This window comes from Mauremys reevesii, linkage group 5, assembly GCF_016161935.1.
Source record: "Mauremys reevesii isolate NIE-2019 linkage group 5, ASM1616193v1, whole genome shotgun sequence".
NCBI lineage: Eukaryota > Metazoa > Chordata > Testudines > Geoemydidae > Mauremys > Mauremys reevesii.
The window spans coordinates 108,595,564-108,667,652 of record NC_052627.1 but is presented as its reverse complement, the minus strand read 5'-3'; the positions used below and the strand labels follow the sequence as shown (position 1 = coordinate 108,667,652).

At 43.3% G+C, this 72,089-nt stretch overlaps 2 protein-coding genes across 4 annotated transcripts; one reads left to right on the top strand and one right to left on the bottom strand.

Moving 5' to 3' along the window:
- Positions 1-33,075: 33,075 nt before the first annotated feature.
- On the bottom strand, positions 33,076-48,104 carry QDPR (quinoid dihydropteridine reductase). Its single transcript, XM_039542542.1, has 7 exons — positions 47,799-48,104; positions 47,206-47,298; positions 44,205-44,301; positions 41,157-41,297; positions 38,196-38,304; positions 36,655-36,738; positions 33,076-33,454 (listed from the first exon to the last, which is right to left on the bottom strand). The coding sequence occupies exons 1-7, from the start codon at positions 47,892-47,894 to the stop codon at positions 33,349-33,351; spliced, it is 726 nt and encodes a 241-aa protein (XP_039398476.1). The 5' UTR covers positions 47,895-48,104; the 3' UTR covers positions 33,076-33,348.
- On the top strand, positions 34,517-55,876 carry CLRN2 (clarin 2). Of its 3 annotated transcripts, XM_039542544.1 has the most exons (5): positions 34,517-34,837; positions 35,438-35,654; positions 50,041-50,197; positions 54,064-54,243; positions 54,732-55,876. In XM_039542544.1, exons 3-5 carry the CDS (start codon positions 50,044-50,046, stop codon positions 54,995-54,997), a joined length of 600 nt encoding a protein of 199 aa, XP_039398478.1. In that variant the 5' UTR covers positions 34,517-34,837; positions 35,438-35,654; positions 50,041-50,043; the 3' UTR covers positions 54,998-55,876. The 3 variants fall into 3 exon arrangements, 2 of the variants coding, with proteins under 2 accessions (XP_039398478.1, XP_039398477.1); XR_005599814.1 differs by lacking the exons at positions 50,041-50,197; positions 54,064-54,243; positions 54,732-55,876 and adding an exon at positions 46,109-46,215 and having other exon boundaries at positions 34,525-34,837; XM_039542543.1 differs by lacking the exons at positions 34,517-34,837; positions 35,438-35,654 and having other exon boundaries at positions 49,692-50,197.
- The last annotated feature ends 16,213 nt before the right edge of the window (positions 55,877-72,089 follow it).

The window sequence follows — 72,089 nt, the reverse complement described above, 5'->3', positions numbered from 1 at the left end:
GTTATAACATATTGTAAAAGTTATGTTTATAAATGCAGCAAAGAGTCCTGTGGCACATTATAGACTAACAGACATATTGGAGCATGAGCTTTCGTGGGTGAATACCCACTTCGTCAGATGCATGCATTAAATGCTTAAATTTACATGATTTTTGCCTCCCTGTGAAAGTACTATATTTCCCCAGCCCCTCCCCACCCACCACCCAAAGTGAATGTCTCTTTCATGTTATTTCAACTATTTTCAGTTACTTCAGTTACTGGGACAGTTGGGATTGTGTGTCTGGGGACTGTTTGAGTCTTTGTTCCCTGAATCGTCCTTGATCATCTTTGATCAGCCTTGCGATCACTCTCCCCCTGTGTGATCAATGAAGGGGTAGGGCTGACCTAGGAGAGAAGGCTAAGTGACCAAGGGGAGCTAGTGAACAGGGGACCACAAACAAGGGAATTTGAGAGGGAGTTTGTGAAAGGGAGTCATAATATAGTTGCTATGGTTAGGAAGGTCTGCATCACCAGTGCCAACAAAGCTCCTGTTTCCTCTACCTGTGCCTGTATCCAGATCCAGGTGTGGACTTCCAGAGACTGTGGCCTGCATTCACCACTCATAGAAAGCCAGGCTGGGGGGGGGGATCATCCAGTGTGAAAGGTGCCTGCTGGTGGAATCTCTCAGGAAGCAGGTGGAAGAGCTACAGGAGGAGGTGGCTAGGCTGAGGAGCATCCGTACCCAAGAGGAATTCATCAAGAGTACTCATATGGAGAAATCTAAGGCTGAGGAAGCTACAAGCTACAGAGGACTGCTGTAAAACCACCAGGGGAGGTAGATATGGCTCTGACATAGGGAGGACACTGGCTGCTGGTTACTTCTGGCACCAGGCAGTGCTCCACCCCTAGTCCCAACCCATCCACCATGGAGATGGAAAACCAATATGCTGCCCTGGCAACAAGCAATGAGGAATCACCCCCAAAGGTGGAGTAGGAGAAGCCATGTGCCCCCAAGGCTGGGAGGATCGCAGCCACTACTCCCAGGAGGAAACGTAGGGTAGTGGTGGTTGGTGACTCTCCTCTGAGGCAGACAGAGGCCCCCATCTGTCACCCTGACATGGCATCCTGGGAGGTATGCTGCCTGCCAGGGGCCCATATCCGAGATGTTACAGAGGGATTGTCAAGGATCATCCACCTCTCTGACTACTACTCCATGCTACTCATCCGTATGGGCACTAATGATACTGTGAGGTATGACCCTCAGCAGATCAGAAGTGACTACAGGGCTCTGGGAGTAAGGGTGAAGGGGTTGGGGGTGGAGGTGTGCTCTCTTTAATCCTTCCGGTCAAGAGTAGGGGCCCAGGCAGAGACAGATGCACCCTGGAGGTGAATGCCTGGCTGCAAGGAGGGCTTCGGCTTCCTTGATCACGGGATGCTGTTCCAAGAAGAAGGATGGCTAAGCAGAGATGGGGTCCACCTATCGAGGAAGGGGAAGAGCATATTTGGATACAGACTGGCTAACCTCATGAGGGAGGCTTTAAAGTAGGTTCAAAGGGGGCAGGTGACCAAAACCCACAGGTAACACAAAAACATGGAGACCTGGGAGAAGGTTCGGAATTTGGGGAGAGCATAGGCTGTTATAGCAGGGATGAAGGAGAGACAAGACAGAACTGTGGGGTGGAATCAAATCAGTATCTTAGATGTCTGTATACTAATGTGAGAAGTATAGTGGGATAATACGCATGACTGGAATATTGGTATAAAAGAGTACAGCTTGCTCAGGAAGGACAGGCAGGGAAAAAAGGGATGAGGTGTTGCCTTATATATTAAAAATGTATACACTTGGACTGAGGTTGAGATGAAAATAGGAAACAGACTTGTTGAAAGTATCTGGGTAAGGATAAAAGGGGTAAAAAATAAGGGTGATGTCATAGTAGTGGCTACGACTGACCACCTAACCAGGAAGAAGAGGTGGATGAGGCTTTTTTTAAACAACTAACAAAATCATCCAAAGCCCAGGATTTGATGTTGATGGGGGACTTCAACTACTCAGATGTCTGTTGGGAAAATAACGCAGCAGGGCACAGATTATCCAACATGTTCTAGGAATGTATTGGAGACAATTTTTTATTTCAGAAAATGAAGAAAGCTAATAGCGGAGAGGCTGTTCTAGATTTGATTTTGACAAATAGGAAGGAACTGGTTGAGAATTTTAAAGTGGAAGGCAACTTGAATGAAAGTGATCATGAAATGGTAGAGTTCATGATTCAAAGGAATGGTAAGAAGGAGAACAGTACAATAAAGACAATAGATTTCAAGAAGTCAGACTTTAGCAAACTCAGGGAGTTGATAGGTAAGATCCCATGGGAAGCAAGTCTAAGGGGAAAAACAATTGAAGACAGTTGGCAGTTTTTCAAACTTTTATTGTCAAATATTTTATTTTTTCTTGCTGTATTCCACAGGACTGTTTTTTCCTACTGGCTCTCTCACCTATCAACAAGGCAGATCATTAATTCTATAGCCAGCAGCTAAAGAAAATTAGTGTGTCTCATCTCAGATATTATAGATCTTTCTCATCCCTTCCTGATCATTGATCTCTGTATTGCAAAAGAATAGAGCTTTCCCTTCCTCCTAGAAATTAACAAATCAGTAGCACCGGACTATTAGTCCCAAATCTAACAAAAGCTATCAGTTACAAACACTATTTCCATTGGGGTATTTTTATTCCAAAGTTCATGTCCATATAAAAGTAGTATAAAGGAAAATATAACTATAGGTATAATGTATAATAACAACAATTAAAGTTATTTATACATTTAGGTTTAAGACTTTAACATACTTCCTTTAATGTATTTAGCTACTATTCTGTGGACTAAAACAGATTGCTTATGTAACTCTTCTGCCCATCTGAGTTGGCAGCAACAAGGGCCGGGTTCAGTATCCAGGGGTTCCGTTTCAATAACTCAATGCAAAACCGGCTCGAGCCCCCACCCAGTGACCTGGGACAATTACATACCACCCCCCGGGCACCTCTAAGAGGCAATACTTCCCCTCTCATAAGCACGGAGTCTGAGTGTAGCAAAATCCTTTTAATAAAGGAAGGAAACAATGCGGCATTATGTTGGGGAAACACCACAAACAGGATTCATAACACAAACCATGAGCAAAAGGCCCACCCCCAAGTAAGTTTGGCAGTATCCTTTTCCCCTTAGGGTCTTAAGTCCAACAACCCAAAAGATCACCCCGAAGTCCCAAAAGTCCAACACCCCAAAAGTCTCTGTCCCTGGTCAGTGCAGCCCCAGAGTTCAAAAGTTTATCTGCAGAATTTTACACCCCCCTCAATGGAAATGGGGGGAAAGGGGCGCACAGAGTATTAAGGGGCACCTTAAGTGGTCAGAGGCCGACTGCCCTGCCTCTCCATGGGTTCTGCTGCAGCCTTCACCACGAGCCGCTCCACTCCACCAGCCGTCCTGTGAGCTGCTCCAGCCGTCCCACGAACTGCTCCGCTTTGCCAGCTGCTTAGCAATATATCTTCAGGCTCCCCCACTAGTTAACACAGCACTCAGTGATCTCAGCTCTTAGTAATTTTAGCTCTTTAGTGATTTCAGCTTGAAGTAGGGAAGCCCCAGTGCTGGTACACCATTGTGAATTCAGCACAGTAGCCTGTAACTAGACTCTTAATGGAATCAAAATTAGCTCTGCTATTCAACAGTGGAGAGAGGAGGCAGTGCAATTGGTGTTTCAGGCCTTCAAAGGAGGCCCATACTATCAGGTACACATACCTGTCCCCAGCATCTCTCTCTATACACTGGGTTTTGGAACCCATGTCTCTTGTCTACCAAATGCTACTTAGTTGATGGTGAGTCCCTCTGTCATAAAACAGTTCCACTGGCCTTGATTCACATAATCAGGGTAACAACACTTTATTCTTCCTGCCCCAATAACAGAGAAACTGGGGATCCCACAGCAGCCAAAGTGACCATTTGGGCAGCTGTGGGCTCATGCTAGGCGGGGTGGGTGTGCCTGGCAAACAAGACCAGCCCCTGAAGTTCTTTTCCACAACTTGCCACAATTCACCACCAGATGTCAGGGTAGAGCTCATCCTGACTCTGCTTACACTTACAATAGCAACTCAGGATCACAAAGAAATACCAATCCCCACTTGTCCTTAACATGAAAGGACCATGAAAAAATTATACCTAGGTAGTGTCTATTTAAAATTAGAGTCAGTACCTGAATCTTCATGATGAAGGCCAGGACTGCAGCTCAGAAACTCCATCTCCCAAGGGGTTAAGCACTGAACAACTATTAACCTATGGAGGTTACCCTGAACTGACCATACCAGTTCCCAGAATTTGACATAAGGACATGCAGTGTCAGGTAGCCATTCAAGCTGCAGGATCTGGGATCATATTGGAGTAGTAGTGACAAGACAGGACAATAAACTGGGAGCGGAAAAGAGAGAAGAATAGGGAAAGGGGGAAAAAAGAGGGAGAAAGACGTTAACCTCCAGTAAATAATTCTCTGAGGGGATTGCTTAGCCAGCACAGTGCATTCATGAATCAAACCCATCTATCATGTGGTCACTTTGCAGATTTTTATAAAGCTGAGGTATTGCATCTTTTGACTTTCAGTTTATTTAAGCCTGTATGCTTGCCTGGATGTAAGCCTGACATTGATTTCTCAGCTGTCTATGTGATATGGAAAACCACTTCAGCTGCAATATTGCAAAATGAATCTTCATGTGATATTTTAAAAAAAAATCTCAGGCAAGAGTGTTTGAGTGCTTTAAACTATAAAATCCACCAGTGGTTAGTTTTGCAAAGAAAAAAAAAAGCATGTCACATAACTGAACACATTCTGTAGTTATTCCCAGAAGCTAGAAAAAGCAGCTAGAGGCAAAAATCTGACAATAGTTATATTGCCTGGAAACTGACAGCATACATAAATCCACTACATTAAGCCTCTGTTCATTGATTCCTTTTCCAAAGCTCATTGCCACAATATCCCAGAAGTAACTTTTGCCAGACATTTCTTTGGGTTTTAGAAATGTCAAGTAAATTTTGATTCTTCAGACTGCAATAATTAAAATTTATGTATGCTTGTTCCCTCCCTTCTTTTTGCAACACCAACTGCCAAGATTTTTTCTCCATTTTTTCTACCTGGTGAATTGTCAGCCATATGTGAAATAGAAAGCAGACGTGGGCTTAAATAAGGGTAAGTCCGCCTTCACTCAAATTGTTATAGATACAATATAGGCCCCCAGTGATGGCAAGACAACAATTCAGTCTTGAATTTCTGTTGATGTCAGATCACAAGAGCACAGTCCAAGCAGTTTAGACACAGCAGGAATTCTTGGTTGAACTAGTTTTAATATTTCATTGAGAGATTTTTCATTAATGTTTGTGTAAGAAAAAATTAAGATTTGTGGTACTGTAAAAAAAAGAGCTTATAGGCATCTGAAGAGAAAAAGGCTTATGGCACATTGTAAGAGGCCATCTGATTGAAGGAATTTTTAAAACCCAGGAGTCTTCAAGCAACACAGTTTTAGAGTAATTAATGTTTGGTGCACAGTATATAATATTACATTATGGAAATGCCACAGGTAAGCTTACCAGATTCTTTCAACCGCTTTTGAAAGCCCAGGATCTAACATCACCAGTGCAGAAGATACTAAATACTAAGGAGTCTGAGTACTATGGTGGAAATGATCTGTTGGCTCAGAATCTTATGGTATCACTGGAATTATACCAAGTGGTTTTAATTTCTGCTCCTACAGATAAGCACGCTTTGGATCATAACTTTAGAAGAGAACTAGAGACAAAGGGTGAAATCCTGGCTCCATTGACTTTAAGTAGAATTTTGTCATGGACTTCTCCATGACCGAGGATTTGATGTCAGGCTAATATGGTTCTTGTGGCCTGCCCTCGAAGGCTGATGGAGCCAGAGGGATTCCAGGTTTGTTTTACTGAGACAAAGGACCATTCCTATTGATGGCTGGCTGGTACCTAGATGTCCCAGCATTTTCCACAGGTCACCAGAGTTTAGCCTTCAATGGCTAAGAGATCAAATTGGAAAACAACGAAGTCTGGCACAGTCCCTTCTGTCTAGGTACTAAATCCAACCTGCACTGTCAGTGCTCACTCACAGGTTTGGTGGGGTGTACTAGCTGTTGGCCACCAAGGCCGGTCTAGTGCGTTGGGTGCTAGTTTAGGATGTACGGTCTCTTGGTTCAATTATATGTTCTACCACAGACTGTCTGGGTGACCTTGGGCAAGTCTCTCAGCACTTTACTTTTCCCCTGTGACGTTATCTAATAAAATATGACCATATAGATAATTGTTGCTACCACTGTTATATAATTGCAACAAAACTTGTACAAAGGTTGTCAAGTAAGGTTATGATTTGCTGAACATAATTATGCTATTTGTATGCAAATATCATTTTTGTATTTGAAGTTATGAGCATTGGCTTTATACCTGTATTTCAAATATGTTTGTTTCTGTGGTAATGCTCACAAGGTATTTAGCCTGAATATCTTGAACGGACTATTCAAATTAAGTGGCCCATCCAAAGAACACTTAACTCAATGGAAGATGTCCATCTATACTGAATGGACTTTCCTGTGAATGTTCCATCTGAAATATAGGTAATGGCCTCTGCAGTGACTAAGCGGAATCATGCATGGACATGTGACTTGCCCATGTGACTCCAAACTTCATCTTTTACCTGTAATTTTCCACTAGCTGTGCTGAAGGCTTTGTTTGAAACAATGGATTTCCCTCCACAGGGCAGAAGCTATAAAAGGTGCTGGAAACATCTCCATTTTGCCTCTTTCCTGCTCAAGCCTCCGGACTGCAGCCTTATACTAATTGGAGCATTCTAATCAAGGGACTGAGGACCTTCTAATGATTTGGAAGCAGCCAGAAACTTGATTGAAGCCAGCAGTTTATTCCATCACTGCTACAAGCCTGAACCAAGAACTTTGCAGTTACTGTATGTATTTGATTCCTTTAACCAATTTTAACTCTCACCTTTCTTCCTTTCTTTTTATAAATAAACCTTTTGATTTTAGATACTAAAGGATTGGCAACAGCGTGATTATTGGGTAAGATATAAGCTGTATATTGACCTGGGTATGGCTGGTCCTTTGGGATCAAAAGAACCTTTTATTTGATTAAATTGGTTTTAAAGAACCATTCATTTTTAAGTCTAGTGTTTTTGGTGGTGATACGAGGACAGGAATGCCTAAGGAAACTGCTTTTCTGACTTCTTGTTAGCCAGTGTGGTGAAACAGAAGTTTATTTTTGTTGCTGGTTTGGTATATCTTATAGGAGAATAACCACCAGTTTTAGAGTGTGTCTGCCTTATTTCTCAGCGGTTTGTCCTGAAATTGGTATTCTCAGTTGTTACCCTCAGAGGCACAGTGACACCCACCCCCACCCCCATCTGTAAATTAGGGTTAATACTTCCCTACCTCAAAGAGGTGTTCTAAGAGCAAACACATTAACAATTATAAAGTACTTTGGAGATCTACTGATGAACAGTATGATATAAGAGAGAGGTATTATTATTACCACCCACAGGTGTCTGGCAACTTTTTATCCTCTGAGTAAAGGTTACTCAGACAAACAGATCATCATTTGATTAAAAGTTTGGAGAAAAAAATCTATTACTTAAATTACATATTTACTTATATTTATTATGATCCTCTGTGTTCCTGCCCTTTGTGTGTCCTTCCATATTTCCTTTATTATTCATCAATATTGTTCAATATTACTTAATGGCTTCAAGGAAAACACTTTTTCAAATTAGAGACTTTCACCCCGGCATTAAAATTTGTAGCATTCCAAGACACCAATTTTATGTATTGGATTTGTATGTAATTAAGTGCTGTGCAATATCCTTTGGGATGACAAGATAAATATGTATAAATTATTTTGATATAAATTGCAGTCCACTTGCAATGATGCTAAAAGGTCTGTGCATTTCCCATTATGCAGCTTTGTAAAAGCTGTTTGACTATAAGGCCAGTCAGAGGAAAAATTTGTCATGCAAGATAGGTACTGCAGTTATGGTACAATAACTAGATATGTCCAAGACAACTAGAAAGTGTTATGTAAATAATAATATACCAGGAGGTGAATTGGAGGATCGCAGCAGTAGCGACAGTGGTGTGTGGGAGGGAGCAGTAAGCTCACCCAGGTGAATCACCAAAATAAGACACTACTCACATGTTCAAATATGATCTTGCATGCTCTCTGGGATCCTTGCAATTGTCTCCTCACTGAGATCTGAGTATGCCCACAGGGTCTGCTGGACACTTGGGCTTGGTTTCCCCCTCAGATGTTCTGTGCGCTTTGCTAGACTACTTGGGCTGGCTCCTTCTTGATTTGGGAGAGGAAAGGGTGAGAGTAGGAGTATCTTTCCCAAATACAGCCCTCATGCATGGTGCCAAAATGAGATGACACTATTATATTTTATTATAGGATGTGCAGGTAGCAATGCACCAGAGGAGAGCCCATGATGATGTTAATAATTCTGCAATCAATACATGCTTTGGATGGCGTGCAGCAAATGATACACAAGGCCACTGTGACCCTAAGACCATCTCAATGCCAATCGGCAAAATGGGCCAGAATGAAACATTGCAGAGGATTTTCTGCTCTGGCACCTGTGGCATGTTTAGCAGTCTGCTTCTTCAGTGCTCTGCTCCTCAGTCCACGTCACCTGTCAGTGTAGTCCCCCTCCAGGAGAACAAAAAAGTACAAACAGAAAACTTGAAGTTCAGTGGTTTCTATGCTAGGTCTTTGGCCCCCATCTGGGACTCATCTGTCTTTGCCTCTAAAATTTACAGACTTTAAAACATAATTTCAGTGTGTATATAGACACAACTCCTTATATAGTGTCAATACATACACTTCACAGTGACATTAATGAACAGTGTGTCACCAGCTTTGAACTGGGAATTACACTCCTAGCTCAAAGGAGACATACCCATGCTAGCTCTGATCATGTTAGGATGCAAAAAAATAGTATAGTCTACGTCCTACCTTTTAAGAGACTTGAAAATCTTTATACAGTATGGTACAAAAATACCTGAGATAGAAGGCCTTCTGACTGAGCCTTGAATCATCCCAGTCAGAGACCAGTACAAGTACTAAATGATTTATGTTAAACAAGACTCTTCTTACAGGTTGTCATGCTGTCTAGAGTGGCTCATGAATATGAGTGCTAACCTCAGGGCAGACACCCCAAATTGATGGCATGTTCTATAATTGGATTTCACCACCTCAGTAACAAATGTGAACTCCTGCACTCCTCCTAAGCACTATAAGGGCATGGCTACACTTGCAGATGTAGAGCGCTTTGAGTTAAACCAGCCTTCAGAGAGCACAGTAGGGAAAGCGCTGCAGTCTGTCCACACTGACAGCTTCAAGCGCACTGGCATGGCCACATTTGCAGCGCTTGCAGAGGCATTGGGAGTGGTGCATTATGGGCAGCTATCCCAGCATGCAAGTGACTGCAAATGTGCTTTTCAAATTGGGGGTGGGGGGGTGAGACAGGGAGTGTGTTGTGTGAATGTGGGGGGAGAGAGAGTGGATTTTTGAGGGGCTGAGAGCATGTCAGCATTCTGTCTTATAAGTTCAGACAGCAGCAGACCCCCTTTCTCCCTCCTGCCTCTCTCTCTCACACACAGCATTCTACAGTAATGGTTGCTTTGTCCTGGAGCAGATAAGTATGCTGGCTGTCAGAAACAGAGCTTTGAAAGGGCATATCCGCATGCCTGTAGCAGTTCAAAAACAATGACAAGAGTGGCCACTTGACTTAAGGGGATTATGGGACCTTTCCAGAGGCCGATCAGAGCACAGTAATGCAACACCTCGTTCACACTGACGCCAGGGCATTGTGGCCAAGGCGCAGCAAACATTATTCCACTCACCGATGTGGAGTACCAGAAGCACTCTAGCTGAGGAGTCCGAGCGCTCTACATGCCCTGCCAGTGTGGATGGGTCAGGAGTTATGGCACCCGGGGCTGCTTTAATGCTCTCTAACTTGCAAGTGTAGCCAAACCCTAAGGGTCTTACCATGGAGTCAGAGTCCCCTTGGGCACCCCAGTCTATCTTGCCACCCAGGCAAGCTGGACTTAGTTATAAATGGTCACTTACACCAAAAATCACAAAATACATAAGTTGCTCCCAATCCCAAGAGATGAGTCGCTTACCCCAGTCAATTTGTACTGCAGATCTCCCAAAGACAATGCTTGTAGCCAATCCTATAGTAAATTCTGGATTCATTAACTAGGAAAAAGGAATGGATTATTACACGGTGAAAACAGGCAACGTATATACACAAATGAGTTTACTCTATAGTTCCATTAAGTGACAGTTGTAGTAATCTGTCAGCACTGTATGTATTCTAGGGCTAATCCAGAATGACCTGGGGGATCATTGCTTTTATTTCCTAGCGCCAGCGCTGTGAGTCCACACAGCAAGGAGATGAAAAAATTTCATGTCAGGTATCTTTATTTCCTTCTTCCGGGATTCAAGCTGAGTGGATGAGCTTTCTTGCACAGGGAAAGTTCAATGGTGTGAGGAGGCCATTAATCCAGTCTTTGTATTTTGATGTTCCACAGTGGCCCATGTAGTTCTGACAGCCCTTCTTGATGGGCAGGGCAACTACTAAAAGTTCAGAGCAGGCTTTTTTTTTTTTACAGTTCTAAAGCAAAACGTGCCTAGTACCTTTTAGCATCAGCTGCAGACATTACAAATAAGATTAATGCATGCAGCAGCTTGCAAACATTTTAGAGAGTCTAAACACTGAACACACCCTTACACATCTAACTCATCTCTTGAACAATACTAACAAACAAATGACCAGGTCTGGTTTCCAGCTATGAATCTGTCAGTGCTCAGCTGACACCTAAGGTCTTGGCAAGAGCTGGTATTCCAGCATCACACAGGTTCACTCAGTTCAGCTCTCACACCCCTTTTCTTCCTTCTCTTTCAAATTGCTGATGCTGTAATTCCTTGGAAAGGAGAGGTTGGCATGGTAGATCTTGTCAGTTACTTGCTTATAATTAACTAGGCGCTGTGTTCAAAGCAGACTTCTACTGCTGCTCCTTCATGCACCTGCACCTACAGGTTAAGTAGCCAAGTTCTCAAAGTAAAGCCTGAAATTACAGCACCAATGCATCTCTGAGGGGACAACTAGGGTATGCCTATGCTGCAGTAAAACACCTACAGTTGACCCAGTGGCTATAAAACTACAGTGTGGATGTTTGGGCTGGAGCCTCCAGCCCAAGCCCAAGCATCTACACTGCACTTTTATAGCCCCATAGCCCAGCCACAAATACAGGCCAGCCACAGGTGTTACTGCACTATAGACATACCTCTACTGTTCAGAGTCTTCTGATAGTCACAGGGGCGGCTCCAGGCACCACCACAGCAAGCGCGTGCCTGGAGCAGCAAACCACGGGGGGGTGGCCTGCCAGTTGCTGTAAGGCAGCTTTCAGCAGTGCGCCTGCAGGAGGTCCGCCGGTCCTGCAGCTTCGGTGGCAATTTGGCAGTGGGGACGCCGATGGCATGGCACCGGCGGACCTCCCACAGGCACGCCGCCGAATCCGCATTAGCAGCAGACCGCCCGCAGGCGCACTGCTGAAAGCCGCCTGCCTGCCGTGCTTGGGACAGCAAAAAACATAGAACCGCCTCTGGATATTCATGTGTAGGGCCCTACCAAATTCACAGCCCATTTTGGTCAATTTCACAGTCAGAGGATTTTTAAAAGCCAAAATCATGAAATTTATGATATTTAAATCTGAAATGTCATGGTGTTGTCATTGTAAAAATCCTGACCCAAAAATTAGTTGTGGGGGGATCACAAGGTTATTATAGGGGGGGTTGCGGTACAGCTACCCTTACTTCTGCGCTGCTGCTGGCAGCGGTGCTGCCTTCAGAGCTGGGCAGCTGGAGAGCAGCGTCTGCTGGCCAGGAGCCCAGCTCTGAAGGCAGAGCTGCCGCCAGCAGCAGCGCAGAAGGGTGGCATGGTATGGTACTGCCACCCTTGCTTCTGCACTGCTGCTGGTGGTGCGTTGCCTTCAGAACTGGGCGCCCGGCCAACAGCCGCCGCTCTCTGGCTGGTCAGCTCTGAAGGCAACATAGAAGTAAGGGTGGCATTACTGTGACCCCACTAAAATAACCTTGTGACAGCCCCCTCCCCGCAACTCCCTTTTGGGTCAGGACCCACAAATTGAGAAATGCTGGTTTCTCCTGTGAAATCTGCATAGTATAGGGTAAAAGCACATAAAAGACCAGATTTCACAGGGGGAGACCAGAGATTTCACCGTCTGTGATGCGTTTTTCATGGCTGTGACTTTGGTAGGGCCCTGTTCATGTGGATCTGCAGTGGTAGCAACCAAGGATTTGTTATAAAACACATCTAAGCTGTTTCAAGCAGCAGTGTTCCAGCTGACAAACACTTATCTTAAATAATGCCAAGTAGTTCTATCTTCATTGCTGCAGCTCAGCTCACTGTTAAAGAATCCAGTGGTAGCAGTAGTCAAAAACATTCTAGCATTGATCTCTCAGGCTGGGACTTGGATTACACACTAGGAGTTGGGCTGCTTGCCTTAGCTCATCCAAGGTATGAGTGTATAGACTGCTCAATGTACACTCCTTCATGACTTACTGTTTAGACACACAATATTGTGTTCCCCTGAGGCTATAAAAGTTAAATTTCCACATATCCTCTAGTCTAACATGCATATGTCTCCCAGCCCTGTATATTTTTAGTGCTACATGAGTGCATGACAGGTGCATTGACTTTGTCTTGTACAGCAATGATCATCATCATGTTCAAAAGTCACCTCATGGTCAGGTACTTATTACTTGTTAGATGGATATGACCATTAATCTAAATCTTCTAACAGCTGAGCTTTTATATTTTGAAAATTCTCTAATAGTAGCGTACTAGCAGTGTGTTCACAATGCACACTTCAGGCCTGATGTGCTATTGCCAATGCTACTCAATCAGAATGGAAGTGTTTTATGCACGCTTTGCACAGGTGGAATGATGACACAAGGTGAAGGGATATGACGACTGAGTCTTCCACAGAGGTAGTCTCCGGAAGTGGGCAGTGAACAGGACAGTATTTAGTGTGACTCAAAGAAGTTAGGAGGATATACAATCAATGTAGTATACCCAAAATAGGTGCAAATACTACCACCACCCCACTGATGGAGAAGATTGCCTCCTATACTCTCCTAATACATGAGAGATGGGACAAGGGAGCACTGGGGAATCTATGCAGGCCCTATACTAAGATGAAGGCTTAACCTTCTCTAGATCCCCACTCTCATCCCTTTCCCAATCCACCTTTTTGGAAAGGATCAAGCAACACCTCCCCCTCTCTCTGCAGACCCAAAACCCACCATCAGGAGTGTGCCATTTTGCCCTGGGATATTGTAAGAGGGGGATGTAGGAACTCAAACCATGAAAGAAGAAGGATATTTTTATATTGTCCATCATAAATTTCATGAAGATAAGCTACGTGGAAAGAGAACTTGCATCCCTGATGTTGCTTTATGCACAAGAGAAATTGTTTAAGATCAGTTTACCCATGTTAAAATATCAGAGAGAGTCCTATGTAGTAATCTGATGCATAAGAAATGGTCACAGATGTTAAAGTTGCCTTTAATATGCACCCAATTTTCCCAGTGTTCTTCTTTTTGCCGCTCTCTTTAACAGCAAAATACAGGCCACCACCTCCTCATTACCTTACCCTCTCCAACTCTGCAAAATGTACAGGCATGTGTAACAAGCTTTAAGGAGGAAAATATAGACATGGATGTGAAATCAAGTTAGCATCATCACATTTCTAGTCAAGTGACGCAAGTATGAAAGATGCACAAGGTAAATGAAAGCAGCACAAAGCTTTTCCATGTAAGAGGGACTGCTCACAGTTTGCCAAATTCCAGATGCCTGAGCAAATGGACCTTGCACAGAGGATCTCTCTGGGGCATAATGGAAATGGAGTCCTCCCCAAAGTCAGAGTACCAGTGCAGCAGCCAGCAAAGCTCACAATTTACCTGTGTCTGTTTTCCCCATTTTCCAGGTGGCAATAACGATGCTTACCACCTTTGTAAAGAACTTGGAGATGTACAGATTAATAGCTCTGTGTAACAGCCGAGCATTAACTATCATTCTCTGCAGTATAGAGAGGTTTGGGCTAGTGGATACAGGAAGTTACAGAGAGCTGGTCACACCACCTCCACGCTTCTTCTTTGCAACCTCTCCAAAATCATCCTGCCTGCCCGCCCCATTCAGCACAGCCAGCCATTCTGTTGTATTTACCAGCAGTGAGGTGGGGCAGGATTGCAGACTGTGAAAGTAAATGCACAGAGAGGCTGCCATACCACTTGGAAAGGGTGATTGTGTCACTTCTGCCATTTAGTTATTTGGCTACATTTTCCATTCGTATACTTTAGGAATCTCTATTGGGGGGAGTGAAGGCTGGAGGGCTGCATGAGAAGAATATTTCCACCTTCTAGAACAACCTATAATTTCCATTTAGCTGGGGCTGACAAGGCTGTGTGTAGTAGGGCAGAGGAATGTTGCTGCTCTCTCAGGCTGCTGAAGAGCTCGACAACAGAAGTTAAACAGGGTTAAACTGGATTAAATCCTGCTCCTGGACTGTGCACAGGAGGCTCACTAGGGACAAAATCTGGCTCTTTATGGTACAGGGAAGGTTCTGATACTTGGCTGAGATTTCAATATCTGATGCTAATATAGTCATTTTATGACTTGAAACTGTCAGCTGTAGACTGATATGCTGTAGTTAATGTATTATGTGGAAAGGGGCATTCAGGTGAAATCTGGTTAAACTAGGGTATTTAAATAGTTGCTGCGCTTTTATCTGCAATTAAAAACCCTAATATATAATACAATCAAGAGTACAGAACACAAGCCATGCTACATCAATATGATGTAACTGCTTACTCTGCAGCCTCACTTGGCATGGCACTGCAGTCTAATACTGCATGACCAATGCAGTGGCAGCAACTCAGGCACATCTTTTGATACGGACACTGGCAAAATGAGGACAGACACATGAATAGATTTAAGCAACAGGCTGCAACTTTTATTAAATTTCAAAACAGGGGAGGGGCACTCCCCCCCCCTTCACCTATACTCGCCTATTCCAGGCATTTAATTGGCTCCAGGGTAAGGGTACAGGTGTCCTACCATATAACCTGTAACTCAGGGTGAGCGCTCCTCAGCTTACCCCCCCAGCACTCAGTTCTTTCTGAGTCTTAGCACACTCATCCCGTGAGGGGGACAAAAGAGTGGGGACCTCAGCCCATGAGGGCTGACCCTATCCCATGAGCCCAAGGCCTGTCACCAAAATCCCAGGTCTTTTGCCTCTGGGAACCATTCATTTTATATCCTTTTAACCACTGTGGAAACTAGTCACAAAGGGGTGCCAGCTTGGTTGCACCCACCCAGCCATGAGGCCTGGAATCAAACTCCTGGCCAGTCCATTCCCTCACATTCCATAGCCATGCCATCGTCCCTGGGAAATTCAGGCCAAGACTAATAGATGTGCCTGTACTGTATCACTGAACTCCTTGGCTCCAGGAATATCCTGGTGACCTCCCTACTCACTTTCTTCCTAGCCTTGTCCATGTGGGCTGTGTGTGGCTCCTGGCCAAACCCGCCTTGCGAGAGTTTCTGGCCATACTAACCTCACCTCCAGCCATAACTGCTTGATCATGCTAACATGCCTCTTGATTCTGCCCCTGAAGTTGACACCTGTACAGCCTCTGAGAGTGCTCTCTCCAAGGTGAGCAGGACATGAGGTGAGTCAGCATTGCTTGTCAGTGAGTTCAGAAGCAGCATGAGTTGATCCCACTGCCTGCCTCTTCTGCCAAACCACTGGATGCAAACAGCTTTGGCCCTGAAGCCCAGCTTAGCTCTGCCTGTTGTCCTGGCTGCCCTCTTGTGGGCCCAATGCACTATAGAGTGCCTGCAAATCCAAATACCGAGTATGCTCTGGGTAGCCTCTGATGCAGACAAGCGCACTGGCTTGTTACACTTCCTATTCCCTGCCATTTTAACCCTGGTGCGAATGTGAGTCCTGTAACACCTTGATTTCATGAGCCTTATCACCTGCTCTGGCTACAGGCCAAAACCTCCTGCAGCCACTCATGTCCTGAAAGAACAAATACTAAGTTTAAGTGGGTCAGGACCACAGCAGCGCAAGGTTTTTCTCAGTACTGTGGCAAATTGGTACCTTGGGAGAAAGCTGCCATCACTGTGTATGAACAGTGGACTTGGCTGCTGGCCCCAGATTTTTAGTAAAACTTTTACAGGGCACAAGAGTTCATCTGCACATTCCTTTGACACTACCTAAGCCCCCCTTCCTGCCAAAAGAGGCTCCATGTGGCCTCTGTCCTTGTTCCAAGTTAAATCCTGGGAGCTGGGCATGCTGGTGAATCAACATGCCTTCTCACAAGTGAACCCGTGGGTGCCACAACTTCCCAAAGCAGGGAGGAACTACCTGGTTCTCTTTCAGCCAGTGTCTCCCTCCCTTACCGCTGGGCTTGTCCTTTTTCACTGTCGGCCCCATCAAGTTCCCCCATCCGTTGAATTAAGTAGGTCGCTGTTACGCACAAATTGAGCAGTTCAGTGGTTCTAGAGATTTGAGCACTTCCCTGGTGATCTGCAGCACCACAGCTTCTCTTGCTCCCATGGTTGAAGTAAGCCATTTCTCCAGTGAAATACAGCCACTCCTGTCTTCCCTCAGCACATGGAGCAAGGCCAGGCCTCAGCTCCTTATTTGGAAAAGAAAGTCTGGGACTAAGACTCAGCCTGATCCCATGTCTCTTCCACTTTCCAGTGAGGACTAGGTGGGAGCAGAACAGTGGGCAGACTTCCCTCCCCTCAACACAGGGAGTGAGCAGCCATGATTACAAGCTTCTATGTCTGCAGTGAGCTCAACCCTAAATCGAGGCTTTTGTCCAAACAGATATGGGGCAGAACTAGGAAGACAAGGCCAGATGAGAGGTCATTTGAAGAAGAGAATGGAGCAGAACTGGGGAGGGAGGCTGAGTTAACTGGCGGGATGCAGAAGTGCTTCAAATAGCAGATCTAGTTTAAAGCCCTAGTCTTGATCTTCAAAGCTCAAAGGAGATTAGGTCAAGTCTACTTCATAGACTGCCTCTCCCACTGCAGCCAAGACACAGTGTCTGCTCCACCTAAGATTAGTCTACAGCCAAAGGATGTATTCTTATCCCTTACCAGTCACATGCATGTGTGTGCATTTTCTGGTGGTTTGGTTTTGTTTGGAGGAGGGAGGAGAGATGAGGGGATTTGTTTATCACAAAAATTGTACCAAGTTTTGGGAAGTTAGCCTGGTCTGTCCAAACCCCTGCCTTTCAAGTGAATAACATGAATAAAGCCTCTTTTAATCCTGCCAAACTTCTATTGCTCTTCATAATATGCAATAAATTAGGCTCATTTTAACAGAAATATTGGCTTTTTAGTCTTCACTCCATCCAACTACAAATCATGTGGCTGACAGTTAAATTGCCAATACGAAGATCCTGTCTGACATTGTTGTGGCTCTGGTTTGCCCCAGGATGTAGGTCACTGTTAATGCAGAGCTCTGCTTGTATCCTTCGCTCCTGTGCTGCATTTAGATGATGGTTTGTAAATGTGACATTGTTTTGGAAGGAAATCGGAAAGATGTAAATCCAGCTTTCTACATACATGAGTCTTAATCTGCAATTCACATGACTCTTGACATCTTCCATCAAATGAGTTTGGCTTGTTTATCCTGGGGTGAGTGGGCAGATTGCTGCCATCTCAACTGCCAGCCTTGGTCTGATCCTTGTTCTTAAGCTGTTGGGTCCTGATGTTCAGAGGTGCTGAGTGCCTGCCACTCCCATGGATATAAACTCGATTTCTGCGTGCTCAATAAGCTCTGAAAATGAGCCCATTAGAGTTTCTGGCACTGAGTGGGCAGCTAGACATATGGGCCAGAGGTACAGTCGCTGTTGCTGGAGACTCAAGTCTCACCTCTTGCACCAGGAAGGGCTGCTGTAGCCTGGGGAAGGCAAGTGGTATTTCTCTCCCCATCCCCTTTTGAGCAACCCCTGCCAGCAGTAGATGCAATAGATGTCATTGAGTCAGCACTCATACCCCAGCTTCCTTTGGCCACATTCCCTCCCTGGCCAGCTTTGGCTTTTGACCAACAACCTGGTGGAAAGGAGGTTGCAACTGCCTCGGGATGTTTGAACTCTCGTACTGTCTGTCATGGGGAGACCAATGCCTGGCTTTAGGCCAGCAGCTAAGAAGCACCTTTCACTGAATACATTGAAGTATGTTTTTAAAAGGTTTTTATCTGAGCTAGTGCTAATAGCTAAAGAGAGACAAAAAGATGTGACAGTGACACTACTGAAACCCATTGTCAGAGCCTGAAAAACAGTTTCCTCCATCCTTGGTTAGCTCATCTGACAATTGCAAGAGCAGCTCTGGTTATTGTCCAAGAAAAGCGTTTAATTTTTAAACACTGAAGTTCTTTTTATGACTGAGAGAATTTCCTCATTACATTGTGACAGGTTTCAGAGTGGTAGCCATGTTAGTCTGTATCAGCAAAAACAACGAGGAGTCCTTGTGGCACCTTAGAGACTAACAAATATATTTGGGCATAAGCTTTTATGGGCTAAAACCCCCTTCATCAGATGCATGGAGTGAAAAATACAGTAAGCAGTATATATATATATTACAGCACATGAAAAGATGGGAGTTGCCTTACCAAGTAGAGTGTCAGTGCTAACGAGGCCAATTCAATTAAGGTGGAAGTGGCCTGTTCGCAACAGTTGACAAGAAGGGGTGAATATCAAGGGAAGGAAAATTGATGAAGTGGGTTTTAGCGCATGAAAGTTTGTGCCCAAATAAATTTATTAGTCTCTAAGGTGCCACAAGGACTGCTGGTTGTCATTACATTGAGTTTCAAAACACTCACATAACAGGGCTCCCAGTGTCACTAATTTCACTTGTAGCACAACGGTTGTCAGCAGCAGGCTTAGAAATTTCAAAGTTTCATTTTTAAATACACATCAGGGTCTGTTTGCAGTGGAACGTGCTTTTTATCTTCCAGTTTCCAAGTGTGGGGTGTGACAAAGTTCTTCCTCTACCTTGGTGGGTCCTGCGCTTATCGGCAGATTTGGTCGCCTCACAGATTCACCCTGTGGGTCAGGAAACAGCCCAGATACCTTCCCCTCTGGTAGCAACCACAGTCCAGGTCAATTCCTCCTGTGTTTGACCAGGAGTTGGGAGGTTTGGGGGGAACCCAGGCCCACCCTCTACTTCGGGTTCCAGCCCAGGGCCCTGTGGACTGCAGCTGTCTAGAGTGCCTCCTGTAACAGCTGCATGACAGCTACAACTCCCTGGGCTACTTCCCCATGGCCTCCTCCAAACACCTTCTTTATCCTCACCACAGGAACTTCCTCCTGATGTCTGATAACGATTGTACTTCTCAGTCCTCCAGCAGTATGCCTACTCACTCTCAGCTTCTTGCACACCTCTTGCTCCCAGTTCCACACACACACACACACACACACACACACACACACACACACACACACACACACACACACACACACACACACACACACACACACACACACACACACACACACACACACACACACACTTCCTCTCCTCTGGCTCCCTCTGGCCTGACTGGAGTGAGCCCTTTTATAGCATCAGAGGGGCCTTAATTAGAGTCAGGTGCTTAACTGCCTCACCTGACTCTTAGCAGGTTAATTGGAGTCAGGTGTTCTCATTAGCCTGGAGCAGCCCCTGCTTTGGTCACTAAGGGAACAGAAAACTGCTTATCCAGTGACCAGTATATCTCCCTTCTACTACTCTGCTGTTGGGGCCTATTTCCGCTCTTCCGTCCGTTCACGCATCCGGGCGGAGTTCCTCTGGGCGGCGTCCACTGGCTCCCTTGACGCCTTCGAGGAGCAGTGGGCGTTGTCCGGGGTTCTCTGCTCGGTGTCCCCATCTGGTTCCCTTCGTTTAGCCCTGTGACCTCACTCCCGCTCCTGTTTTTTTTCATTAGTTGTCCCACGTAATTAGTTAGTGTCCCGGCCCTGTGGATCCTCCCCTTAGGCTGGGGGGAGGTCCTTTAGCAGTGGGCGGGCTTTGCCCGCCCACTTCCTGGATACTAATAGGACTACTCTGCTGTTGGGGCCTATTTCCGCTCTTCCGTCCGTTCACGCATCCGGGCAGAGTTCCTCTGGGCGGCGTCCACTGGCTCCCTTGACGCCTTCGAGGAGCAGTGGGCATTGTCTGGGGTTCTCTGCTCGGTGTCCCCATCAGGTTCCCTTCGTTTAGCCCTATGACCTCACTCCGATCCTGTTTTTTTTCATTGGTTGTCCCACGTAATTAGTTAGTATCCCAGATCTGTGGATCCTCCCCTTGGGCTGGGGGGAGGTCCTTTAGCATAGGACTACTCTGCTGTTCCCAACTGGCCTGGGTCTATCACAGGGGGTAAACACAAGAGGCACCAGTTTCACCACAGATTAAAAATTGAAGCATTTTGAGCAGCTCCACAAGTGACACTTTACACTGTTGATGACAAGCTACTGAGTTCCCTTACAGGGTCTCTCCTGGTGGGAGCAGTGTGGGGAGAGGGAACTTTATTCCTTGTACCCCTTAAAAAGGAAGAGGGGCAAATTGTGGAGAACACAAACACACCCCTTGCCCCGGGGCTAACAGTCAGAGCCAGAGGCAAAATGTGAAATAATAGCAGCTGTGAAACTGTGCTAAAAGGCTGGCTTACACTCAACTGATTTGTCCACCTATCTTCCACTAGCATGTGGATTGCTCTGGCCTGTGGTGGGAGATAACTGTCCAGACTCTTAGAGGGAGGCAGCAGTGCACATGCTCAGAGGCAGAAACTTAGGCAGCTAGGGAATTTTACCCTGAAAATGTTAGCGCCGAATAAGTTTAGATGCCTTCAGGGTTCAGCAGGAGTTTTGTGAGTTGCAGTGGAGGCTAAAACTGTGCCAAGGTGTGGGACTGGATAAGGCCACTCCCCCTCCCCTCCTTGCAAACCTGATTAGCCTAGGAGTCAGGAGTGCTATTCCAAAACATGGACACACAATTAACTACAGACTACCTGGGAGGGTTTGAGCCAATGAGACAATGTGGGTGAAGAATGGAAAACAACCGCAGGAAGATTTGGAGAGAGAACAAAGAAAGAGGACTGGAGAAGAAGAAGCAGGGCTGAGCTGGAGCAGAGAGACACAAAGAGTGCAGGGGTGCAGAGACTGAACTACAAGCTGCTTGGAGGAGAGCCAGCCACTGCACTAGCATTTGCAAAAGGGGTCTCTTACAGATATACAACCTGAAGCCGACAGGACAGATGAGACCACATAGCAACACCCACCAGTTTGAGCACACAAGAAATGCCAGCATCAGAGCACATTGTCAGGTTGGACTAGGGTGACCAGACAGCAAATGTGAAAAATTGGGACAGGGTGTGGGGTAATAGGAGCCTATATAAGAAAAAGACCCAAAATCGGGACTGTCCCTATAAAATCAGGACATCTGGTCATCCTAGGTTGGACTGACCCAAGCAGGGGTTTGTGTTGGCATCAGGAGCAGCGCCAGGGTTTCTGGCACCCTAGGCAGAATTTGGGGGGCGGCATTTTGTGCACTTCCCACGGGGCACGTGGGAGCTTCCGGTTCCACTCCCATCGCGCCACCAAAGGACCCTTCGCCGAAATGCCGCAGGCGACAGCAGCAGTCATTGAGCTGCTCAATTGCCTACTGCTGGTTTCCACAGCACGTCGTCAGAAGGTCCTTCTTCAGTGGAGCGGCAGGAGCAGAACCAGAAGCTCCTGTGCGCCCCGTGGGGAGCGCACAAAATGCCGCCCCCCGAATCCTGGCGCCCTAGGTGACCGCCTAGGGTCGCCTAATGGAAGCGCCGGCCCTGGTTGGCATGAGGCAAAAAGTCTGTGTGTCTAGCCAGGCATGGGAGAGGAAGGGGTGGGAACTACGTGCTGTATCAGGGACAGGGGAAACTGTGTAGGTAACTCCTCCCAGAGATCCTGACCTGGGGCTACGCCTGGCTTAGATAGGAGTGTGGTTCCCTTGTAGTGTGTGGTGCTTGTTCCAGGAGTTAACTCTGGCCCCCTAGGAGGGAGGGCTGACGTTTGTGCAGAGATGTGTGGCTGGGACCTGGAAATCCCCCCTACCTAACACAAATGTGGATTTAGTATATAAGTTCCTTTGGGGATCCCACTCTTAGTGACCAAAAGTGTTTTAGGCCATGAGCTGTACCCTTTATCAAAATGGCAGTATATGCAGCTACACGGTGCCCGCGAGCACAGTGCTGTAGCGTTCATTTTGTACAGACTCAGGGAATGGTGGCACCATATATATCACCAAAAACACATCCTGAAGCAATGGGGTTTTGCAGTTGGAGGCCTCCATCCAAAAACTGGCTCTGCCCTGCTCAGTATATGAGGTTGCAGCCAGAGGTGAAGTTCTAGCTCTTACTTTATAATTTTGGGGTTGGGTTGCTAAGGCTGGTGGAATTTTATAGCCCTATTTGCTTAGGAGAGTTCAATTAGTGCTTTAAAATAAAGTGAAAACTAGCTCTCTGAGCAAAATTCAATATTTTCAGCTTCAGATTTTCATGATAAATCCCTTTTAGTTATATCCCTGGGTGCCCTTTCTACTTCACACCATGCTTTTCTCAGCTGCTTTCACAGTCCGATCAATGTTCTCTCTCAGCTTGTAGTGCTGCTCTCACGCAGTCCCTGATACAATATACCAGTATGTTCATTAGCCTCTAGTGTGAGCTGCCATACACTAGATGGCCTCTCTCTTCATTATCAATTGTACTCCAGTTTAAAAAAAATACAAAACAACAACCTGTAATAGTAATAGCTGGCTCATAGAATACAATCCTGGCTCATTTAACCTCAAATAAATGTTTTAAATAGTTTCCATTGAACAAATGGAAAAAAAACATTTTAATGGCAGAGAGGGGAATAACTAATACTGAGCAAATGGAACAGAACTATTTGAGATCAATACCCATTTTTGTCTGTTGTGCTTCAAACTATGAAATTACCGCGTAACGACAGCCTTTCGTAGCCTTTTTATTGAGAGAACCCAAAGCATTAAGTATTTTTCTAACCATGATACGTTTAGCTGCATTCAGAGCCTCCGCATGAAAGCTACACAATGCATCAGGATCTACAGCAATTGTTTGGGTTTGGCCCCCTTCCTGAGGATTATTAAGTGCAATGGCGGCATTATACAATGGGAATGTACTACGCATTTGTTTCAGCTTTTAGAAAGCTTTTATTTTAAGATGACCATTGGCCAGACCATTTTGTAGGCCTGCCAGCTGGAGAGCCTACATTTAGGGATGTTTTTAGAGTCCTGAGAAATGGCGCTGGCAGAAGCAATATGTACAGTAGCCTTGACTGAAGAAGAGACAGCACTGACTGTAACCATCCCCTTACCTAGTAGACAGAAAAATAAGAGTAGGATCACTCAGTCTTCAGTGCTCCTTGTCTGAAATGCTACAGTAACGATGAGACAGTCAGGATTAGGAATTAGGAGTTCATTTAAGAATCCAGTCCACACTAAACAGAGACCTCATTGATTGCATGGGTAACTCTGTCCAAGAACGGGAGGCCAGTGCATGAACGTATCCCAAATGGGGTGAAGATGATAAAAAACCCTGACAAGGAGAAACTGGGATCTTTGTGCGGTCTGGAATCTGAGGAGCAAAGATTCCTAAACAAAAGCAAGAGATCCCCATGCTGCTTGGCCTGGGTCAACCCTAAAGGACGTACAGAGCTGCTTATTACATAAGCTTATATTACCTTTTTAAATCTAAGACTGTAATTCATTTGTTTATGTATGCTTCCTGTTTTAACCTTGTAAATAATTCTCATTTCTTTTTCTTAGTTAATAAATCTTTAGTCAATTTATTGTAGGACTGGCTACAAGTGTTGTCTTTGGTGTGAGATCTGAGGTGCAATTAACCTGGAGTAAGTGACTGGTCCTTTGGGACTGGGAGTAACCTGAATATTGTTGTGATTTTTGGTGCAAAGTGACCATCTATCATATAGTTCTGGGTAGAAAGATAGACCAGGCTGGCCAGACTGGGTTTATCTGTAACTCCATGGTAAGACTGTTATAGTGCTTTAGGAGTTCACACTTGTTACTGAGTTGGCAAAATCTAATTATGGGACATACAATCAGTTTGGGGTTTCTTCTCTGCTTTTTGACAGTCTGCCCTGAGGCTGGCACTCATGCTTGTGAGCCACTCCAGACAACATGACACGGGTTAAACGGTTAAAAGCAAATAAAAGTAAAATACACTTTCTAGTGGCTAAGACTTAACTCAACAAGCTACAGTCTTGGTTCAAGGTAGATTTCTTACCACTCTTTTTTCTTTACAGCCATGGCTGACTTCCCTTCAGTCAGGACCTTCCACCAAAGTACCAAGTGTTGGTTTCCCTTGTCTTCGTAGGTGAAAGATGCCAAAATGGCTGTTTCCCCTGATATCTCTGAGTTCATTGACTCTGCTTCAAGAGGCAGGATGACTTCATGTTGTCCTTACCTTCCTATGGAAGTCCCATGCCCTTGCTTATTCATATATAAATGGGGCTTCCAGTGTTTTGATTCCACCATGCTCACTTCCACCTGTGTGGGAGAAAATTTGTTTCTCCCTTTGTTTGGTCCCAGACTTTAAAGCATAATATTATAGCAAGTATTCATAAACCCTTATATAGTGTTAATACATTTCACAATGATATAGTCTGGTGAAGACTTCATGATGATTCCTCCACTGCTGGTGATAGTTGTCATTACCTCCCCCCCCCCCTTGTTAGCTTGATGACTTTGTTTACCCTGTATGTAAATGTACCTTCATTGTTTCTGCCTGACAACCAGGCCAGTCCGACAAGCAAATATCCATTCCCTTGCCTAGGGGAGAGTGGACTTATGCATTGCTTGCCAAACACATTTAAGAACATAATTCGAGCACATATCCATAACTCTTTGTACACACCCATGCCTCCATCACACTAAAATATTATGATCAGTGAGTTATTAGTTTCTCAGTGATATATTACATGTCCCCTTCTGGGTATATATTACGACAACAGTATGTTAGATGTAGTGAGTATGTCAGGCCTTGCAAGAGTTGCTGACACAGAGTAGTGAACCACCAATGGAACTGTGTGTCATAAACATCTCGTAAAGTGTTTTTGTACATTGCCAGTTATCATTCATATTTTTCTGATTAAATTCTTCCTCGCAGCTGATTTGGTTCAGAATTCTTTTCAGCTTTGTGAAATGCGCCCTTTTGCAATGATGGATTCTGCTCAATAACGATCCAAAGCAGTGCAGACTGACACAGGTTTACTTTCATCATCTGAGTCAGATGCCACCAACAGAAAGTTGATTTTCTTTTTTGATGGTTCGGGTTCTGTAGAGTCCGCATCGGAAGCATATGCCACATATTGTCTCTCTCAGATTTTGGAAGACACTTCAGATTCTTAAACCTTGGGTTGAGTGCTGTAGCTATCTTTAGAAATCTCACATTGGTACCTTTTTTGCGTTTTGTCAAATCTGCAGTGAAAGTGTTCTTAAAATGAACAATGTGTTGGGTCATCATCCACGACTTCTATAATATCAAATACATGGCAGAATGCAGGTAAAACAGAGCAGGGGACATACAATTTCCCCCCAAGGAGTTCAGTCACAAATTTAATTAATGCATTATTTTTTTAACGAGTGTCATCAGCATGGAAGCATGTCCTCTGGAATGGTGACAGCAATATGAAGGGGTATATGAATGTTTAGCATATCTGGCACATAAATACCTTGTAATGATGGCTACAGAAGTGCCATGCGAACACCTGTTCTCACTTTCAGGGAACATTGTAAATAAGAAGCTGGCAGCATTATCTCCCGTAAATGTGAACAAACTTGTTTCTCTTACCAGTTGGCTGAACAAGAAGTAGGACTGAGTGGACTTGTAGGCTCTAAGTTTTACATAACTGCACTCAAAAATAAAATAGTGTAACAACAACAAAAATCTACATTTGTAAAGTTGCACTTTCACAATAAAGAGATTGCATTATGGTACTTGTATGAATTGAAAAATACTATTTCTCATCATTTTTACTGTGCAAATATTTGTAATAAAAATAATATAAAGTGAGCACTATATATATACTTTGTGTTCTGCGTTGTAATTTAAATCAATATATTTGAAAATGTAGAAAATCATCCAAAAATAGTTAATAAATTTCAGTTGGAAATCTATTGTTTAACAGTACGATTAAAACTGTGATTAATCACAATTAAATTTTTTTAAGTTAATCACATGATTTAACTGAGATTAATCAACAGTCCTAGTTATAACTATTGATTTTAACATTATGGGAATCATCCCACCAAGTTTCAGTAGTATCAACTAAATAGAAATCATAAAGGGGCAATTTCAATTCTTCTTGTTTGTTCCCAGTATCCTAGCATTACATAAGTAATCCTTACTCTGGTAGGTAGCCTCATTTGGTTAATGGCATTACTTACCTGAATATCAACTGCTTAGGTGACAAAAGGTTTGCAGGAGTAAAGGTTAGCAGGATTTGGACCTAAATTTGCAAATCATTAGCATTTATTTTATTGCTGTAAAAAAACAACTTGCTATTCACTTAAATTATTCACATTAAAGATAGTTATCAGCTATTATGGAAAAATGAGTCATTGATCATTTCTGGATTGAAGACTGTTCCCTTTGAATAGTTGCAACAGACATGTGCATAGAGTACCCAGTGATACTATAAATGTGACATTTCTCTACCTGGATACAAACTGGCACTTATTTTAATTGTACATAACTACTCCCTGCTGGCTAGGACAGTATTTATTATTTTGGACAGCTAAGTCCCTGGCATTTTAAGAATCTTGAAATGACAGAAATTCAAGGACATTTGCATTCTGCATGGCTATCAAGTATCTTTAATATGTTCATAAGACTAGTCCAGTCATAAAGATGTGTGGCTCTTAAATGTGAGAGCATATTTTTCATATGTTGCAGGTGCATGGTCTCACATGAAAGAGGCAACTTTTGTATTAGCTCATCTGAATCACAGGGGTCTAATATGGACCACATGTGCTGCTAATATAGCTTTGTCACTGCAAGGTGTGGGGACGAGACTCGCTTTTTGCAGTGGAGAGAGTAATGATTCCTTCCAAAACCACAAAGTGTTTAGATTCAAGCTTTAGTGGTAACAAGAAAAAAAGTTTACACTTACTATACAATACTATCTGAGATACTACGCTATGGGGCCATGTAGACAAGCCCCAAGATAATAGTAGTATCTCAATTACCATTGTGTGGCAACTGTTCGTAAATAATTACCATTGATTTGCAACTACTGTACATACCTGTCAATGAAAAAATGATTGAAGTGATGTAAGTTGGGGCCGCCAATCACACTTTTAATTTCCCTTCCCAGAAAGAAACTGGTTCACTAAAAAAGTTTGTGTGTCTATATACTGAATCTGTGGAAAAATAATACCTAGTTTGTATATAGTGCTTTCCAGCAGTAGATCTCAATGTGTTGTACAGAAGATGAATCATTAACCCCATTTTACAGAGGGGAAAACTGAGGTATAGAGAGATGAAATTACTTGTCTACAATCACTCAGCAGCTCACTGGCAGAATCAGCAATAGAACCTAGTACTCCTGAATCCTAGTCCAGTGCTCTATCCTCTAGGCCACACAGTAGTTATGGGCATAGGCTGCATAGATGTATTTGATTCTGCTGTTGTTCTTGAACAATGAATAATGTAAACAAAATGGTAACGGTGTCTAAAAGGAAATATACAAAGAAAAGAACCACCATTGCCTAGGGTAGCTTATATTTTCAGAACAACAACTTTCAGATTATATCACTAGCAATTGTGCGGCTGGCTGCTTTGTGTTCCCACCCCGAAGTAACATTGTTGTGATATTATCTACTGCCTAGGGCCACTTGTTTAAGAATTAAACCAGATTTCAGCTCCTCCAAATTTAAATGATATCACTAAACCTGCCTTCTACCCAAATTCTGCATTCTTGTTAACTCTTGACTTCTGAAAATAAGCCGTTTCCCCTGACTTGGGTACAGGCACGCTGCAGCTTCTTGCCCTCCTTACAAGCAGCGTCAAAGTTAAATGCTCCTCTTACCATCCCAGACACATCTAGGGCCTTGAATGAAGCTGCATGACAATGTGCATTGAAAATGCAACTGTTGATAACCTGTCAACAACTCATTGCTGTAATAGCACACACCGCTGCAGTGCCTCCTCCACTGGAGCTACTCCACTGGGAGTAGCAGCAATCGTTTTGTTTTTGTTTTTTTTCCCCAAGAGGAAGATGGAAGGAGTGAGAATAGTGGGAAACTCTTGAAGGGGGATGGGTTTGGGAGCCTCATAGGGAGCAGCAGGAGCCTCTTGGGGAGAATGGTAAGTGCTGGGAGCTTGGTCTTGCACAGTGCCCTGAAAGGCCAGAAAACTTGAATTAGGGACAACAAATCGGGGGGGGGGGGGGGGAGCAAACCACAGTCTTTGCTGAAATAGCTGAGGGTTCCTCACTGCCAAAAAGAGCATTTCAAAGACTCTCATATATTCAGGGGAGTAAAAATGAGGTCTTTCCCATGTACTGCAAGTTTCTGCCCTCTACTGGCATTCTTGAAGATTGCTCACAATTCTGCTGTAAGATTCTGTAATTCTCTCACAAAAAAAACCCATCAGTGTTCAAAGGATGGGCATGTTGGATAACTGTTTAAAGAGCAAATCCTTAGGATAAGGTGTGTCAAATTCTAGGAATGAGTGTGTCTGACAGGCATCCAAGTCATGAGTGACATTTGCTATTGACTTCTGCAACAGTTTTCAGATAGCAGTCAAACACCCCAGGATTAGACTGAAACACGTCCCTCCCACACAGACAGTCTCTATCTGCAGCATTCTGGCTAGCTGACACAGGGAGGAAGAGAAAGAGGTGGGAGCAATAACACATATTCCCTTCACCTGTTGTTATTCTCCTATAAATTCCTGAGCCTATTAAACACAAGTGGATTATTTCCACACAAAAATCTCACTGCATAATTTTGGCTTGACTAATAGTTGTAATTCACAAATGATTCAGAAATTGATATAATCATATTTGGTAGTGATTCCATTATATAAAATTCTCTTCAAATCAATCAAATTGACCATGACAAAGTGCACCAGTTTTCTATAGGTGCAAAATATCATACTTTTTAAAAAATGGATACTTTTCATTGGTTAATTCACCAAAATTTGTGGCAATGTTGCAGTGAATGCTGAAAGTTGAAATTTCCACAACAAAATCACAGCCCATGATTTTCTTAGTCTTACTTATCTTCCAATATTTAGAGCTCTTCATATTATCAGCCCTGTTCTGTTACTTCCTTTTCAATTTTCCCTTTTTTGTGCACAATGCTTTCTACATGGTAGTCCAGGGAAATATTACAGGCTGTACAGTACATCACCTCATGTAGAGACTATAAACTGGGGGAGCTAACATAATCCTTTGCAGTTATTTTTGTTGCTACTTTACTTTGTGATCTGTCCTCATATGACATTTTTTGGAAACTTTTTTCTGGTCACATCTAATTGAATTAGTTTTTTGTTTTAAATATGAAGAATTAGGCCCAACCATGCACTTCACATCCAAATCTGCATGTGGTAGAAGCAGAGAGATATTCTGATCTAGCTTTGGATTAGCTCATTTTAGAGGTAAAGCTAGCTGTGAAGTTCAGACCCTCATCTGAACTTCAAAAGTTCAGGGGTGTTCATATCTGGAGTTCAGTTTGGGCCCCCATCTGCTCTGTCCTCATCATTTTACATTTGTTCCAGTCCAGATTCTAAATAGCAGGAGGACCAGAAATAATATAAAACCCCCACAGAAAGGTGTTTTCTCATAAGAACTCTAGCAAACTCATGAGGTTTGGTTCATGCCATGGAACAATGAGGTCATAGTGCCACTACTAGGAGAAAGAGGATGGGCAAAATACTGCCTTCTTTAATGTGTGTACTAAGCAAAATGTCCCAAAGTATATCAGCCATCTTCTCACTCTAGAGAACCCCAGTCAGTATGCCTTAGCCCATACCTATGAATTTGAGTGGTGCGGAAAGTCCAGCCCCAGTCCCGTATCAGACAGGGGGTGCTGAACATGAACACAGAGACCTCTAATTGACTCAAGTCTCATTTCCAGCTGAGTGTTTTTGGATAGTGGACAACAGATACAAAGGAGATAAGGCAAGTCCAAGCTAGAGAAATGCTAGGGATTCTCCTTACTTCTCTATAGTAAGAAACTATTTATAACATTTCCATAACTCACCGTAAGAAAGAAAACATGAGACCTTAAAGCGGGGGTCAGCAACCTTTCAGAAGTGGTGTGCCGAGTCTTCATTTATTCACTCTAATTTAAGGTTTCACGTGCCGGTAATACATTTTAATGTTTTTTAGAAGGTCTCTCTCTACAAGTCTATATATAATATAACAAACTAGTGTTGTATTGTAAAATAAACAAGGTTTTCAAAATGTTTAAGAAGCTTCATTTAAAATTAAATTAAAATGTTGATCTTACACCACCGGCCCACTCAGCCTACTGCTGGTCTGGGGTTCTGTTCACCTAGGCCTGAGTGGGGACTGCGGCTGGGACCCCAGCTGGGAAGGGTCCGGCAGCCAGAACCCCAGTCCGGCAGCGGGCTGTGCAGTGCTGGCAGCAGGGACCCCAGACCGGATGTGGGCTGAGCGGTTCAGCCCACTGCTGCTCAGGGGTTCCATCCTCCAGCTCCTGCCAGCCGGGATCCCGGCTGCCAGACCCGCTCAGCCCGATGCCAGTCTGGGGTCCCGGCCCTGCCCACATAGAGTGGGTACCTACTTTCTCCCTGGTTCTGGCCCATTCTCTTCCTCTCTCTGCACTGAGCTGAGGGTGGGAGTGCACTGAGCACAGGGCTGGGGGTGAAGGGTCTGGACAGGAGCTAGAATGAAGGAGGGGGCTCAGAGTTGGGGCAGGAGGTTTGGGTGTGGGGGCACTTACCTGGGCAGCTCCCATTTGGTGTGAGGGGTGCAGGTGGGAATGTGACTCCCGTTTGGTGCTCTGGGTGGGGGTGGAGATGTGCGGGGTGCATGGGATGTGGGGGAGCTGGGGATGTGGAGGGTGCAAGAGTTAGGGCAGAGGGCTGGGGGCCGGGGAGGGGAGGTGGGTGTCAGGGTAGGGGGGCTGGGTATGTGTAGGGGTGCCAGAGTCAGGGCTGGGGTCATGGGAGGGTGTGTGAAGGAGACAACAGAGGGCCAGGTGGTACAAGGCTCAGGGCAGGGGCGTGGGGGGGTGCAGGGATCAGGGCAGAGGACTGGGTGTGTGTGTGGGGGGGGGGGGGTCAGGGCTCAGGGCAGAGGGCTGGGTGACTGCCCCCCCCAAACCCCCAACCGCTCCTTGTCCTGACTACCCCCTCCTGGGACCCCACCCCCTATCTAAGCCTCCCTGCCCCTTGTCCCCTGACTGCCCCCCTAGGATCCTACCCCCTACCTGTCCCGACTGCCCCAACCCTTATCCACACCCAGACAGACCCCCTGGACTCCCATGCCTATCTCACCACTCCCCACCCCCTGACAGGACCCCCAGAACTCTGGACCTATACAATGCCCCCCTGCTCCCTGCCTACCCCAACCCCTCTCCACACCCCTGCCTCCTGACAGCCCCCAGAACTCCCGACTCATACAACCCCAGCTCCTTGTCCCCTGACCACCCCTCCAGAGACCCCCACCCACCCTAACTGCTCCCCAGGACCCTCCTTGCTCCCTGTCCCTTGACTGCCCTGACCCCTATCCACCCCCAAACAGACCCCGGGACTCCCATGCCCCACCCAACCCCGCACTCCCTGACTGCCCCCTCCAGAGACCCCTGCCCCTAACCCCTCCCGGGATCCCATCCCCGCATCCTGCTCCCTGTCCCTTGACTGCCCCCCCCCAGCCCCCTTACCATGAGGCTCCCCGCTCATCCTGGAGCCCTGCCGCCGCCACGCACGCAGCCCAGCCCCGCCCCTCAGAGCAATGTGCACGCAAGAGCAGGGCTCCAGATGAGCGGGGAGCGTCTTTACCTCTCCACAGAGCCAAACGCTGCCCCGCGGGAGCGCACAGCAGCAGGGCTCTGGGGGAAGGCGGGGGAGGGGCTGGCGGCTTGCTGCGCTCAGCCAGTGCTCCAGCCCGCGACCGCGGACCCCGTGGCTTGCCGCGTCGGCAGGATTTTTAATGGCACACAGAGTCACAGCAGGCAGCCGCGTGCCATAGGTTGCCGACCCCTGCCTTAAAGTATTGTCTGTACACAATAATCTCAAGTGGGGAGCTAAGAATTGTTTTGGAAGCACTGTACAAATCTGTGTAGATGTTACACCACAAATTTATATTATAAAGTAACCAAGCCAATAAATAAAACAATATATATTTATTTAGCACAAAATCCTCTAACATTAGTCTGTGTGTTCTACTTTTATTTCCTAGGGCACTTTTTCTCCTTCAGATAGTAAAGAGCCATCAGGAGTTACGCAAGACACATTTATAATATAATAAATCAGTTATTTGTGACAGAAAACACACAACAATTGCTGGGCCGAGAGCCCTTTTGAAAGCTTTAAAGCAATTTAAAGGCTTTAATCTTGCAACCCCATCTTGTGCAAGTAACCTTTATTCAGTCCCACTGGCTCCAATAAGACAACTTGAATCGGTATAGAATACTAATAGGAAAAGGGGTAGCAGGATTGGGCTTTCCATAGGGCTACAGTGATTTTATTTTATATCTATGTCCAACAAAATAAAACTAGAATTAGGATATTAGAAGACAACGATATTGCTGAAATGGACAAAAAAACAGTTGCCCAAAAGACTACTGAGACAGAACTCGACAGTTATATATGTAGGTACATCACATCATTAAGTACAATTTCTGATACATAGCCACCACTGTTTTCCTTATTTTAAAGAACAGAGGTAACCCCATAGAGAATGCTCAAGATTAGGACATTTGCAGATTTTAAAATCTATAGCCTTGATATATGTATCGAAGACAACGGATACCTTTTGATAAAGGAATGTAGCTTGCATCTAAGAACAGAGAAACATTAGTCAACATCTTGTTTCACAAACAAGATAATAGAATCACTGGATACAGAAGACCACCCAAACTTGACTAGAATGTTACAACCTTCTCATTTGCTGTGTTTTCACAATCACACTGATCAGTCTCAAAGATGTGCAGCAGCTAGTTCTGTCTTCCCTCCTGTGGTTACCACCTGGATTAGGCTGCCTGAGCTTGGTCTGTTCTTCCCTGTGATCCAGTCATAAAAGGTTCTGTTAAAAAGTATGAGAATATAATAAGTGTGAATAGGCAAAGGGTGTTAAAAAAAAAAAGTCAGCCTGCCATATCCACTTTTTTCTCTGTATGCTGTCTTTTTATTGTGGATCCTTTATAATTGTCTCCACGAGGAGAGGCCCTTACACTCACACGGAGCCCCACAAAATCAATAATGTTCTGCACAGGCACAGGTATCCACCCACGGAGATCTGATGGCACGACTGGGGCCTAGAATGTAAGTTCTTCAGGGCAAAGAGCTGTGTCTCATCTGTCTACAAAGCACCTATTGTCCTGTTGGGCTCTATCACCATGATTTTCAGAGAGTGTGCAGCGCTCTGAAAATTCAATCTTAGATACATAATAAATAATAAACGTTAACTTTGGGTGGAAGGTAACTGTACCCCGATTCTGCTCCTAAAGTTTGCAAAATACCGGTATTTCAATTTCTTAGGGAAAAAACATTTTAAAGATAAAAAGTAAATCCTACAGAAATATACTGCAACTGATGTCATCAAGGTAACTAGGCACATTGGGGTCTAAAACAAAAAAATTTGTTGGCATCCGAGTAGAGAACTGTTCTTTTCTTCAGAGTCACCCTTCCACTGAAGATTATGGCTAAAATAAAGTTAATATACTTCAAATATATGAGAAAGGGAAAGAAAAAGCAAAGTCACAGCTTTGTTCTCCTCTCTCATTTTCCACTTATTCTTTTCTCGCTCTTCTTCCCTCTCTGTCCATTATTTTTTCCCCTATTACCATCCTCTGAGCGTCTCCCAATTCCCTCCTCTCTTTCTTTCACCTCCAATGTCCTCCCTTCCTATCCCATCCCTATTCTTCTTGGTCTCATGCTCTTTCCCTTGTCTAGTGCTCTTTTTTTTTCCCCCAGCGTTTTTCCTTCCCTAGGCATCTTATCCCTTTAAAACACTCTCTCCCATCATCACTCCACTGAACTGCACAATTGTGGAAATGGTTCTTCAGGGCCGTGAGGGGAGCAGTGGGACTTGGAAGTCTCACAGGGAGGAATTCACCCCTCAGCAGAGGGCCACCACATTGCCTATGCTCAATTTAAACACTATTTTGAAGATTGGAAGAGGTGCAGAGGCCTTGTATTAGCTGCCTAAGGTGAAAGGGAGAAGTGGAATTTCATCCAGAGAATGCAAAGCATTCTTCAGGGCCCATACTCTATCCTCATGCTCTGCACAACCCAGAAGCCATTTTGAATGGTCATGCAATCTGACGCAATGCATTCTGGGGCACACTAAACCCCAGAATGTCATTACCAGATAGTATGAGAATTCCTGTGAGGATTCTCAAGAGGAAGGCACTGTAACCAGCTCTCACAATACTTGGTGTTTTTCTTAAAGCCCTGGCTCCTGAAGGTATGTGATTATGTGAGAAGCTTTCATTAAGGAAGTAAATCTTTAACAACCTACAGGCTCAGCAACCAGGAGGCAAATTAAAGGAAGCACAATTTTCAAGATAATCTCATGATTTTGGGGGGCCTGGCTCGTGATTTTTGAATACCTGGGCTTAACAATACAGGGAAACAGTCTTTGGTTTTACAAGGAAGTGTGACTGAGCTTCTTACAGACTGTGATCATTACTGAATCATAAAACAATTTCAGAGATAGAGATTTTAGGTTGATGGTGCTGGTTTAACTCTTAAAAAAGGGGGGGGGGGAGGGCAGAGGACTGTTTTACCCACTGTGGCTAAAGTTACTCTAGTGGAACAGATTATGGTTTAGTCCTTTTATTTTTCCTTCCAGTTTATTTACTTTATGCAGCACTCCATGCAGTCAGTCTCACACATAGAATCAGTTCCTATGTTTGTGAGCATCTCTCACAAGAGAAAAACAGTTTAAAAACAACCCTTAATATTAGGAACGTGTTTGTAAAACCACAGCGTCTGGCCAAACGGTCTCAGGAGTGCAGGTAAATAACTGAAAGTACTTACTTTTTTTTTTTCTTGAACTAACTAGATGTCAAGTTGGCAGTGACCTTTTAAATAAGGCAACTCAAACAGCTGTCTAGGCCTCCTCTGCCTAAAACCATCCCTGAATGGAAGATCTAACTAAAGCTCTCCAAACGGCAAGGAAATCATGAGTCAAAACAGACACGCTGTAAGAACAACGGTGGGAAGTACACAGCTTCAGCCTCGTTTCCAAGTGCCCTGGTTTCCACCAGGGCCGACTAAAGGTGAGGGAAGCCGGTACAAATTACCGGGGCCCAGCGGTCCGGAAGGAGGCCCGGGGCCCGGCTTCCCTGGCTTCGTTGGCCCTGTTTACCCAGTCCGCCCTTGCGTGGGCGCAAAAATGTTTTTCACCAGGGCCCGAACCCGCTCTCGGCGGCCCTGGCTTCCACAGGCTTAAAGGGAGAACTAGAAAACTAGAGAGATTTTTTCAATGCCCTTCATGATGTATGAAGTTGGATCTGTTTCCACTCTTCCCTCCCCTCCCCCACAAAAAAATGTTGCTGTTTAAAAAGAAACAAAATCCTACATCATGCCTTCACTTCCCTCTCTATGCCATGCCATCTTCGGCAAGGTAATGCCACAAAGCCAGCACCAATGTGCTGCAGGGCTCCCTACCCTCAGCCGAGCGAAGGAAGGGACGCTGAGCCTCTACCCCTCAGCATGGAGCAAAGAGATCTGCAGCTCATCTTGCAGCTTTTTGCTGCTTCGTTCAGGTCCGACCCTCCACAGATCTAGCCAGTGAGGACTTGACTGAGTGATATTACTCAAGAAATAAGCAGACAATGGCACTTCGGGGGGGGAGGGAGTGGGCACACAGAAGGAGGGGGATCTACCATAACACAATATAAAAAGGAGCATAAATGCCTCTCTTTACAGTTCACCTTTAAACCAGACTGCTTATGTCTGACGCAGCTGATTGTGATTTAACTTAGTTGTCCGCATGCTTTATCAGGCTTGCTGACTTTAAAACACTCAGGGCTAGAGCTGTAGCTGGTGTAAATTGATGAAGGGCCACTGAAGTCAATGAAGTTATGCCAATTTTCACCAGCTGAGGATTCGGCCCTATAAGCTTAAGCTAACGTCAAGGCACAAAAAATAGGGTGTGCACAGAAACATCCAAATCCAAGTAACAAGACTACCTATTTTTAGAAGAGAAGATGCAAAAAAACCCAGCTGTTTTAAAAGGAGAGCTAGGAATTGTTTAGTCATTGTGCATGTACTCACTCAGCAAGGAATTCTAGGGGTGTCCAGGAGCTGAAATCTGCGTCAGGCATTGATTTCCTGTTCATTGGTGTATCCAAGGTAACCCTGCAATTGAGAGAGATAAGCCTTTCATTTGTACATCATGCTTCTGATAAGAGCTGTCTGCTCTTCCGTTCTTTGCTCTAGTATATGCTGAATTTTCAGAACAGGGCACTGAAATCCAAACAATGTTAGATGGATTTCTCTTGAAAGCTGTATGTCTCTAACAGCATGTAATCATCAGTCTTAAGTTTTTAAATCTATATAATTAAATATGATATTTGTAAGGCAGGATCTTCAAAAATGCCTAAGTCACTGATATGTTGCTGAAAATCCCCCCCGCCCCCACCTTAACTGTTACTCTCTTCGAACTTTATACAATAACAAAACCTTTCAAGGCATCTATGCAAGTTTGGAATGGCCAGTAGCCAAGAGACCAGTGTGAACTTGGTATCTGACTGTTGGTGGTACTCTGCAGGGGCAGGTGTTAATTATTCAAATATCCTGTATGTTGTCATTCCCGGTCTCAAAAGAAATGCAGTTGGAGAAGCTTGTAAAGAAGAGGGGGAGATGTAATTAAATGAGTTCAGACAGCATTTTTAAGCCCCTCTACAGTACTTCTGAGCACTGACAATCTTCAAAGACTGTATTTCACATGGGCCTGGAAAAGAAATACCCAAATCCTTAACTAGGTTATCAAAGGAAATCACAGAAGTTAGATCTTTTCCATGTCTGTTAGGCCAGCCAGTTCATCCACCCCTCTACCAATGCAAGCAGCCAACTTATAATAAAGTGTTAATAGGCTTGTAGCAGGGAAAAGAGGAACTAAACCTTTTGTAGTCACAAGTCTTCAAGGGACAATTACTTTAACTGCCCCAGTCACTCTACCAAGAAGATATATAATATTGTGTACTACAGTAGAAGCTACATTTCTATGGAAAAAATCTCAAAAAGGTAAAAAGTTTGACAAGGCATATTTTCCTCATCTAAACCACCACTTGGCATTCAGAAGTAAAGTGTGATAGACATTGGCTAACTTTGCCCAACCAAAATTAAGGAACAGTGAATGCATTCAAAAGCACTTTTGGCTAAAAGAAAATACTGGAATGTTTTATTTTCCACATGATCTATAAAGCACATATTTTAAACAGTTTCATACATCTAATTTGTCACTTTTAGACTCCTATTTACACTACAAAGTAACCACATTTAAACATGGTTTAACCAGCTGTCAAGGTTAAATCATGGTTTTCTAACATCGTAACAAAGATTTCTTCTGTCTCTACAGGAAAGAAAAAAATATGTTATTTATTGTTTATAGTAATGCCTATAACATGCTAGGCATGTTCTAGACTACTGACAAGGGATGGTCCCTGTTTGGAGAAACCACAACCATGTTTAAACTGTTATTTCTGTAGCGTAGATGGGGCCTTAGAAAAAAAGTACATCCATGTGTCACTCAGTTACAGTCACACTTTAAAATTAAACAATGCAATAGTACAGGTAGCTAGGCAACCACTTACGGTAGAACAGCAAGAGCAGCAGACCCAGATGGCAAGCCACTGTTTGCACCAGCTAGACTCTGACAAAGCTGATGTACTGCTCCTTTTGCCATGCCATAACCAATCATCCCTAACAATTAGAAATAGAACAGATTAAAAAAAAGTTCTCATTGACAAGAGCTGTATAAAAAGAGACAGTGAAAGTTTCCATGTTATTTGGTGAAAGGAAGGTTTATATTCACCAGCAGCAATCTAGGAACAGAATCAGTCTTATAGCACATTGCAAGAATGTATACACATTTTTAGAACAACTTAGCAATACAACTCCTTTGTCATGGGTATCACAGAGCTCAATTTATCTAGCAACACAGAATTTTAAAAAATATTTTTAAAAATTATGATTCGCTTAGTTGGTCTCACAAATTGTGTGCCATGAGATCTGAACAGAGTGTTAAAGCACTTGTCTTTATAAAAAGACACCCAGAGAAGATATATCTAGAGCTGAGAGAACAACAGATTTTTCAGTTCATTGGCGATTTTAAAAAGTTGAAAAAAATTGTTTCAGGGTCAATAAGACATTTTGTTTCAATTTTGACCATTTAAAATTCTTTGAATATTTAAAACATAAAATTAAAGAGAATTTTGAAAAAAGCTGTTTCAATACCCCCACCAAATCGATCTTCTGTTTAGGAAATGTTATAATGAAATGTTTCCAATTTTTCAGGGTTTTTTTTTTTTGTTTTTCTAAATGAATACTTGAGTGAAATCTAAACAAATTTTAGAAATCATCATATCTGCCCTTTTCACCAAATTTTCTTTTACCCCGCTCTAGATATATCTACTATCTATGGCCATAATCTTGGAAACACTTATGCATGTACTTTACTTTAAGGACAAATAGTCCCACTGACTTTACTGTTAAGTATGTGAATAGTTTCACTAAACAAGTGCTTAAATGTTTGCAGAATCAGGGGTAAATACATACGGCCATATTAGATGAGTCCAGTGGTCCATCTAGTCTTGTGTCCTGGCATGTCTGACACAGACCTTTACCAGACGCTTTGGCAGAAGCAAGAAACCCCACGGTGGAAAGTCATTAAATAACTTCCCTTATTAGGTTTCTTCCTAATCCTTATCAGTTACTAGTTGAATTAGATTCTGTGGCATGAGTTTCTCTCTCCAAAAACAAATGTCTTATACAATCTAATGTAACTGTGGATGTTTTCACCATCCATATAAATGCCTGTTACTTTATCTGGAATTTTACTGAATTCTTGCACTCGATATCTTGTGACAATGAGTTCCATGGGCTAGTTATGCATTGTGCAAAGATGTATTTCCTTTGATCCATTTTAAATGTGGTGCCTACAGTTTCACTGAATGTTCCTTTTTTGGGTATTAAGAGAAAGCCTAAATAGAAGTGGACAATTTACCTTCTCTTTACTATTTGTTGTTTGTATCCCTTATATCCCCTCTTATTTGTCTCCTTTGTAAACCAAATAGTCCCAATCTTTCAATCTTTGCCATCCATCCCTGAGCCCCTTTTACTTCTATTTATTTTTTTCCAGTTAGCTGTAGGCGATTCATTTAAAGTTACTGTACTTAAATAGGAAAATTGTTTCCAGAGCCTACTGAAAAACAAGAGGACATACCATAAGACTGGGGGGGGAAGAATAGCTAGACTTCCATAATTACGAATAATTACAAGCCTAAATGTCAGAAGATACATTTGCACTAGTTGAGCAACCATTCTTTCCCAATTCCTCCTCACATTTAATAAGGTTCATGTGTTTTCCCACAGCACTGCCTGTCCTAAAAATCCACAATGATTGAAACCATCCTGCTCAAAACATGAAAGCAAATTAAGTTGATTCTCTACCCTAACAAAATGTCATGGAATTACTCCAAAGGGTTCACCTATTTGCATTTTTAACAATACATGGTCAGTCTGTTGCAAAAAAAGAAACAACCTTTTCACTCAATAACAATTTTATCTTCAGACTATGTTAGATGCAGCTTTAAACATGGGAATATAGAGGCCAAATCATTAACTAAAAAAACTACAGTATACTTTCCTAGAACATAATGGTAACAGTTAATTCCTTTAGCTTTGTTTTCAGACGTAGCTTGGAAGAAGCACCTTTTATCTTTACAACCTATTCCATCATTTTAACTTTTAAAGTTTCCTATGTCACATCAGAATATTGTTGCAGATATCTACGAGAGAAAAGTAACACTAATATAAGAGACATGGAAATGGAAGTTACTTCATTTGCATTTCAGATAAATCTTGCAGACTTTAAGGGATGTTAACCTCTGTCTTCACCCTTCACACCCATAGTCCCCTACTGCCTGTGTTTTTTAAATTGTTTTCAGACTTTCTTCTCTACAAAGAGCAAGAAAAACTGGAATGAGATCAAAGATCACAAGGTATATTTCACAAAAAGTCTATACTAAACAACTAATGGAGACAGAGGCTGAAGGTCATCAAGCTTATCTGTGTCTGAAGCAAGGTGAACTGGATTCAGAACATAAGCAGGATGGCCATGTTCAATAAAAACAACTGAGTCATCACTAACTTTAAAAAAAAAATTAGTTACCTAAGAACCCTGCCTTCCAGGAAAGCAAATATGGAGTTTAACCTTCTCCAAGGGTTTACAATGTTGTACCTAACATTTTTAATGTGTTGTTATTCTTAATTTCCCAAGCATTTCTGACTGCTTGATATACTAAAAAAGATTTCACCAAAGCCAGACAACTAGTATTTAAGCAACAGATTTTCTTTCTTTCTTTTCTTGCACTATACTTGCCATGGGTTTTGGATTGCCAACTGCAGTTACAACTTTCCTCAAGGAATTCAAACAGTGTTTACCATATGTATATGGGAAGAAATGTAAGGGAGTAAAACTGTTGTTTCTCAAATAAGAATAATTAAAACAATTATTGTTCGTGTCAAAGCAAACACCACATTTTGCTTATTACCTGGAGTTCCAGCCAAAGCAGCTTTTGCTCCAGTCAGAGTCAACAAGCCTCCTTCTTTCAGATGTTTTGTGGCTAAGTGACTGGAAATAGTTGACGTCCAAACACTCTGTTTCCACATCAGGTCAGAATTTTTGTATAAAGCTGAAAAACAAAATAGTTCATAGAACATCAGGGTTGGAAGGGACCTCAAAGCAGGACCAATCCCCAACTAAATCATCCCAGCCAGGGCTTTGTCAAGCCTGACCTTAAAAACCTCTAAGGAAGGAGATTCCACCACCTCGCTAGGTAACCCATTCCAGTGCTTCACCACCCTCCTTGTGAAAAAGTTTTTCCTAATATCCAACCTAAACCTCCCCGCTGCAACTTGAGACCATTACTCCTTGTTCTGTCATCTGGCACCACTGAGAACAGTCTAGAGCCATCCTCTTTGGAACCCCCTTCCAGGTAGTTGAAAGCAGCTATCAAATCCCCCCTCATTCTTTTCTTCTGCAGACCAAACAATCCCAGTTCCCTCAGCCTCTCCTCATAAGTCATGTGCTCCAGCCCCCCCAATCATTTTTGTTGCCCTCCGCTGGACTCTTTCCAGTTTCTCCTCATCCTTCCTGTAGTGTGGGGCCCAAAACTGGACACAGTACTCCAGATGAGTTGGGTCCATCATCTAGAATGCAAAAGTCTTCTAGTTCTAGCTTGTGCCTCACGATATAGACTGAAACAGTATGCAAATCTGCCTTACGCCACTTTGTATACCCCACTTCTGCTGAAATCCTCAATGACTTCAGCGCCTCTCGCCTTGCCCACTATATCTCCATTCTCTTTGGCTTCCTCAAGTTCCTGCTCAACAGCACGTGCACAATACTGTTACCTGACTTCTCATTACAAGTGTGACCACATCCCCTATCCTCAGCTAGTTCCATTGGCTCACCTTTAATTTCTATACGCTGTTCAAAACTCCCCTCATTCTAAAACTCCCATGGATTTGCTTTCATCAGTGTCAAAGACCCCATCGCTTTCTTTGCACCCTCCTCCTGTGCTCATCTTGCACCAGCTTCCTCTCTCTGTCCCTTTGCATAGTCTCAACTGTGATAGTGAGAGCCTCCTCTTCTGCAGCCCTTACCTTCTAGAATGACCTTTTCATCTGCAGGGAAAACAACTCTTCTGCTTGCCTATTGTTCTTAAGTTCTCACTCTATTCTTTTAACTTTGTAACTGTATTATTTAACTTTATAGTCCAGTTAGAGTTTGTATGAGAGAAGCTGTATAAAATAAAGTTGCATTGTTTTGCATAAGCTATAGGTTTAAGTCTGTTTAGTTCCTGGATGGGTGACCACCTGAGAAAACCAAATGCTCTATATGCTTTTTCTTTTCTGTGATCGCAAAGACTGCTCTGAAATATTTTATGTCTGCAGTGGTGATCTTTGGGTAGTGCTCTGTAGTATTACATAAAACCTAGTTTTTAAATTTCAACTGCTGCTTGCTTACTTCCTGGAATGGCATGGAAAACAACACTAACTGCTGGACCGCAACTATTTTTTCCTCAGGGGCTTTGGTCTTCTTAGATCTCATAAGCTATGCAGGACTGGACCTAGTGGATGGAAAACCCCAAGGCATAAAGGAATTGGTGGGAAACATCTTTTGTTCATCAGACTATTGTTCAAACAGGGGCTCCATCTGCCTACAGGCGGTCTGGACTGTACGACTGCTGCCTAGACATGTTCAGAATCTCAAGACTTCTAAAGGACTGGACTGCGTGTAGTTTCAATTTAAAAAGAGTTGTAGTATTACAGCTAGTCAGTTCAAATGAAAATAGAATTTTAAAATAATTCAGCAATCGTTAATGTTAACAACATATTAGTGGGGGACAGGAGAAGAAAAATTAAGATTAAGCAAATAATATTGAATACCTATTCCTTTAGCATTTAAGATGTTTATTTCCATAAAAACTACATTAAACTCACACACACTTACATATATTAATGGCCTGAAGTAGACAGGATGACGACCCATCCCTAGACATTTCCATTTGCCATCCTGATTGTCAATAACTTAAACTGATAGTACACCTCTACCCCAATATAATGCTGTCCTCGGGAGCCAAAAAACCTTACCATGTTATAGGTGAAACTGCGTTATATTGAACTTGCTTTGATCCACCGGAGTGCGCAACCGCACCCCCCTGGAGCGCTGCTTTACTGCATTATAACCAGATTTGCATTATATCGGGGTAGAGGTGTACTATCTGTTATCTAATTTACAGTATTTAAATTGTTTGACTACATTGTATTGGATTGTAACAGATACACAAAAAATATTTACTTTTTTATGAAATAGTAATGAATGTCATCTTCCTATGTTGTCTTTAAAAATAAGAAACACCTTTGCCTTGTATTTGGTGAGAAAGGGAGGGTCCACCAGCTGCTTTATATACTCCAGATAGGAAATTAGGCTAATAATTTTGGGTACCCTAACCTAAGTTAGAAAAATTCCATTCTGGCTATTATGAAATGTTAGGAGCTCAGTAACAAGCCATTTTAATGTTAAACTTGAAGACCTGCATCCATTTAAAAAAGCTATTTTAGGCACTATATAAAAACCTGTCAGTATGTGACAGTATAGTGCCACAATACACTTGCAGTGAAGACTCTGGAAGGTAGTGTTGCCTAGTGGATAGCGCACTAGACTGGGACTCGGGAGACTTGAGGTTTATTCCAGGCTCAGCCAGTGACCTTGGGCAAGTCACTTTAATCTCTCTGTGCCTCAGTTTCCCCATCTGTAAAATGGGGCTAATGATACTGACCTCATCTGTAAAGCACTTTGAGATGTACTGATGAAAAATGCTACATTAGAGCAAGGTATTATTATTAATCACATGTAACCATCAAACAGAAAAGGCTATGAAAGGCACTTAGAGGTGGTCCACTTCCCATTGATTAGGATACTATGTGATCATAGTAAAAGAGAGATTTCAGTCTGAGAGATCTACCTCTTACCATGACTTTTTCTTCCCATTGCATTAATGTGTTTGTCAGAATACTACTAACAAAGGGCTTACATTTAGCTTTTGCACTGCCACCTGCCCATCCTCCAGCTACACACAGGATAGCATCCACCTTCTGTGCACCCAGAAGTTTTTCAACATCTGCTGTCACCTTAAATATATAACAAAGAAATTATAAAGTCATTCTGAAAATACTGCACTGAAGAAGTAAAGATATAAATACCCAACCTTTAAATTGTAATTTTTTAAATTATGTTGCACACATGGTGATGTAAGCAGCTATTTAAAATTAGACTTTATGATTTTACTCACTGGAAGTAAAACAACAATACTGAATACTGAAAACAGATCTGACCACCATCATATGCTGGGTGATATCAGTGGAACTAACGTGTGAGTAAGGCTTGCAGGATCAGTTAGTTTCAGGGATCAGGCCCCTAGTTTACTATCTACTAGCACGTGGAGTTTCTCTTGGGACACTGCTTTCCAGGTAACAGTCCTTCCCTTTGTATTGTACTTTCAGAAACATAGAATGAAGGTGTAAGAAAAATCTGATAATGGAATAGCCTCGCTGTTGGTAAAGTTTCTGCCTAACCCTAAAGCTTGTACACTAAAGCTTGGGAGCATATAGTTTATACCCTCGCTTACAAGCTTAAAGTTTGAGGGTTTATACTTTTAACCTACCCTATTTTTGTTTCCTCTCCCAAGTGTAGGGCTTCATAATATATATTAGGACTGAATTTTATCTCTGTGGAACTTATACCAAGAACACCTTTTGTTGTTGTGCCAATTATTCAGCGACAGATCAGTTTCCAAGTGAAAAACCAGGGGTATAACCAAATCATTTCATGTTTTTAAGAAAAGACCAACATTAAAAAAGCAGAAATATGACAAATTTGAGGCTTGAAATACTCCACAATCTATTTAAAAGCCTTCTGAATTATACATGCATAAAAGTAACTTTATGCCTAATGACAGGTTTCAGAGTAGCAGCCGTGTTAGTCTGTATCCGCAAAAAACAGGAGTACTTGTGGCACCTTAAAGACTAACAAATTTATTTAAGCATGAACTTTCGTGAGCTACAGCATCCGAAGAAGTGAGCTGTAGCTTAGTCTTTAAGGTGCCACAAGTACTCCTTTTTTTTTTTTATGCCTAATGATTCAGTTTATCAGTTAGAGGACCATGCTTATATGTGAAGAACAAGGCTTCACTTGTGGATAATAATGTAAAAATCACATGTAGGCCCCAATTCTGCAACTTCTGCATGGGGATGGACTGTTGTATCTGCCTGGAGCCCCATCAAGCTCTCGGAGGCTTTGCATAGGCACAGCAATCTGTCTGCACACAATAAATTTCAGGATTGAGACCCAAGAAAGAAGTGGAAGGTTAGGAGACCAAGTTCTTAAATAAATTGTCACAGCTAAGTCTCCAGGAAACATTTTCATGCAGATAAGTTGTGTTCAATTATCCTATCCAACTCTATTGGCTTTTCCTGAAAAGTGCTGTGCCTGCTTCCGAGGCTCACAATGAAGGGTGTCTAAATAACCATGACATTAACAAAATGAGAAGCCCTAATTCATCTTGACTACAAATGTGGGTGAGAACAAGTCACTGTCAAGATTAAGAGATACAGGTAATGCAAAACTGTAGTACATTTAAAATTTGAATTTTAAAATGACAGTGTCCGGTAATTTAGGCTCCAGAATTAGGTGATTTTTGTGTTGTGTGTGTGATGGGGTGTTTGTTTTTGTTTTTTTTAAGTTTCATGGAAATGTTTTGGGCACCAATCCTGTGAGATGCTCTTCACAGTTAGACCCATGAGTCCGTGTTAGCCCCACTGACTTCAGTGGTACTCTGCATGGGCGTACAGGCATGCCCATGTGACGAGCTTGCTGCATTGATGACTGAGTGTTGACAGAACTATTTTTCTTTATTTATTTCTTTTCATAATTTTGCAGAATTCTGACAGAGGAGGAAACAAGGAAATTGACTAGAAACTGGCAAGTCTAGTTTCACTGCAGAAAGTGCAAAAAGTAAACCAATGTGACCAATAAAAAAAACCAACAGATTTGTAAAATTCTTTCAGATTCTGTCTACAGCAGAGGTTCTCAAACTGGGGGTCAGGACCCCTCAGGAGTTGCGAGGTTATTACATGGGGGGTCATGAGCTGTCAGCCTCCACCCCAAACCCTGCTTTGCCTCCGGCATTTATAATGGTGTTAAATAAAAAAAAAAAAAGTGGTTTGAATTTATAAGAGGGAGTCAGAGAGGCTTGTATGTGAAAGGGGTCACCAGTACTAAAGTTTGAGAACCACTGGTCTACAGTTTGTTGTTACCCAGATACAGATTTTAAAGATGAATATGGTTTTAATAAAAAGGAGGGTGTCCCTGGGCTCTCTGAATGTAATAACAACATATACATAGGCTCCATGTAATCCCAAAGAGAAAGAACAATGGAGACTGAATGAGAACTCTATCTTCGTTTAATATGAATACACTGATGACAGCCTTAACTGTGGGGAAGCCAAGTATCAGGCTGAAGATGACCTAACTGCATGGCCAGGGGGAAACAGCTTACAAGAAACAAGCAAAGCAGTCTATTCTATAATCTATTCTAGATAGGATTAGAGAATATTTGAAAATAAACGATACAGAGAGTTTGAAACATCAGATATTGGTCATCGGGGGTGACATACAGAGTATAGGGGGATGCTAGTATTTTGGTATTGGACAGCACATAACATATACAGTCTGCAGTGTCCCCAATGCGGGGTATACAGTGGGTGAGTTCAAGATACAGTCGAGAGGCAGTGGGGGTTCATCACTCATACGTACAGGTTATAGACGGTCGTGGGCATAAATAAATAAGCAGGCTGGGTAATGGGGATAGGATGACCCTCACAGGGCAGAGTACAGTCCTTAAGATATTTAGAGATCTGGTGCTTTTCTCAACACTTGAAAGAACTGCTCAGGCACCTTCCTAACACAAAGCAGCTGGCCCAGCGATTGAGGCCACAAGCTTTATTACAACATTTAAAGGAAAATGAATCAGTCACCTGATCTGCTTGCTCAGTGAAGGAGTCGGTCATTTTCACAACAACATTGGCATTAGCTTCTTCATTTTCTGCTAGGTCAATGCTGGCAACCCACTGATAACAAACAAGAACAAAGGGAGAGTTTTAGTTTAATGGATCATTTATCAGTAAATAACTGAGATTTTTTTAAAAAGTATTTAAGAAGCCATGCAGTCTGTACTTCGCCCACTTCACAGCTGGGGTGTAAAACCAATGCACTTGATGATTTGCAAGGAAGGCAGCAATTGGCCAGCTGCAAACTAGCTGCCAAGCTTTACTCGTTCACGGGGAGGAAGCCTCCCTCCTCTTTGGGGATTAGCTGCTGCAAGGGAGGGTTTAAAGTCTCTTCCTCTGGCAGGAGAAAGGAGTTCGCGGTGTGTCTTGGCGAGATTTACACTCTCGCTCGTCGGTTCTCAGAGCTCTGCAATTCCCAGGTCACTGCACGGGGGAGAGCCCTGGCCGCTGGGCCGAAGCAGGGCTGCGAGACACAGGAGGGCGCTTCCCCCCACGGCAGCTGCTCCCCCAAGCCAAGCAGCAGCGGCACTAGGTGCCCAGCCCGCTCTGTCGGTGCTTACCCAGTGCTTGGCTCTGAAATGCTGCACGCATTTGGCTCCCAGGGCCCCTCTGCCTCCATACACCAGCACCCTGTGCGCCTCCGCTGCCGCTGCCATGCTCCGTCCGCTGCCCGCCTGGCTCCCTCTCGCCTTCTGAGCCTGCCGCTGCCGGGGGCTTGGGAGCCCGCCCCGCCCAGCAGCTCCGCCTCCCCGCAGGGCCGCCCAGCGGCAGAAGGTCCCTTTCACTTCCCGCTTCAGCGCTCACCACCGCCATCTAGGCTGGCTGAGCAGCTGCGGGTGGCGCTGCACCAGTTCCCCCGGGACAAGGATCAGTGCACACGCCCCTGCGGCGGGCCTGCTGTGTAAGTTCGAGGTTTAAATAAGGGCGCTTGGTTGCACACCATGGATGTATCTATCAAGCGCCAGTGAGACAGCGCTAGGCAACAAAATCCTTTTGTAACACAGGCGGTATGTGCATTTTCCGTCACTTTCCGTCCTTCGGTGGATTGCCTTTGAGCTCCTATACAGATTTCCCACGCAACTAGGAGCCATTGTAGACTGGTGGCAGCAGAAAATTTCTTAAACGTCTGCATTTTAGTTAAAAATAAAAAGGTCTAGTCTACCAAGCAACACGTTAATGCCCCAATACTGCCAATCCAAGGAAAAGCCAGGGTGCAAATGGTGCTGGAAATTCAGTAGGAGACACTCAGTACTAAGCCAGTGCCCATGCAGCATGTTTGAGAGCAATCCCTCATGGTCACTACGGGCGCACCATTGCACTTCATGTGAAAATAAAGGCCTCTTGGTCAAACTGCAACTCAAAACATTACATCCTACTTACATTGCTAGCACATATTCAATGAACCTATATCCCTATATGTTAATTTACCAACAAAATGCAGCTACTTCTGAGGACAGCAGCTATTAAGCAGAACACTACATAATAACAGGGCAGGAAATGTTTGCTCCTTTTAATAAATTTGTCAGGTAATCTTATTCTCTGATGCTGGGCTCGGGGTAAGAATATGTACATATAGATTAGATAAAATAATATTAAGTAACCGACTGAATCTGCAGGTGAAATTTAGGTCCACTGTAATCAACTGAGTTGGAATGTATCCAGGACTCCAGGATTACCCTCCTTACTTTTGCAAATAGTGCTATGTGGGACCTTCACTGACAATAAATGATCAAGACTTTGGTTTTATATTTTACCCAAAAGACAGCATTACCTCTGACAGCACTAGTACCCCTCCACAACTTGTTTAGGCACTAGTCAGTGGAGTATTATGTTACTTACTTTACAGGGATGCTGGGAGGATTGATTGATTGATTAATGATTATAAAGAGTTTTGAGGTCTGTAAGTAAAAGTGCCTATAGACGTGCAAACCTTTTTTTTTTCAGTGCTATCTCGTAGTACTTCTGGCATCTACATTGTGACTGTTTCTGCACATGTTTACATTGTGCCTTTCTAAGCTACAACAAATTGCTTTGCATCCTATTTTATGTAGAAGATTAATCTAATAAGTCTTGGCATCCTGAAACATCATTTATACACTTCAGTTAACAGGCTTGGCGAATAGAGGGTCATCATTTTGTTGCTTACAAACAGTTCTGGTGGCTGTGACAGTAGTGACATTTAGAAAAAGGGGGACCGCAGCAAGCACCAAGGGAAAGACATTTGATACAGCTTTGGCGTCAGCAGAATTCTGTTGCCAATTTTTTTTCCACGCTACGTCCCTTTCACACAATTTGTTTAACTTTTCTTTATAATCCATACAACTGAATTGTGCATCTAAATTTTTCCCATGTGATCATTGTCAAGAAATTGGTGTCATTTGAGTATTTAAAACAGGGAACAATTAAACCCTCTGATGAAACATTAGTCGTGCAGTAGATATAGGATTACTTTCTGCAGAAACAAGCACCACTGCACTACAGTGTAATGAAGTTCTTCGCAACCATTTCAGGATGTTGTTGTAGCAAATCTACACTTTGGTCTTGCTTTTTAACCGTGCCTCTGGTTTTAAAATACAATGAGATTTAAAGAGGATGTGTGGAATAACTGGCATCTTACTACCTGTGGATTTCTGAGCAGCAGCAAAATGTGAAACTCACCTAATTACTGCAGAGAGGCCTTGGAGATGATTTCTTGAAACTACTAGGATGCCCAACTGCTTTAAAAAGACCTCATTTGCCTTGACTGCTGCATTGAGTTTTGTGTCTTTTCTCTTGATTGTCATTGCTATGGGTACCCAAAAGTGGATGACTGGCAAAATCCTTTGTAAAACCGGAGCTGATTTGGTCAATGCCACAGATCCAGAGCTAGTCAAGTTCATTGGAGATATTTACTACGGACTCTTTCGGGGGGGCAAAATACGACAGTGTGGTTTAGGTGGGCGGCGTTCCAAATTCACAAGTAAGTAAAGTTTTGATTGAATATATAAATAAATTCTAAGAGCATTGTAAGTCCTTTTGTTTGTAGTACCTGTAGAATAGGAATAGTTATTAAACTCATATCTATGGCTCATTTTCCTTGTGGCTTTAGGGTTCTGAAATATGAGTGAGAATTTTAAAAAACAAACATTTAGTTATGTTCTTTGGTACAACCTTGTATCACTGCATAAGTAGAGAAGAAAAATATTCCTTAATTATTATGGGATAAACTGAGAGTTTCCTTTAAATTCTGTGCTAGGGCCTGTGTATCTCTGTGCCACCCTAGAAGGAGTTCTGGGACGCAGAGACATCCCTCCAAGTCAGGATTCTCTTAGAGCTCCTATTTTACATGGGGGGTGGGGGAAGGGAAAGTATATTGTGTTGGTCAACTATCCTTCCCTTGTGTCCAGCTGATTCCAAAGGCTGTAACATAGAGGGAGGAGCCATGGCTCTGCCTGCTCCTTGACTCTCTCTTCTTCCACCATGCCCAGCTGTTTGTGGGTGGGAAGGGAATATTGGCATACCCCCCTGCTCACTCACCTGCCAATGCCTGAGCTCAATATCTGGGTAGATCCTGCTCAGGGGAATGGAGGAAGGGGCAGCTTTATGTCCCCTTAGTCTCCGGCTCAATCATGTAGGGCTAATTCAATCCTTAATAAATACAGACTTTCTCATCAGTTGCTATGCAACCTGAAGGGAAGTGCTATAATTACACAGTGACTACTGGAATGCATGGATATTATGCCAAAAGGGTCTGATCCTACAGTGCTTATGCAAGCCAAACTCCAGCTGAAATCGGCGGTACTTTTCCTTGCTAGGACTGCAACCAGATGGCAGAGTTCTGTAAATGAATATGGTATCGAGATTTCCTAGAGGACCACACTTAATAAGGACCCTTCTTTCCATTGCTTTAGAAACCAGGGCTGCCCAGAGGATTCAGCGGGCCTGGGGTCTTCGGCGGTGGGGGGCCCTCGCCGCTGAATTGCCGCCGAAGACTCGGCACTTCGGCGGCAGGTCCCGGGACGGAAGGACCCCCCGCCGCCAAATTGCCGCCGAAGACTCGGAGCAGAAGAAGCTCCGGGGGCCAGGCCCTGAGAGAGTTTTCCGGGGCCCCTGGAGCGAGTGAAGGACCCCACTCCAGGGGCCCCGAAAAACTCTTGTGGGGGCCCCGAAAAACTCTTGTGGGGGCCCCTGCAGGGCCTGGGGCAAATTGCCCCACTTGCCCCCCCTCTGGGCAGCCCTGTTAGAAACAAGTTACTGAGCAGACCCCCAAACCCAGTGGCCTCAGAGAACTGTGTGATGGGTTATCTGCCCCCAGCCCTTGAGGAGGATGCACAGGAGCTCTCGTCAGCCTTTTTCCCTCCTCCACCTACAAATCTGCAGGCTTAGTCAAAGTTTGCCCTGTATGTTTTGTCCTTATGCCTCCTCCCCTAATAAACTGCTTCATATTAGTGTTCCCAGTATCACACCGACAGTGTGTCCCACAGAAGGCCCTACCATGATAATTATTCTCTAATAACACAGGATACTAGTTTGTCTCCACACTGCTCAGGTATCCTCCTACCTCCCCAACTCTCCTTCCCTCTGCTGGTCCTGTTCTTCCGCAGTCTCCAGTTTATAGCAAAGCCTGTCAGTGTGGTGATTACTTTTTTAGTTTTTTTAACCCAATTAACAACCCAAAAATTAAATAATGGAATCATAAACTTTAAAAATACACATGCTTGAAGAGCACTGAGTTTTTCAGAGTAATCCAATCGACTTGGGTCTATGGAGGCATGGATGCCTCAGAGAAGTGGAAGAGTTGCAAGGGATCTTGCATGTGTTACTTCACATAGAGCCACATAAAACCTAAGGCCAGCCCAGACTGAGATGCTCTGCAAACTTTATATAAAATCTAACTAAAACTTGGCCAGTGGCCCAGCAAAGCTAGCTGTTACCTAAACTACAACTTAGCCAAACATAGAAAAGAAGAAGGTGAAAGGGGGAGGCTAAAATGGTCAGTGATATACTGACCCAAATAAAAAGGCCTTAGACCATGCCTGAAAAACAGTCATAGAAGGATTCTGCTGAACAGCTTCTTGATTCTGTAGATGGGGTCCCTAAACAGAGAATGGCGGTTCCCTTGCCTTGTTCAGAGTCAACCTGAAAAAGGAGACTGAGAAAACTCATCTCACTGCAGATACATTGGAGGGAACACAGAGGAAACCATGGGCTTAGATTATTAAGAGCTTTTTATAGGTTGGGCCTGCAGACATGAACTGGCAGGGCAAGGAGCCAGAAAAGGAATTGGGGTTGTGGGAGGGACTGGAAACAAGTGGATGTGGGGAAGACTGAGATTAGATGAGATGTCGAGGGAGACTGGGACTGGCTAGGCAAAGAGACTGAGAACCAGTGGGGCATGGGTAAGGAGGGAAAAGGGGAAGGGGAAAGATTTATCTGCTGAGCAACCAGGGAGCAGGGGGAGAACTGGTACTGATTAGGGAAAGGAACTGGAACAAGGACACAGAGACTGGATGGAGAAAGATTTGGACTACAAACAAGTGGGGATAGGGTCTATGGCGGGAGGGGGGCAGTGACTGCATGCCAGGTGGGGATGATCGATCGCATGAGGAGCTGGGAGTGGCAGGGAACTGGGATTAGCTGGGCAAGGAGTTGGGGGAGGGGGGCCTGAGAAGGGGAGATTGGAGGGGTGGGATTAAGACTTGATGGGCAGGGAGACTGGGTGAGAAGCCTGAGAAATAGTGAATGGGACTGGCTAAAATGAGACTGAGATGACGAGCCGGGTAGGGAAAAGAAGGGACCGGACTGGGACAGGTTGGAGGGAACAGGGTAGCAGGGGTTATGCTTGAGGGGAATGGGCAGAACTGTCCGGACCCATGGGAGCATGGAATGAGGCAGGAGTCCTGTGGAAAAAATAGTATGTGACTCTGTAATTAAAGGCTGTATTATAATGCATACAGACATGGGGAACAGGCAGCCTTAACTGTGACATTTTCTAACTTTTGCATACTGGACTTTGCAACTTTAATAATGTTCTTTTTTTTTTAATTTTAATTTTTTTTTTTGTGGTGGTATCAAGACAGAAGTAACTTGTTCATTAGCACTATCTATTGGGACTGCAGTATCATATCTAGCCTGCTTAAGGCAGCCTGGCCTGTAGTGAAGTCTCCTAGGCTTACAGCCTGATTCAGCAAGGCACCTAATCACATTTAGTTGTTGTATAAGTTCAATACAGATACATAACTATTAGAAATGAGCTCATGGCACCGGGTTTCTGTCTACATTTGGAACTAGGTGTATGATTCCCAGCTCACATAGGCATAGTTGCCCTAGCTCCAATCAAGCTAGCATGCTAAAAATAATAATGTAGCTGAAGTAGCATGGGGATCAGTGAGCAGTCACATAGGCTAGCTGCCTTGTGTACAAACACACCTGGGCCACAAGGGTGCATAATCTGGGCGGGTAGCCCGTGCTGCTGCTCGCCACTGCCCATGTCACAGCAGCTACGCCACTGTTTTTAGCACACTAGCTCAGTGACCGCTAGTGTGAATATGTCTACTCGAATTGGGAAATCACACTCCCAGCTCATAGCATAGACATATTCTGTATCTGAATTTCCCCAAAATTCAGGGAGATACAGGGTCAAAATTCTGCTCCTCTGATGTAGTGAGCAGATAAATTCATCCCTCATAAACTAACACACCTGTATCTACCCAGATTGATTCCGCCCGTAAATAATGCCTTGTTAATTTGAATGAAAAGCAGTTTATAGCATCAGTATAATGTGTATCCTGTAATTTTCACAGGAAGATTTATACACTGAATAACTGAATATTTGTTTCTTGCCAGTTTTCCCTCATCTGGTGAAAAAGCTGAATGCAGGCCTTCATGTGATGATTTTAATCTTCCTTTGTGCGGCCATTTCCTTTGCTCTGGTCAGTTTTGGATTCTGCATTCTCAATGCAATAAAAGTTCCATACCGAGCTATTAAAGGTCCAGCAGGTATTTGCCTATGGAATTTACTTGCAGGTAATATAATTTTAAATTATTTTTACTACCAACCACATTTGAATAAAATGGTAAAAGTAAATGTGTACAAAAATGAAAACATCTTCTCCTTGCCATATCTGTATTTCTCCTTGGCTTAATATACTTGTGTGCAAAAATAGTTAGCACTAAATTCCCTTGTATTAGAATAAAACTATTAGAAGGCATTTCAGCCTTCAGCATATTGTAGATTGTTTTGTATGAACAGGGAATTCACATATATAGCCTCAATATCACATACAAGAGAACTTTAATAGAAACATAACATTGGTGCAATGCTTGGTCACCTAACTAATAAAGGCCCCAGTTCAGGAAAGCACTTAGGTACATCCTTAAATCCATTCTTAATCTGGATAGCATTATATATGTGTTTAACTTTAAGCATGTGCTTAAATCATGTTTTTGTGAATCACAACCAAAATGTCTGACTTGTTTTGAAAATGATTAAGTATTTTTTCATTCTGTTGCAGGAGGCTTTACAGCACTGGCAGTCGCTAGCTTTATAGCTGCTGTTAAACTTCATCGCCTAACAGAAAGAATTGCCAATTTCCAGGAAAATGTCTTTCAGTTTGTAATTTTGGAAGAACAGTATGAAAGCTCCATTTGGCTTTGTGTGGCTAGTGCTACATCTCATGTAGTAAATTTGTTGCTAATAGCCATAAGTGGGGTTCGTTTCCCTGAATTCAAGACTAAAACAGAAGAGGCGACTGTTACAGCAGAAGATATCATGTACTGATAACCTTCACCTACATAAAACTAGTTCTACAAAGTGAACTCTCATGATAAGAACAGCTCCTTGGTTCTCCAATTTTTTAACTGGATGGAGATTGTTGCTGTCATGGAAAGTAAAACTGCCACTTGCAGAAATATACAGTATTTTTTAGGCCAGTTGTCAGTACCAGCAATTAATATTCACTGCATGGAAGACAAACTATAGAAACCTAATGATTGAAAAACTAACTAATATGAACAACAATAAAGTTATTTTCTATAATATTTTTCATCTTAAATATTTTACATATTTGAGTTAAAGTATGTTTTCACCAAAACCAAAAAGTGAACTATAGGGTAAGGAAGAGAATACATAAATCGCAATACTTCGGCCTTTAATTTACTAGAATGTATTTTTATTTCAAAGCAGGAAGAACAGACACAGGATTTAAGGTTTTATCCAGAGTTGCAAGCTATTTCCTCAGAATTCTCTAGAAAATCTGTGAGGGCCAAGTACACCTTGTTTATTGATATGCTACAGAACTGGAAAAGTAAACTCCATTACCTGGAAGACTGAAATGTAAGGGAAAGCACCAAGAACTTGTGGAAAGATTTAGAAACTTAGAAACAAATATCAAAAGCTAGACTCTAGAGGAGTGGAAAGAAAAAGAATATGGAATATTATAAGAAGAATATTCTTAGGGAAGAATAATAGCATCTAAGAAAAGTGAAGAGCTGGAAAGTGAAGAGCTCTCTAGCCAATGATGGGCAAAATGTTTGTACACAGACTCTAAATAATATTAGGATTGTTATGATAACTTGAAGATTCATATTCTGACAGACTTATGGTCCTCGGGCCTCTGCCAATTCTTGTTTTTATCTGAAATTAAGTACAAAATGTTGTCTGATGAAACAGTATTAAAATGAAAAAATGTTATACTAAAATGGTTGGATGTGTGGAAAATTTTGTTTGTGTGAAATACCAGCACTACCACAAGCATTTAATCAACTGAGTCACAACTGATGTGTCATAAACTGAAAATTATCAAGCCTTAAAGTGAACAAGAGACTTCTTCAGTTTAACTAGCATAGTGAAACAAACTAGATTCCTAAACTATTTATAGATGACAATTACAGAAAATTGGATGTAAATAATTTATTTGAATTCATGAAAAACTCTTTTGGTAAAGCTACCGTCCCAAATTAATTCTTAAAACACATTTTATTTGTAGTCATCTGATCCGGGGCGGCTCCAGGCCCCAGCACGCCAAGCGCGTGCTTGGGGCGGCATGCCACGGGGGGCGCTCTGCCAGTCGCCGGGAGGGCGGCAGGCAGACAGCCTTCGGCGGCATGCCTCCGGAGGGTCCGCTGGTCCTGCAGCTTCAGTGGAGCCGTGGGACCAGCCGACCCTCCGCAGGCACGCCTGCGGGAGGTCCACCGGAGCCGCGGGACCAGCGACCGGCAGAGTGCCCCCGTGGCATGCCGCCATGCTTGGGACGGCGAAATGTCTAGAGCCACCCCTGCATCTCATTAATGGAAAACTGCTATATTTTGTAAATTGCAAATATAAATCTTTATTTTAGTCAAAGCCGCTATCAAAAGAGATATGAAAATCTTTTAGAAGAAAGATCTGAATAGTTCTTATACTGCTGCAGGATATTTTAAGAAAATCCTTCATTTTTATATGAAAATCCCTCTACACTGAAAAAATAATTTTAAAAGCAAAGGTCAAACTTGGGTACTTACATTTAGGTAAAATTCTGTATCTGATTCCAGACAGAGCAGCTGGAAACTGGAAACTTATTCCATAAGCATTCAAAAAATTCACCCATAAAGATTATAAAATAGCAGGGTAAGGAAAGCAGCGGGAATTTTTGATGCTTTTGGAGCGCTATTATCATCAGCTTTGCATGAGTGAGAATCTAGAGTCAATAAAGGAGATGTTTCCTAACCTATAAGCTATAACAGCCAATTTTGTCTTGTATTTGTTTTACATTTGCTTTGTTGACTTTCCTTCCCTGAGTCCAGAGGCCAGGGTCGACAGCCTTTCAGAAGTGGTGTGCCGAGTCTTCATTTATTTACTCTCTAATTTAAGGTTTCGCGTGCCAGTAATACATTTTAACGTTTTTAGAAGGTCTCTCTCTATAAGTCTATATTATATGACTAAACTATTGTTGTATGTAAAGTAAATAAGGTTTTTTAAATGTTTAAGAAGCTTCATTTAAAATTAAGTTAAAATGCAGAGCACCCCCAGACCGGTGGCCAGGACCCAGGCAGTGTGAGTGCCACTGAAAATCAGCTTGTGTGCCACAAGTTGCTTACCCCTGGTCCAGACTATGGTGAGGAGGCAATATTAGAGCGGGACTGCAGAAATCCAAGCACAATGTGAATATGACTTATATCTTAGCAGCCCACTCTTGTCTATCAATGCCCCCTGGAAGAACTCATCATTGGTGTTCCCACCTTACCATCACCTCCCAAAACAATTCTGGCTGGTTCTGAATCTTGGGCATATAGCTCTGCTTTACTACATAATTGCAGACCCCCCTAGTGCTGCTGTAGTTAAGACTGAATTTAAGCACAAACTTATCTGCAAAACTTCTTTCCAGGTTGAAGCTTGGTACACAGCACAAGGCCTTACAATGCAGCACTTACTTATTTTTAGTCAAAGAATTTAGTGTAAAATGAAATATTTGTCAAATTGCGATGCTGTTCTGTGAACATGTAACTTAAAAGCAGCTTTGATACAGAAACAATAAAATCATGGCAAGTAATTTATCCATAACTACCTATAATTGCCTTAAGAAACTGAAAAAGGAAGGGCACTTAGAGATATTTAATTTTGAGAAATAGCTATAAAAGTGTACAGGAGCTACTTTTCATGAGGATTTCTACCACTTATTCCAACACATTTTAAAAACTGCTGACATAGTGCATGGTCCTGAAAACCTTACTCACATGAGTAATCTACATTAGGACTACACGCCTGAGTAAGGATTACTGATCAGAGTGAACGTTCGTTGGACTAGGCTCACAAATTGATCAAAGTGGCTCTAAAGGTACCATTAGGAGCCATTGTGTAAATATGACTAGAGAAGATGGCTCAGAAGATTGGTATAACAACCTTTTACTTCTTGGTCACCAGTTCAAATTCAGCCAACATCACACACACAAAAATTGATGCAATCATAGTCCAAAATGATATAGCTTACAATAGGTTCATGGCTATCACTCTAGAAGACTGTAGTACTGTTTGCACAGTGTGTAGTGTGATCAACTATCATTATCATCTGATGACTGGGAAATGAGTTGGTAACCTGAATTTTGTTCCTGGTAGACAAGTGCTTGTATCACAAAAACTGCCATGACAGCTGATACCCTTAGAGGAAGTCACCTGGACTGAACTGATTTGCAGGCTGAATTAGCCTTTCACCCCCAGAGGACATCTCCCCAAAATAGGGTTGAGACATGTTGACAGGAGAGAGTGGAGGACATGTGCATTTTAGCTGACTGTACTGTAATGTTCTGTAAAATCCAAATTCTGATTACAGTTAATGGTGTGCAAATACAGAATAACTCCCCATTGATTTAAGTGGGTTACTTTGGATTTAAATTGGTATAAATGATAAGAGAATTTGACCCATAACCTCAGTTGGTTCAGATGCTGAGGGTTCATTAGCATTTTGTGCTTTTAAATGTCCCTTATTACTAGTGTAACGTCCTACACACATATCCTTATGCTTTCAAATTATTTTTGTCATAAGGACTCATTCAGTTGTCAACAAATGCTACGATTACTTTAGTTCACAGATTTACATTTAGCTTTATACTCCCCAGGTTATGAATAATACTACTGTACTAGAATTACTCCACTCTTCTGGCTAAAAGCCCTTTTAGAGCCTTCACACATTACTAATATTTGCCAGTGATTCGTATTAGTGATTACAATTACTAGTGACTGAATATATAATTTTAAATATATGAGACTAGCAGTCTGCTACAGTTATAGATGGGACTGGTAGCACTATCTATTTTAAGGTTGCCCAACACTTCCTAATTGTAAGACCCTGTTTTCAGTTACCAAACTTTAATTGTTTGGTCAGAAATATTCAGTATGAGGAATCTGCCTCAAGCTGGTTATTATCATTATTTGTAAATTTTAGCCAAAATGGTTTGCTGCTTCCAAGAATGAGGTTGGGGGAAAATATGTTGTTTTGCTCATGTTAAAAAATATTCTGGCAGCCTTTTCTTGAGAAGTTTTAGAGCAGTGGTGACAGCAAAATGACTGACCAAGTATTCTACAATTGGTTAATAACATAGTAAACGCATCCTGATTGGTTAATAATTAAATCACTGTGTTCTAAGATCATGTGATGCAATGAGCCGCAGGAGACACATTAAAGAGCCATTCGGGGCTCCCAAGCCTCAGTCAGAGTATCACTGCTCTAGAGCTTTGGAGTATGAAATTTGGCAAGGAGGTTAGCTTTATGCCAGGAATGTGTCTTTTGCTGTCCCCATGACAATCTGTCCAGATTTGGCCAATTTGAAAAATTGCAGTTCACCCGTGCTCAGAGATTTCTTAGATTCTAGCAGCTAAATTCAACTGAAGATTCTGTCTGCACTGGGCATGCTCTAGCTAGGGGCTGAGCACAAATTCTGCACTGCTGCAGGCAATGCTGGGTTTGGGCACCTGAACAAAGAGCCAGTCTCTCCTCGTCTATCAGTCATCCTGCTGCTGGGCCTAGGAGTGTGGCAGAGGAAACTGCCTTATTCAAATACAGAGGGGATGGTATCTGTGTGGGGAGAAGGGAACTGGGACTAGGAGTTGGCACAGGGGAGACTGGGAATGGCTGGGCAAGGCGATTCTGACCGGGAACTGGGGACAGCAATGGAAGAGAGGAACTGGGAGCCAGAAAGTGGGTAATGACTGAGACCAGATGAGGAGTGGGGGGAAACTGGGACTTACTGGGCAAGGAGATTGGGAGTGAGAACCAGTAGGGCAGAGGGAAGGAGGTGAAGGGAGAGGGGAGACAAATCTGACAAGAAGTGGATGTCCGTGGGGAGAACTGGGACTGAAGGGGCAAAGAGACTTGGACAAGGAGCTGGGAGGGGGAGGCTGAGGGATGCTAAGACTGGATGAGTAGCCCAGGGAGGGACTTTAGGATGGGGAGTCAATGGAGAATGTGGGTGGTGGGGGGAGCCTGGAAGCCAGGGTAGGAGAGAGACAAATTGGATTGAGACAGCTGGTAAGGAAACTGGGACTGGCTGGGCAATGCAACTGGAGTGAAGGAATGGTAAGGGGATGGACTGGGCCTGGGAATCCAGAAGGGTGAGACTAGGACTTGTTGGGCAAGGAGAGTGGAATGAGAAGCCTGACCGGCTAAGAGAGGAGAATGGGACTGGAACAAGGAGCCAGGAGTGGGGAAGAGGCAGGATGGGGATACAGACAGGTTGGAGGGAACAGCACAGAAGGGATCAAGCTTGGGGAGAATATGCAGAAGAGTCTGTGCCCATGAGGACACACTTCCCTCCAGTGCCTGGTATGGTACCCAAGATTACTGAGCCTCACCATTTCTCTGCTATTAGCAAATATCTGTGAAACCCACTGACAAAGTGTCCCATCCCACTATGGACAAGGGGGCCCAATTAAGGTTGCATAGTCAACCATACTGATGGCATTTCCCAACTTTTGAGTGCTTGACTTTGCACCCTGGATAGTGTTCTTTTAATGGAGAGTGTGTGTGTGTGTGTGTGTAAGTGTACAGCAGTTGTGACTCCCAACCTTTTCATTTGACCAAACTTAAGCTAGATCCTTGGCCTTACTAAGGCCTTTGCGCTGCCTTTAAAAATCTCCCTCAAAGAGCCGAATTCCAGCCAGTGCAAATGATGATTGGGCCTGGTGCCTGCTGCTTTCCATTCAACTGCAGTCAGATTGGGTTGCTCCAGATCCAAATGTCACGGTCACTGAAGATCCACTGCAGGTTAGAGTATCTACACAATGGAAGGTGGACAGCAGAGCATGATGAACCCTAGCACAGAGACTCATTAGTTGAGAGTCAGGAGTCTAGTGCGGCAATCACAAAAGCCTGAAGTACTCCTAGTTGTAATACAGTATTTGTGCACAGGCTAGTGGCTGGGAGCTGTCTTTTTCTTGTGTAGATTTTTCTGCTTACTACTAATTTCTTTACAAAAAGAAGAAAAAGAGGAAGTATCACTTACTATTCATTGATGGCCACTTTGCCCAGACCAAAGAGAATGAAAATATAAGTTTAAGTGTGGCATGTCAGCTTTAGAGGGCTGAACGTCACTCTTGCGTTTTGAAGAAATGCAAAGACGTGGCAACTGAAAATGGCTGAAACAACGTTTCTATACAAAAGGCAGGTTCCTGAGTGATGCGGGACATTCGGCTTTATGTATGGTCAAATGTGCTATTAGGAAAAGGGACAGCTTAGCTTGCTCTTTTCCCATCTTTAAGATAACATTGATTCTATTTTTGACAGAGGTGTACATATGAATTGAGAAAAGTGAATCCAATTACTCTACTGTGTTGCTAATATGGATGATGGAGTGACGCTTCCGCAGACAATGTATAACAAAGATAAAGTGATGCACCGTGGTGCACGGTTAGCAGAATATTAAAGCCATGACCTTGCAAGATTCTAAGTGCTGTATATGCTCGATCATAAGCCAGTTTGTTTATAATTGGCCCCTCCCCCAAGATGGATAATTAAAAATTGAATTTTTTTATGACCCATTCAGTAGCCGACCCTATAATTCAGGGGTCGGCAAACTTTGGCTCCCGGGCCATCAGGAAAAGCCGCTGGCAGGCCAAGACGGTTTGTTTACCTTGAGCGTCCGCAGGCACAGAGGTAAACCTAAGTAAACAAAGTGTCCCGGCGTACCAGCGGCTTACCCTGACGGGCTGGGACAGCAACTGGTGGGGAAATTTGGGGGGAGGGAGAGAAGCTGTGGGTCAGGGGAATAACCCCTGTGACCACCCCCCACATGACCCCACCCCTAGCCTGGGACCCCCACACTCTCCCCATCCCATCCCACCTTAGCTGGGGCAGGCCAGGTGAGGATGTCTCTGGCCTGGCCAAAGCTTCTCCGGCAGGCTGGACAGCGCGGCCACAGCCTGCTCTGGCAGGCAGGGCCGGGCGGCAGGGCCACAGCATGCTCCGGTGGGTGGGGCTGAGCGGTGTGGCTGCAGCGTGCTCCAGCAGGCTGGGCCAGGCAGCTTGGCCGCAGCCTGCCATCCCCGGAGTTACAGCTGCTTTGGAGGCTAGGGAGAGAGCAGTGTGGCCAGAAGCGGAGAGACTCTGGCCCTGCCTCTTCCCTTCTGGCTCTGCTGGCTGTGCTGCCTCTCCTTGCTCCCTCTGTTGGGGAGAGGGGCTGTGTCCCACCTCTCCCTCTCTATACCTGTTCATAAGCCAACCCCCCTTCTCTGATGCTTCCCTTTTTTACTAAAACAATTCGGCTTATGAACGAGTATATACGGTATATCCAGCAAAGTAATGAGTGCCCTCAGCCCACATTGACAGTATTCAGTTTTGACAAAGTGGGACTGTTCTTAATATTTCCTCTGAATACTGTGTGGGTGCCTCAGTTTCCCCTATGCATTTCTTAAGTCTCCAGTGTGCATAAATGGCCAACACTCTGTATCCTGGCAACAAATGGCTGGGGCCCTTCCCCCTGTGTTGGGGACTTTAACCCCGACAGCGAAATTCGTTGTCTGTTCAGCTAGAGAGACAGTCAACACCAGCAAGGTCCGTTCAAAAGCCTTTTATTGACAAGTGCATGCATCAACAAAAGGCCGCTCGTCTCCAGTGAGAACCAGGCCCTTTTTACAGCTTAGCATTAGCCTATATAGACAGTTTTATTACGTCATACATCACTCACTTGAGCAAAACCCACCCCCCTTTGTTTAACAACTTAAAACTAGACACTTTTAATATACACACATGCCTAGACTTTATGTCTACAACTTTAGATTATTAATTATTTTTTAACAACACCCAAAAGTTAGAAATACAGGGGAGTTTTTAAACAAACCTATAACTCAACCAAAAGTTAGAATCTGAACCGTGGGATGCTAGAGTTCCTTATTAGCTCTTCAAACACTGTCCTTAGCACAGCTAATGGTATGCCAGCCATGCAATCCCTGGTTTATCTCAGGCTTGTCTCACGTTTTCCAGGGCTCTGTTAAACAATGCTGCATTTCAATACTTTTCCACTCTGGGATTATCCAAACCTTTGCTAGCCTGATTTCAGTCAAGTTAGCATAACTGTTTTATCTGCTATATTTTCATTCAGGCCTAACAATCCCCCCTTTGTCCCTAGAGGACCAACGGGACTCTTGGGACAACAAATTACCGCTTGGCAGGGCACAACCGGGCTACGTTTTCTTCAGTTGCAGACGAAGCTTTAAATCGCCTTCAGGGGTAACGGTTCATTGGTTTGGGGCTCTGACTATAAATTAGTGAGGTATACCAAGTGGTTTAAGTTCTCAAATGTCCCGGTGAGTAATTTTGTCCCACATGCATTCTTCCCATGGACCCAGCAGGATTTGGTATGTGGGAGCCCACACCCACCCTAACCGGTCCATATGCTTGGAAGGAGCACTGTTAATGTCCACACTTCCATCCAGAAAGTGTCCAAGTATGTTTCCCTGACCACAGATCAGATGGTACTCCTGACGTGTCTGTAAGGGCAGTGGGCCAAGTCTGGTCTGGATCCCACTGCAATGCCTTCCCAGCCTCAGTAATATTTAGTACCATCTTTGTTAGTAACGTCTGGGTCACAGAACTAAGGGTGGAAATGACACGTAACTAGCAACTCCAGCCTGTACTTAAGACAGCTGAGCTTTAAAAATAAGGCTAGTGGCCTTTTCTAGTTGGCCCAATTTTTTATTATGTTCCCAGCTTGTAAGAATATTTTAAATGGCTGCTGTATTATTGGCCTGAGTCCACAGAGATCTGGTCAATTCCCTCTTCTTGCAGAGGAAACAACCTGGGCTCTCTGTTGTGCTAATTTAATGGCAGCCCCTTGTGAGCAATACATGCTGAAGGATTTATTCAAAACACAGGGTGCAGCCTGTAGAATAAACCCCAAAATCTAATCAATACCACAGTCTCAAACAGGGGTCCCACAAATTTCTTCCTGCCAGTGTATAATTCTTGGTTTTTACACCAGGGTTAGTTCTTAATGTCCTTTTTGGTCAGGAAATCCTGGATTCTGACACTGCACAACGCTGTTGGTGGTCACCAGGACTTAATAAGGGTCTTTCCAGCATAGAGCCAAAGCAGTCTTTCGCTGGTGGAGCTTTACATTAATTCAGTTTTTTGGTTCCAAGAAGTGGCAGGCCTCCTAGGGTCTTTGTGTAGTTCGTCTTTACCTGTGAAAAAAAGAAACCTAACACATTTCATTAGTGCCTGTCAGCGATTTGCAGACTTTATAGCTATGTGGGCACATTTAAGCCCTCTCTGTCTTGGTTGTTAGCTAAGTCTTAGCTGAGAGCAGTGTCCTGAAATGGGGCTAATGCCCTATCTTTAAACTCAGCATGTTAGCTATTTTTTCTTAGTTAACTTGTTTTTTTTTTTTTTTTTTGTTTGGCTTTTTTTAACCTACAAAGGAAACTTAGCCTTTCCTTATGCATTTTTTTTCAACAATGAACACATATATATTGCCTTTATACAGTACATTAGTTTTATTATTTAAAGTTTGTTACATATAGTCTGTTACTAAAATAATAATTTTTTTTTTTTAGAGCTTTGGGACAACAAGCTAGGACAAGCACACCCACTTCGATGAGTTCAGTTAATACAAACTGTAGTCCAATAGCTTTCCACCATCCCCAGCCCTCTGGCTAGAAGTCTGAGGTAGCCAGAAGGATCCCATGTACAATATGGGGAGTGGGTTAACTTTCCATGCCCTTGCTTTTAAAGACTGTTAATATGCAAATTTCAATAACAATTGTCAATTAAAAGGTTTGGCCAATGTAGTATCTTTCTCCTACTTAAGAAAATGTATAAGACTTTAGTATATTACATTTTTCTGATGCATCCAAACACTTTGTATTTTAAGTTGAACAAAACAAATATCTGCATTTTAATTCAACACTGCTGCTTGATTTTAAATCAGACCATCCCATAAAAATATTAAACACATCAATTTTGGCCACAGGACAAACACCACAAGACAGAACATAGAACACAAAACACAATTTGTACTGTGCCAGCAAATCATGGTACGTTGAATGCTGTTCAGCTGGCATCAGTGTTCTCTGATTATCTGAAAGACAGAAACAGATGTCTACCCTTTCTGGGCAATCAATCATCACTGAAAATATACAAGTACCTTAGTTGATTTCAGGCAAAACAGGGGAATTACCCCATATTTTCATATATATGTTTCATAGGCAGCTTAGGTCTCAGTAACTTCTACTTTATCAGTTAGATAACTTGCATCAATACAGATGCTTCCTGACTTGCTTTTTACTTTTAACTCCTGCTTTTAAACACTGAAAGAAAACATCATCACTTATAGTGCCTTTAGAACCTAATAAGATTTTAATTACATAGCACTATATACATTTTTTAGATAATTTAACTAAATGGGTCATAACCAAATGATTGCAATTTAATAAGTTCTTTGCCTGAATTTATTTACAAACATTTTAAAGACACCAAGAATTTTTTTTTTTAGCATTTTTACAAAGTTCAACTGCTGTTCCCTCCAGCAACTATGGAGTTAACTTTTTACACTGCTTTAAAATTACTCACTTGTTTTTTCCAACAACCACTTTTCTTAACTTAAATCACTATTACAAGTATTCTCCTGGGTATTTGAAATCCCCATGTTTATACCTATTTACTTCTTTTTTTTACTAGACCCTCAAAAGTTTCCAACCTGTTTTTTAAGCTCTTTGTCTGTTGCCTGGCCGCCTGGGCCCGATCCTTTTTTTTTTTTTTTTTTTTTTGAACCGTCTCTTTTCATGGGTACCAACGTAGTCCACTACCAGTTTTAACTAGGAGGGTGGGCTTTTTAAGTAGCCCCCACCCTTTTGGTCCTTTCCCTAAAACATTTCTACTCACAAAACTACTCGAGTCCTCCCCTGTGAGGCTTGCCACCTGGGCAAAATGCACGGCCCACTGGTGTTTAATTATTTAATTTTCTTTTGTAGCAAACACACTGCTGTTACGGTGTATGCTGAACACAAATAGTTAAATTTTAACAAGTCCCTAAAGGACTGTACTTGCTTAGCCAGGGCTTCCTTTTCTAACTGGAAATCCTGTCTTAAGGCCTGCAACTTGCCCTGGCACAGGTTTGAGTTGCTGTCTAGATCATGATTTATGCTTTTAATTGCTTAGTTCTAGTTATCAAATACATATTTGTTTTTTTTCTCCAACTACTTTATTGCCCAGTCCTGCTGCAACTGGGGGTAGAACCCCTTTCCAGTTCTCAGACTTACTGCAGCTGAGAGTAGGCTCACCTTTAATCATGCAATCCTCAACATATCACACCAACAGTGCCAAACAAAGAAACACAAAATAACAAAGGTAAAACAGATAGATGGTGTAAATTCTATAGGGCTCCCCCATTCTCAATTGCTCACCAAACTGTGACAAATCTGTTACCAATTTATTTACTTCAGGACGTTGGGGAAGGATAAAACACACCCTATAACCAAACCCCAAAGCTTCCCCAAGCCTTAAGCTACTTTAATACTCACACATATCCAGACTGACCACGTCTGTATATAACATTCAGAGAAGGGGAATAGGTGGACAGGAGATTATTCTGTATACAGCTTATCCAGTATTTCCAACATGCTTCCACTCTTGGGAGAGCTGTTCTTTTACACCCTGGAATCTCCTGCAGTGTCTCTTTCAGAGATTTCAGTTCAGGTCACCAAGCCATACCAGCTCTGGGATTGCAAAAACTGTTAAATCTCACTGAACAGTTAAGCTTTGCAAATGCAATCTCAGTTCTGTAACTTATATTACCTTTAATTTACTTCTGTCTATATTTTCCCACAGCCAGCTGGGGCCAAAAGCAGTTTTTCTTTGTACTTAACATAGTCTGACCTAATACACAGAGCAGCTCTCTTTATCTCTGGGCTTAGCTGAGTTTCAAATTAACCCATTCCTAGACGAATTGCTCACACTGTGTCAGAGGCTTTTCCTTTGGTAATTAAAAGCTCCTCTGAGATATATGATCTTATCTAGATTGAAGATACCTTCTAATGGACATTGTTTAGACGGATTTTCACGCGTGTAAAGATTCCAATTCTCTAAATACCTGCAGGTTTCAGGACCATAATGTACATACATGTAACATACCGGGGTACCCTTAGGGGGTGAGGTGGAATATTTAGACTGTCTCTCCCCCATTTTCCACACACACACACACACACACCAAAGCCATTATTTCCTATTACCACTATGCATCTTATCTTGCTGCACAGTCAATAAATTCAGATGGCATGAGCCCAACAGAGACAGACGTCCCCACGGACAGTCTTTCTCCCAGTGTGGCTCTGGGGCATATGCTGGGGGATTTTTTTTTTTTTTTTTTACAAGCGCTCTGCATACAGCTTTAAACATACAGCTCCAAAAGCTACCCAATTCCAGAAATCTTCTTTTAATTTTTAAGTATTAGAGACAATGGGGCGTCCCCCAGGCACTTACTGCCAACTTGTCCCATTTGGTAAGGGGACTCTAACCCCTCTTTCCCTCGTCGAGGTAAAGGGACTCTAACCCCCACCTCCCGCGTCGAGCGCTCACTTACCTCTCCAGGGGACTCGAACACCTGGACTGGGACTCAAACCCAGGCTGGGACTCTAACCCAGACTACTTGGATCCTGTGTAAACCTGGACTGGGACTCTAACCCAGACCTGGACTGGGACTCTAACCCAGACCTAAGTTGTCAGGGACTCGAACCCCGACAATCTGCTCTGGGACTCTAACCCAGGCAACCTTGACCCTACTCAACGGGTAGGTGGATGTTGCTGGATTTCTACGAGCTTCAGCTGGTTCACAGAACTCGCCTTATCACCGACGCAGAGATCAGATTACCAGGCAAGGCTCCTCTAAACCAGAGGATGCGCGCTGCATTGCCTCAGAGTCTGATCCCCCGCCGGAGAGTCAGACAAAGTCCCGGCGGAGTCGCCAAAGATGTTGGGGACTTTAACCCCGACAGCGAAATTCGTTGTCTGTTCAGCTAGAGAGACAGTCAACACCAGCAAGGTCCGTTCAAAAGCCTTTTATTGACAAGTGCACGCATCAACAAAAGGCCGCTCGTCTCCAGTGAGAACCAGGCCCTTTTTACAGCTTAGCATTAGCCTATATAGACAGTTTTATTACGTCATACATCACTCACTTGAGCAAAACCCACCCCCCTTTGTTTAACAACTTAAAACTAGACACTTTTAATATACACACATGCCTAGACTTTATGTCTACAACTTTAGATTATTAATTATTTTTTAACAACACCCAAAAGTTAGAAATACAGGGGAGTTTTTAAACAAACCTATAACTCAACCAAAAGTTAGAATCTGAACCGTGGGATGCTAGAGTTCCTTATTAGCTCTTCAAACACTGTCCTTAGCACAGCTAATGGTATGCCAGCCATGCAATCCCTGGTTTATCTCAGGCTTGTCTCACGTTTTCCAGGGCTCTGTTAAACAATGCTGCATTTCAATACTTTTCCACTCTGGGATTATCCAAACCTTTGCTAGCCTGATTTCAGTCAAGTTAGCATAACTGTTTTATCTGCTATATTTTCATTCAGGCCTAACACCTGCAAGGGAATAGCTAAAGGTGAACAAAGAGATCAGGTGACCTCCTGGCCTGGGAAAGAGACAAAGGCCAGAAAAGAGGGGCTGGAGGGGGTTTTTCAGTTGGGAGCTGGCTGGGGTCGGAAGGGGGGGCAGACAGGGTTGTCTGGCTCGCTGGGCCCCAGAATGGATCCGGCTGAGGGGTCCTGTTCTCTGTACCTACAAGCTCTGTTTTAGACCGTGTTCCTGTCATCTAATAAACCTCTGGTTTACTGGCTGGCTGAGAGTCACGTCTGACTGCAAAGTGGGGGGGTGTGCAGGACCCTCTGGCTTCCCCAGAACCCCGCCTGGGCGGACTCGCTGTGGGAAGCACACAGAGGGGCATATGCTAAATGCTCCAAGGTCAGAGGGTGAAGCCGTGTGAGCTTCTTGCCTTGAAGACAGTCTGCTCCAAGGGAGAGGAGGCTCCCCAAAGTCCTGACTGGCTTTGTGGGGAGCAGTTCCAGAGCATCCCCCGGGGACACTCAGTGGCTTCCAAGATCAGACAAACCTATTAAGAGCCTTTCTCCGTACTGCATAACAAACTTTTCCTGTGCATAGTAATGATGACATTTATTGCTTTTGGTAATAAAGTGTTGTTACCCCTTACTTTCCTAAATTACAGCATTACACTGGCATCTAAAGGACACTTATTTAGGTGTCTAATGAAGATATAGGAGCTTAACCCGAAGCAAATTTTCTTTGAAATCTTGGACTTGATGTAGAGAACTATCTGCTTTATTCAGACATCTATTTTAGTTAGACCTCTGCAGAGAAGATATTACAAACTCCAGTGTCATGCCCTTCCATGTACTGAATATGGTCTAAAGACTGGGAAGGATTCTTTGAGGGCCCTCTCAACTTTGGAACAATAAAAATCCTAGTCAGGAACAGGGAGGGGATAATATTTCCAGAACATTACAGAGAGATACAAGTAACATGGTTCCTCTTTCAGCACACTCGATCATTTTCACACACTTGGAAAAATGAGCCACTGAGTTTGTATGTATGTGACCTGCTGGTGAGGGAATGTTACAGGCTCCCTTGCTCTCTGCTGATCCACAGAGAATATGAATTATTACAGCCCCAGCTACAGAGCCTTAACTTTTTAGCTCAAGATGTAACAGCTCTTGTTTTTAGCTCTGGAGCTCCTCAATTACATTCCTGGTGTGCTGGCCAAGAGGGTAGACCATAACATATAAGAACATAAGAACAGCCATACTGGATCAGACCAAAGATCCTGTCTTCCAACAATGGCCAATGCCAGGTGTTTCAAAGGGAATGAACAGAACAGGTAATCCTCAAGTGATCCACCCTGTCATCCATTCCCAGTTTCTGGCCATCCCATATACAGAAACCAATAAAACCTATGTAGCTATACATACTATGCCTAAGGCTAAGATTTTGTCACGGTTATTTTTAGTAAAAGTCACGGACAGGTCACAGGCAATACACAAAGATTCGCAGAACCTGTGACCTGTCCATGACTTTTACTAAAAATAACCAGCGGGCAGGGCTAGGTGAAGGGGTGGAATGGAGTCCCATGGAGGTGGGGGGAGAATGACAGGCTGAGCTCCCCACCATGGTGGGAGGCACAACCCCGGCTCCAGCAACCACAGCGGCGGGATGCAGCCCCAGGTGGCACACAGCCCCCCCCTCTCCCCCACACACACATACAATTGGCCGCAGCTGCGGGATGGTGGTGCACGGCCCTTGCTGCAGCCCTCACCAAGCCCCGGCTGCAGCCAGGGGAGGGGCGCATGGCCCCTGCTGCAGCCACTGGGCAATGGTCGGCGGCCCCGGCTGCAGCCCCCACCAAGCCTGGGACACCGCAGGGCTGAGGCTGCAGGGTCCTGGTTCCAGCTCCAGTTGCAGGGCAGGAGCACACAGTCCTTCCTCCACCTCCTGAAGCCCTAGAGGTCACAGAGATCCGGTATAGTCATGGAATCCTTGACTACCATGACCTCCATGACTAAATCGTAGCCTTAACTATGACTCCCTCCAATGGCCTGCTCATGCCCTTAAATGTTTGTTTTTAGCTATAGCCCTCCCAAAAATAAATAACTATTTCAAATGTTACCACTTTGTTGATTTTCAAATGATATATTGTGCTGCCACTGTTTAAAAATATAATTTGAAAAGGTGATAAGGTAGGTTATTTGTAGACCCATTCTTGCTGAGTGACACCAGGTTAGATATCACACAACATCTCTGAATCTTGATATAATTCTGTACCACTTAGTAATACTGCAACATCTTATTTAAAATGCTTCCTAGCATTTCGTGGAAAAACTGCACAGTTAGGTGAGAGAAGAAATTATGGATATGCCAGCCATTTCAAAGTGTACTTTAAATATAGCAGTGTAAGTTCAGTTACAGGAATCTGGAAAAGTAAAATGATTTTTTCCTTCGCTCAGCAGCTCAAGGTCTCAGATTCTTGTGCTTAGCAGTCAACCATTCTTCTTTCTCAAAGGATTTTCCAGATCATTTGGCATTAAATTCTAGTAATTCATGTGAAGTCCTACTGAAATGCTATGTTCTAGAGTACATGCTAACAATCCAATAAATGTCAACATACCCAAAGCAGTTCCTTTATGACTGGTACTTTTGCTATAACATCACAAATCCACTTCTGTTCAGAATATATAGGATACACTCATGAGTAAATTTTGCAAGAAATCTTACAACAGTCATTCTCACTAACCTTATATTTTCAGTTATTACTTTTTTTTCTGCTCATCTCTGAGATTTACATATTCTTCACTCAGAACCTAACCTCTCTCTCTAAACATGTATAGTATGCTTTTAACTGTGGTATCTGAGCAGTTTATGGCCTGATCCTGCAAACATACACAAAACTTTATCTATGAGTGAGTAGTCCTACTGATGCAATTCATGTAGGATCACAGCCAGAAATGCCAAATAGAAATAATTCAAAAGACTAATTAACCAAATAACAAATCAAGAAAGCTTATCATATGCCACAAAAAACACAATCATGTATTGAGAATTTTTTTCATCCTAATGAAATGCAATTTACAAAATAGGATGGCTTTTAGTGTGACCATAAAACATACATTACAGCTACATGCTTTTAAAAAGCTTATGGTAAGCAAATGGAAAAAATATTTTAATAACCCGTTCATCTGACGAAGTGGGTATTCACCCACGAAAGCTTATGCTCCAATACATCTGTTAGTCTATAAGGTGCCACAGGACTCTGTTGCTTTTCATCTTGAACAGTACTTTTTACTACGATCAATGAATGCACCGAACCACTATCCACTAGAGGGCAAC

Coding starts and splice junctions, on each gene's coding strand:
- CLRN2 (XM_039542543.1), top strand. CDS start 49,945: ATGCCCAACTGCTTTAAAAAGACCTCATTTGCCTTGACTGCTGCATTG. Junction 50,198..54,063: donor GCGGCGTTCCAAATTCACAA/GTAAGTAAAGTT, acceptor GTTTCTTGCCAG/TTTTCCCTCATCTGGTGAAA. Junction 54,244..54,731: donor CCTATGGAATTTACTTGCAG/GTAATATAATTT, acceptor ATTCTGTTGCAG/GAGGCTTTACAGCACTGGCA.
- QDPR (XM_039542542.1), bottom strand. CDS start 47,894: ATGGCAGCGGCAGCGGAGGCGCACAGGGTGCTGGTGTATGGAGGCAGA. Junction 38,305..41,156: donor TGCTTTGGCTGGAACTCCAG/GTAATAAGCAAA, acceptor TCTAATTGTTAG/GGATGATTGGTTATGGCATG. Junction 36,739..38,195: donor GCTGCTCTTGCTGTTCTACC/GTAAGTGGTTGC, acceptor TCTCAATTGCAG/GGTTACCTTGGATACACCAA.